Raw genomic sequence first — 72,089 nt, forward strand, 5'->3', positions numbered from 1 at the left:
AGGCAAAGGCAGAGGCTTAACCCACTGAGTCACCCAGGCTAGAAAAAACGTTTTTAAAATGTTCCTGTAGATGAGCTCTTCAGGCATGCCTTCTGGTTTCCAACACTCATTTTTTTATTTCCTTTTCTTGTTAACTGCCTTGATAAGAAGTTTTATAACCATAATAAATTGCAGCAGGGATAGCAACCTTCCTGATTTGCTTCCGACCTAAATGAAAATGCATCCCGTGAAGTTTCGAAAAGGAGAATTTCCACTGTAGTTAATATCTAGTGCATCAGTGAAAGTCTCATTTCCTCTTTACATCAAGTTACTTAATAAGGGGTTTCTTTTTCATTTGTAAGCAGTTGGGTTTATATTTAGTGAACTGTTACGATTAATCCCTAATTTTATTGCCTGAGGTCAGATAACATGCATGGTGGCCTATAAAATTTCTGCTTTTTGGAAGTTATTGAGATTTTTTTTGTGGACTGGAATACGATCAACGTTTCTCTTCGGTTTGATAATATTGAATATTCTGTAATAGTAAAATTTTCAATATCTCTTGAATCCAGTGTATTGTTAGTAACGTTCAAATCCTCTATATCTGTAAATAAAACAAGATGAAATCAGAGAGGGAGACAAACCATAAGAGACTCTTAATCATAGGAAACAAACAGGGTTGCTGGAGGGGAAGGGGGCGTGGGTTGGGTAACTAGGTGATGGACATTGGGGAGGGTATGTGATGTAATGAGCACTGGGTATTATATAAGACTGATGAATCATTGACCTCTACCTCCGAAACTAATAATACATTAAATGTTAATTAATTGAATTTAAATTTAAAAAATTCAAATCCTCTATATCTTTATGTAGGTATATCTTATATATCATTTATTCTTTATTTCTTAAGTTGTCATTCAAATCTTCCACCAAGATTGCAAATTTGCACTTTATTTTCCCAAGACCACTGTGTGTGTGTTGTTTGGGATTTCATCAAGATCAAAAGCTTCTCCACAGCAAAGGAAACAGTCAACAAAACAAAGAGGCAGCACAAGGAATGGGAGAAGATATTTGCAATTGACAATACAGACAAAGGGCTGATATCCAAGATCTACTCAAACTCAACACAGACAAAACAGATAATCATGTCAAAAAATGGGCAGAAGACATAAACAGATACTTCTCCAAAGAAGACATACAAATGGCTAACTGACACATGAAAAATATTCATCATCATTAGCCATCAGGGAGATTCAAATCAAAACCACATTGAGATACCACCTTACACCAGTTAGAATGTATGTTAATGATATGTAAACAATCATACCCATTCTTATTATTTATTTTTGTTGAGATAAAATTATATTAAAATTGTATTTTTTCAGGTATACAACAAAATCATTTGACATATATATGGTGAAATAATTATCACACTTGATCTTAGCCAAAAGGCTGAGAAACAATGTGAAATAATTATCACAATAAGTCTAGTTAACGTTCCCTACCACACATTGTCATAAATTATTCTTTCTTATGATGAGAACTTTTAAGATCTCCCCTCTTAACAAGCATACACCTTCTTAACTGTTAATGTGGATTTATAGCTGTTTCAGGTTTTTGAGACTACCTTTGGGGTGTTTTTTTGGTTCAGGGGGTGGGTTTCATCCATTCTTTGTATCTAAAATTTCTGTGTCATTTTATATCAAGTGTAAAATTTTAAAGTATTTTATAGTTGGATTGTGTTTGTTTCATCTTCACATTCTTTCAGAGCTTAATCCATTCACATTTATTTTGAAACAAGTATAGTTGGTTTTCTCTTGTATTGATTTCAGATTTTATTGTTTTTTTTTTTCTAATGGTTACTCTAGACATACCAACATGCATCTTTAGCTTTTTCACGTTCTACCCTGAAATAAGACTATATTACTTCACAATGAATTTAGAGTTTTTAAATTTTATAATGCCATTTATCCACTTATACATTCTTTTTGTCCTTATTGTCATCTATTTTACTTATGCATATATTGTAAATCCCATAATATATTGTTTCAAATTTTGCTTTAAATAGTCAATCATCTCTTAAAGAAATTTCTTATATGTTTACCCTTTCTGGCCAACATTTGTGTCATCTGTGGACCTAGTTCTGTTGAATATTTTTCTCTTGATTAGGAGGCACATTTTATTACTTCTTAGTACATCTCATGATTTTTTTATTATATGCCAAACATTATGTGAAAAAGAACAGTAGAGGGTTTAACAAATGATATTTCCCCTGAGAAAAATTCATGCCTCTTCCTATGTTAGATCTTTAGGATGGAGGCTAAGTCAATCTAATCTGTAGTTGAGCTTGGTCTGGGGGATTTTGAAGCTTTAGTTAGATTTACTTTGCCACTAGTTTCAAATGTCCTGAGGGAAGATAATGATTATCCCTTTATCAGGCCTTGGAATTTGTCCGGCGGAGAACTCTCTGGTCTTTACATGGAAAGTTTACGTTTCCCACTTTTTGAATCACTGAGTTCTTTTTCTCTTCAGTAGTGTCCTCAGCTTTCTGCAGCTTGGAAGATGCCTCTCCCCTCTGATGTTCTGTCCCCAGCCTCTGATGAGCTGTTGCCTTGCACCTCATTTTAAACTTCATATGTTACACTTTTTTCCCCAAAGGTCTCCTCCCACTAGACTAGATTCCCAAATGCTCTAGGATAGAGACCCTGACTGACACATTTTTGTTTCCGCTATGTCTGACCACAGTGACTAGTTCATAGTAGGTACCGGGTAATAGTCAATGAACTTAAACGGAGACTTGCTCATCCCTCTTCTGCCCTATAGTTTGATAATAAGGTTGGGTATCTCTTCCTCAGAGCAAATACTTCTACTCGTCCAGGAGTCTGGGGCAGTGAAGCTGAGGCTGTAGTAACTCCTAACATCGGAATGCCCTTAATTCTTTTACTTCGTTTTGGGGTGCTGGGTGGCTCAGTCAGTTTGGCCTCTGACTCTTGATTTCGGCTCAGGTCATGATCTCAGACTCATGGGATCAAGCCCCATGCCCAGCTCTGTGCTCAACATGGAGTCTGCTTGTCCCTCTCCCTTTGCTCTTCCCCACCTTCTCCTCTCCCCCCACCCCGCTCATGTGCTCTCTCCATCTGAAATAAATAAATAAAATCTTTTTTAAAAATTATTTTCCTTCATTTTGGGAGAGGCAAAGACGTGTCTCAGATCCTCGCTTTAATTCAGTGATTTTTAGGCTTGCTAATTTGGTGTGTTATTTCTAAGTTCAGTTAGACTACAGAAATACTTATTTTTTTATTCCAGAACTAATCAGATACTACCTAATACTTGATTTTAGAATAGACAAAGACACACTAGAAGACTTAGCAGTTATGAAAAAATTCTATGGAAAAAAAGTTTTAAATGAGAGCTTTCTGTGTATGAATTAATTTTGTTTCAAGTTGGGAAAGACCAACATTATCCAATTTTTGCTGGTCTCTGTTATGGGACACCCATGTCCCATAGGAACGACATTTGAGAACCTCTACTCCAGTTAAACAAAATTGCAGTTAAATATGCCACTTATCAGCAGTAAGTTCTTTTATTTCATGAAAATGAACCAAAATTTCATTTTGACTAATGTTGTTTGCTTCCTGAAATAAGCTCAAAAACCTACCTTAATTATTAAAGAAAGTAACCATTTACCATCTTTTTCCTTCTTAGGCTGTGAGGTGGAGATTCTTGGGGTCAGACCTACCTACTGCCTAGAATATAAAAACGTCCCGACAGATATCAATTTTGCCAATGCTGTGAGTGATGCTCTTGACTCCCTCAAGTAAGTGTCCCAAAGTTTCAGCCAAACATTGTTCTTCATTATTTCCAGGACCACTAATGAATGCTAAAGTGAATTAGGAAGGTTTAGTACCGGTGGAGTAATGTCTCCAAGAGGTGGTTAACCTCTTGCATGATGACCGTTAACTGCTACCAGAGAGCCATTGTGAGTGAGTCCTTTCAGGTAGGGGCACTCTTCGTAAATGTTGAATCAGGAGCAAGAAAGTCCAAAAGGGTGTGAGACTTTCTTCTTTACGTTGATGGACCATAGAGAAGCAATATGAAGGTCAAGATCTCTCTAATTAAGATTTAGGGAATGCTTGAATTTCAGAAAATGTCATTATTTGGTTAAAAGGGTGGATCTTTGGGGAAATAAATTTGAAAAAATTGCCTGCTCTCCCCATATCTTGGCAATGTGTGAAACACATTAGCGCATTAGAAGATAGAACCTTTTATTCCTCCCACGTGGAACAATGACACAGAACTTAAAAAATGCAGAAATCATTAATGGTGTCTAAAATAGCACACAAGAGTCTGTCAGAGAATCTGATCAACAAGAAAGGTCAGGAGAAAGCCTCAAGGCTGTCTCAGACGTCGCTAGATGTGGAAGTCAAGATGGGAGACCAAGTGGGCTGTACCTGAGTAATCAGCAACCAAGAGGCTGTAGATGTTGGGAGCTCTCTCATTTCCAGGACCAGATTTGCAGTTGCCTTGGCTGCTGAGTGGGCTTCCTGGGTAGCATCAAGGCAGAAAACCCGTAGCATTCAGTTTGGACACCAGGCAGGACCGTAATCCTCCCAGGAGAAAGAGCCTGGTTTTAAAGCTGGGCAGACTCCAAGGGCCACCAGATCCTAGGCACTGCATACAACTCACCAGCGGAAACCGCGTGCATTGGCCCATAGCTGAGATTGCCCCAGGTAGAGAACTGACCAGTTATGAATCCCATTCTTGCCATCACCACCCCAAACATCGCAGGGAGCACCAGTCACCCCCACAGAACTGTACAGGGAGAAAACAACACCCCTCCCTTCGCTGCTTCTTAGAATAATTCCGCTTCCAGGAGACCTACCAAGAGGGCGTGCTTTGAGGCACAGGAAGGTTCAGGCTCTGACAGACTGGAGAGAAAATAGGTTTGAAATACTTAAAAACTGAGATGTAACAAATTTTAAAGTTTAGATTTTTTTTTTTTTCTGGAGGGAAAAGGGAAGGGACAGGGTCTGGAATGAACTTTAAATAAATATTATTAACTATTGAATAAATATTCTTCAACATATGGTTTGTAAATCATGTGTGTTATACGATCCTGCCTCCTACCTACTCTGCTTTCTTTTCCTTGCCCACAAGTGCTAGAAAACCGCACACACATGTGATGGCCTGGAATATCATGTTACAAACTAGTTTGTGCAGAGCAGCAGGGTACTACACGCACAGCAGATGAGCAGAGCTAGAATTCTGGAATAGCTCTGTGTCCCTTCAGTGCTGTTTCCAACATATCCAAAAAGCTGGCCGCCCCTACAGACTGTGGCCACACTAAATATGAAAATTTAGAACATAGTTGTCATACAGATACCTCCAAAGAACCCAACACTCCGGGAGTATAATCATTTTCACATTCATCTTGCCTTGACAGCCGAATGGTCCTTCACTGTATCCAACCCAGTGATTCAGCAGGTGGGGAGGCACACAGACCCAACAGGCTCAGGTTAGCCAGTGCCCGCTAGCTGGCCCATCCAAGCAGGCTTCCTCGTCCTGAGGTATCACGGCATGCTAGAGGAACGGGTGCTGGGCTCTGACTCCTAGAGAAAGTTCTGCTTCTCTGTTTCTAGAGAAGTTTTACTTTTTCCCTTTTCAAGCAACATGGCAAAGCTCTGGAACACTGGGGAACAACATCTTTACCTTAGAGCACAGCATTTAGAAAGGGGAAGGATTAAGTGGTGTGTGTGTGTGTGTGTGTGTGTGTGTGTGTGTGTGTTTAGCAAAGGCACTGGGCTCCCCTGGACAGAAAAGGCTACCAAGAACTGCAGGCCCAAGAAGCTGGCCCTGGGCTAGACCTCTACCTGGTGTGACCTGACGCCAGCCACCACATTGTTCAATTGGCACTTTTCACACTGTAGTCTACACGAAAGGCCTTGAACTCCGGGGGATGGCATGCATGTGATCTACCAGGGAACGATGCTTCTGCAGTTGGGCAGTGAAGGCCAAGGCAGGATGGAATCAGGCCAGTGCAATTGTCTTGTGGGGTCTTCATACTGTCAAAGTTAACAGGGTCACCAGAAAGGGCCCCTGTAAATAGTGGTTGGAAAGCTGGAGAGCCACCATTTCTAAAACTAGTCAGGGCTTGAAATGAGACAGAGGGATAAAAGGAAGAAAGACAATAGGCCAGATGATACCTATTGCCTGTGGAAAGCAGTAAGATGAGCTAGGCTCTCTTGCAACGAAAAAGAAGGAACCTCCTTTAACCAACCTATGCAGATTGATTGATTGATTTAGAGCGGGGACATGAGGGGGAGAGGGAGAGAGAGACTCTTAAGCAGGTTCCATGGAGCCCAACGTGGGGCTTGATCACAGGACCCTGAGATCATGACCTGAGCTGAAACCAAGAGTCCAACCCTTAGCTGACTGAGCCACCCAAGCACCCCTAACCTATGTGTTTGAATTCTTTTGCTCTGTGTGTTAGGCAAAGACACATTAATTATTTATCTTTCTATCAGATGGCCCACAAACTAGGAGCAAACTTTGGACTCCATAGCTTACCTCTTGGTTTCTGCTCAGCTCTGTCTCAAAATTCCTACCTATCATTTGAAGAGTGCTTAGAGTTCACACGAGTGTGCAAACACAGGCACACACACATTTTTCCTGATCAGTACTGCTTTCAGAGTGTCTCTGTCTGCTCTGCTCTTAGTCTGAGAGGCAGAGAGAATGGGATAGAGGATAGATAGGTTTTTACAGAAGGCAGTTAAGATTGACCTATGGACAGCATTTCAGCAAAGGGTCTGCTCAGCCAAGAAGCTGCACGGTTCTGTAGGAAGGGGTAGTCCCATTTCCATGTTTGATCTGGGCATTGCCTTCCAGGCCTCATAAAGCTTTATTGACCCAAGTCATATCCACAGTAGATGCTACCTCAGCACCTGACAGCCTCTAGCCTAGAGGGAAGGAGAAGATGAAAAGAATTCATGTCTTCAGCACCCACCGGCTAGCATTGTGTCAAAGGCGCCATCGCCGTTGACCCGTTCTGCTGTCACATCTACTGGACTGCTCAGGTGTCATCTTCCCCCTCTTACAAAGAGCCTGCTGACTCTCCCAAAGTTACGTTCATTGCCTCGGGTCACCCACAGCTAGCAGGTGGTGGAGCCGGAGCCCAGGTCTGAGCAAGAAGCGCCTGGATGTTTCAGAGTCAATGTCGCAGCTCTTCTTCTGGTCTGCACCCATACCTCTGACATACCCCAAAACTCAATCAGATGGAGGGGATGGCTCCTTCCAAGTCACCCCTGTGGGGCTGTCCTGGGCCCAGGGCTCACGAGGGCCTGAGGTGGACTGGCAGCCATTGTGGTCTGCCTGCTATTTGCCATGTCCAGCAGTATACGACCTTGGTCACAGGCATGTTAGTTGCCATGACTCCACACACGGGGACAGTGAAGCGATTCCCTCACCCACACAGCCACAACAGGAAGCTGTTTGCCATCACACCACTTAGAACTTCCTCCTGGAAGTTCTGTTTGTAGGCTAGTCATGCTTTGGCAGGCAGGAAAAGGGGCATGAGTAGCTCCTCTGGGGATTACAGGGTGTGGGGGCAGCAGTTTTGACAGTGGTGACAGCTCTGAAGGCCTGGAGGGGCCAGGAGGCTACTCCCAGGAGATGCCTGATGCTGCCTCTGGAAAGGATTGGTCAAGTAACAACCGGCCAATGGGAGCAGTGGACACAGCCCCTGTCTATTGTCAAGCTCTATGGAAAACAGCCCCAGAGGAATTCCATTAGGATCCCAGAACATCAGTGGCTGCTGGTGGCCATAAAGGAACGGTTGGATGATGCGATGGTTCTTTCCACAGACCACCGGGCAGCTGGTGCAATTGTCCTGGCCTTTGTCCCTCCTCCCCGTGGACTCTAAGGGAAGGGGCTCAGCACACAGGCTGACACCGTCCGGCCGCATCTGGAAGGAAGAGAGAAATGGAAGGCACCCCCTTCCCTGTGCTTCCCTGTTGCTGTGTGTCCAGCACTTCACAGACATCAGCTTGTTTCATACCCAGTGTAGTCCTCTGTGGAGGTCCTTCACAGGGCACGTCGAGGCTTCCAGATACTTCTGCTGTTCTCGAGACCACCTGCATAGCAAGGTTCCCATCTTTGAACCCAGATATGTGTAATTCCAATGCCCTATCGAAGTGTTATCTTCAAAACTAACTTCTGGGGGCGCCTGGGTGGCTCAGTGGGTTAAGCCGCTGCCTTCGGCTCAGGTCATGATCTCAGGGTCCTGAGATCGAGTCCCGCATCGGGCTCTCTGCTCAGCAGGGAGCCTGCTTCCTCCTCTCTCTCTCTGCCTGCCTCTATGCCTACTTGTGATCTCTCTCTGTCAAGTAAATAAATAAAATCTTAAAAAAAAAAAAAAACTAACTTCTGTCATGTGCTCAGTACCTACGTATGTGAGAATTATGCCCAAGTTCAAAGCACTTTATTTCTGAGGGGATCCGGGGATGACCCCGCGGCTTGAAGGGAGAATGTGAGAAGCACACGTGTGAAGGAAAGGAATGATAGAGGACGATGGCGTACGATTATCATGAAAAGCCAAAAATGCTTCCCAACTTAGAGGACAACCAGACCATGACCTTTGAGACTGCTTTCTCCATCAGGGAAAATAACCTTCATCTCACTGGCTTCCTACAGAGTAACAGCTAAGTTTACACAGTCCAGGCTCGAGTGGGTCATAAAATCTGGTGACCCATAAGTAAGTTTAATATTAGACACCTGTCTCTTAGGACAGGGGCATGACAGGCAGCTGTTTGGGGGGCCTTATTTCTACGTTTTGGATCATTTTTCTTAACAGTTGGTAACTTCAACCATCCCTTTGAATTGCCCCCCATTTCTCTCTCCCTAAGTCTTCTCCTTCCAACTCACTTCAGTCAGGAAAACGGATGTGAGGTTATGAACTTTTACACTGAAAAGAGATATGGACAGCTTCTTAAGATGATGGGGGACTTGGGTGTCTCTGATACCCTAGGGATGAGGGCTCCTTGCAGCTCTCAAGTACTGGGCTGACAGCCACATGTCCTTAGGCTCAGTTCCTGGACCCCCTAAAGCTATAAATTATAAACGGCCAACAAGAGGTCTGCAGGCATTTCCACCCATCGCTCCTCACCCAGCTGCTCCGTTACAAATGAGCTGACCCGTGATGGGGACCAGATCCATGTGGAAAACTGCTGCCGACCAACAGTCTGTCCGCTAAACTACAAACAGGCAAGAGCTCTCAGCCCTCGAAGACTTGGGTCCCTAACGAATCAACGGAGCTCCAGCCTGGAAATCTTTCCCAAAGGCGCCCGCATAAATCCCTGACTCGCCGGCATCCAAACTCCAGTGTTCGTGGCACCTGGGGTCGGCAGCTCCTTCAAAGGAAGTCATCAGGTGAATCCGTGACATTGGCTTCTCGATCACACAGAGATTTGTGGGTACGGCGCAAAGCCTGCAGGAGACTAGCCAAGGGTCTGCTGCGTTCAGGGGAAGAGTCTGCGTTGCAGTGACCTAAAAGCATGTCATTGAAATTGAAAGCAACTGTCAGCCCGTTTGTGCAAATTTCCCCCATGCAAGCCCTACCCTGGAAGCACGCACACTTAAACCCGGGATACCGTGTGTGAACCCGCACATTTGAGCAGCTACATGTGCAAGTGCATAAAGCATGTAAAGGCTGAGACTCATCTGAGGGCGAGATTTTCTGGAAGGTTGCATGCGTCCATTAGTTTAGCCATGTGACCAACACGGGCCTCACAGCAGTTTAGGGATGTGTATGCAAGTGCCATTTCCTGGCGAGACATTTTATGCGCCGCCCACACCCTTGCGGGCCTTGCAGTGACTTTTTGTTCTCTACCATCTATAGATGGGTGAGTCATTCACACGTTAGCGAGTATGAATAATGATAATATCACTTTTGAAAAACACCTGACCCGGTCCCGGTTGCGGAGGAGGAGAGTGGTAATGGTATTTGTTAAGGAAGGGCCGGTTTGCTGTGCTCTAAAAAAAAGAACACACCCGACCAGCAATTTCACTTGAAACGAATGTCCCCTCAAAAACATAAATAAGTGCCCCTCAGGGAATGCTTAGAACGTCACAGCATCATTAAAGGGCACGCCCTCGGGGCAAGCAGGACCATAGTGAAGGAAGATGCTAGGTGCAATATTGTCTGAAAACCATCCCCCATGTAGTGAAAGGAGTAGACACGGACTTTCAAAAACCCAGGCTGGTAGAATGTTCTGATCTTGGAGATTCACGTTTCCAGGTCTAGCTATGTCTCTGTGAGGCCTTCAGTATGTCCTAGAATCCTTTCTGACCTATTCCCCACCTGCAAAATATTCAATTGCGTTTCTGTAAGGACGCTTCACATAGTAGTTCCGGAAATCCAAGACAATCCAGCCCACAGACATGACACATTATCCTTCAAGAAGGGATTCTTATAAGACAGTAAGGACCATTTCCACAAGAAGAATAAGCCGAATGCTGCTTATTCTTGTGGGCCGTTGAGTTCTTAGTGGTTGTGGTCCAGGCTTTGTAGTCAGCCCAACATGGGTTTGAGTCCTAGTTCCATCTCTCACTGGCTGTGTAATGCAGGCAACTGTACTGAGCTCTCTGTTCAATGCATTCCTATCCTAAACGGTTGCTGTGAGGATTAAATAATGATGGAAAAGCCTTCAACATAGTGTGTCATTTACTGAGCACTTACTATTAGTAGACTTTCAACTGTTATAGAGCACCAACTGTATGCCAAATACAGTAGGCTACAACTGAGCTACAATAGAGCATGAATCGACATCCCCCCAAAGAGCTTCACAGCTTAGAGTCATCAAGAGGCAACTACAGCCCAGCATGGAAGAGCGTTTACCAGGAGATGAGCCTGGAGAGCCGCAGGGGCGCCCGGGGGGCTGCCCAGCTGAGCCTGGGGCACCAGAGCCAGCTTCCTGGGAGAGGCACCATCTCCCCTGAGACCTGGAGGAGGCGTGAGAGCTGTTTTTAACTCTGGCCGTGCAAACCACACTCTCTGAACTTCCGGGAGGCAATTTTCCCTCCTCTGTGGATTGCAAGACCCAAGGCACAGCAGGCTCTGAGGTCACACGTTCTTTTACTGCTCATGTTCCAAGTGTTGGGGCAGACTCATCGGGAGACACCACGCCATCTCATTGGTGTGTGTGCCCTTAAAATATGGCTCTTCTGGAGAAATAAGGTGATTCCACCAAGAGTATTGATTATTAGCTTCTGTAAAGCGCAAGCAAAGGAATTAGCTTGAATTTCTTCTGCATTGCTTCAACTTCTGTCAGTCACTATAACTGCTCCCGTCATAAGCGTCATCATCAGCCTGATGACTGTTTCATTTTGGGTGCTTTGGGGGGAAGTCGTGGGCAAAGCTTGGCGGGAGGTGGTGGAAAGCCCTGTGTGAGGGAGGGAGGTACCTCACACCACTTTTTTCTCCCCTCCCTGGCTCTGCAGGCCTCCTGCTCCAATTGAGATCACTAGTTCCTGGTCATTCTTAGCCCAGCATCAAGAGCTTGGATTATTAGTACTCTGCCATTATCAGTATCATCAGCACTCTGGCCAAGAGGGAGAGTTTTTCCAGAACCAGGGTCTCCCTGGGACCCACAGAAGTGTGGTCACTGTTAGAATTCACTCTATATTCACCCTGGAGCTGACGGTTCATTTCCTCTATGAAGGGTCAGCTTCATGTCAGTGTCTGCTGACAGCAGGCCCTGGACGCTGACCTGTTTGCCTTCCCCAGGCCGTGCTAGAAAAGCCTACTCTCTTCTTTCCAGGGTCGAACACACAGTCTGCTGTCGTATTTAGATAACTCCTTCAGGTCCAGCAATAATCGAACAGTTGTGATTCAAATGATTGCCTCTAGTTGTTCTGATCTTATGACAACGGGTGGCAGAGTAGAGCTACGAGAACTGTCCCCTGCCCACTACTGCCCCTTCCAGCTCTTGGGGCATGATGAGTGATGCCACATGAGCCCAGAGAACAGATGTCCCCTGACCATGCTCTCGGAGTGTTGCACCGAGGAGCTCAGGATTGTCAGGCCTAGATGCAGCGGTCATGTTTCTTCCTTGGCGATCACCATGTTTGTTTTAAGGTGTCAGCTTTGCCTGGCCCACAGCAGGGGCCTGGGGACCCTAGGGTTTTCACAGAGGACTGCTGGTTGGAGGGGGAGAAAGCTGCTGAGGGCCTCCCTGACCCGCATCCCTCTCACTCTGCTCCCTCCAGGAGTGGCCGGGCGGACCTGGCAGCCATATACTATGAGCGCATCGATGTGGAAGGCCACCACTACGGCCCCTCATCGCCTCAGCGGAAAGACGCACTGAAGGCCGTGGACACCGTCCTCAAGTACATGACCACGTGGATCCAGGTAACTGGCGACAAGGACCATGAGGCTGAGCTCCCCTCTTGTCAGTTTCTTCCTGCCTCATTGGCTGTCATAAGCCCTCAGCGTCTTCCTTCTCGCCGGTCCTGGCGGACGAGGCCAGCACCAGGCTGGGATGGGGCTCTTTTCTTCACCCAACCCCTGCTCAGACACCAGGGCATTCCTTGCTTTACGACCAGCCCAGCAGGACTGACATGACCGGATTGGCGTCCTACCTGGCTTGTTAGCCAGCACGGTCCTTTACCAAACCTAGTAAGTCTGTGAACCAGGTCCAAGCGGGCGTGGAGACCAGACCTGGGTTCTGTCTCTGAGCCTGCCACCCCCTTGCCTGCTGACGCTCAACAAGGTAAAGCTTTCCTGGGCCTTATTTTCCACGTTTGTGGAATGGGGGAGTGACAGCTCCCATCTTAGCACACAGGTCTGCTGAAAGAGCCAAAAGGAGCGGAGAGCAGACAAAGTAGCTCGAAGGGCTCCAGCCCAGGAGGGATGATTTCTAGCACTCCTGGAAAGGGAGTGTGCTCTTGCATTGCCCCGCTCTGGGTGCGTCTACGGTGACGTCCAGCCGGTCTCATCGGGGCAGAAGAGGAGATGATTCAGTCTCTGAGTGAGGGAGGATCCTTGCCCGAGTGAGCGCATCTCTGCCGGGTCACTGTCCTGATGGCCTTTGTCCGCCCACAGGAGCGGGAGCTTCAGGAGCACCTCAATGTCATCATCTTCTCAGATCATGGGATGACCGACATTTTCTGGATGGACAAAGTGATCGAGCTCAATAAGTACATCAGCCTCAACGACCTGCAGCAAGTGAAGGACCGAGGCCCCGTCGTGAGCCTCTGGCCAGCCCCTGGGAAGCACTCTGAGGCAAGAAGCTCTCTGATGGGAGGGAGAGGAATGGGGAGGGGGGGGCCTGGCTGGGGGAGGGGCTGAAACACGCCTCCTTCCCATGGCTCCACACTTGATCTTTGCCCTGGGGCTTCAGCGCTGAAGCAGGGAGCCATGCCGGGAGCTGGGCCGCCCAGGGCACGTGACCTACCTCGCGCTCCCTTGACCTCTGCCAAGCTGCCCCTCCTCCCATGTGTGTCTTCTCTTCTCTGAAATGGGTGTGATGGACTCTGCTCCATAGATGTTGGTGGAAATTAAATGAGATAAAGGATGTGCGGTGCTTGGCATGTTAAGCTCTTAGCCCTTAGTAGGGCTGTGTTCTTATTGGCTGAAATGCGGCGCTTCCCAGGCAAACCCCGGGGAGAGCGGATGCATGCAGAGAATGCTCTTCGGAGCAAAGCTGCCCATCTGATCTGTTTTCATCAGGGAACTGGAGATAGGAACGGGATGAATGAACAGGGGCTGAGGCTGTGCATGTCATAGGTCAGCTCCTTATCTAAGGAGGCACGCTGCTTGGGTGCAGATCCCTGCCCGATCACAAACCAGTAACCCACGGCTCCCTGACCCAACCCCTCTGCTTTCCTTCCGAGTCCACGCGGGTGGCGATGCCATCAGAGCTGTCCTCCTGGGCTGCTAGAAACCCACAGAACCATGCAGGGCCCACCTCAAGGATGACATATGGGCCACTTATTACAGTGATCACCATTGCAGTGGGGGCATTTCCAAGGGGGTGCTCTCCACATGCACTGCCCTGCTCAACACTCTGAGATGGCGAGACGTTTCTCACCCTTCTCTCCAAACCATAATTATCTGCAGTACTTGGCAAATCATGATAAGAAAATAAGGGACAAACAGCATCTGGTCCTCCTGCTTCACCCCATGTTGCCTTGTCACATTCTAGGGCAAGCTCTGGGACGTCCACCCGCTCCCAGAGAACACTTCGTGCTCTGGACCAGGAGGTGGGTCACTTTCTTGGGGGAGGCTCAGACTGCTGTCCATGACAGTGCCAACCCCAAGGTGCCAGGAACTGGCCTAGGAGCCTGATGCCTCCACCCATCCTCATAGCATGACTGTGGCTAACAGTGGAAGCTCACTGGTGTGGATGCGCACAGCCCACGGAAGGCCAGCGTCTCTCCTCTGGTACTTTCGACTTCCTCCTGCCCGCTCCCATATCAAAGTCCGAGATCTGTCCATTTGGGGATGGAGCAACACAGTTGCCAACAGTGCCGCTCCTCTCCAGCCTTGTCCCATTTCCTAGGTGGTCGCCGCTTTTACTCAAGTTCCGTGGTCAGGAAGCAGAGGTGCTGACCATTTGTACAGCAGCTCTTGAAATCCCTCAGTATGAAGCCAGGAGGAGTGCTCTACACATTGGCAGGCCCCCCAGAAAATGGCTTCTTGCAAAGAAGTTGTTTCCTTGGCGAGGAAGATGATCTCCGTCTCCAGCTTGGCGCTCGGGGGACAGGCTGCCTCCAGAATGCCTGAGGATAGGCAGTTTACGAGCCGGGAGAGCTTCTTCCAACATGACGGCGTTCTAGCCAGGCGGCTTTGAGCCGCCCAAAGCAGTTGGTGGATTATTCCACAGTGGGGACTGTGTTTGGGTGACAGTTCATCATGTGATGGGCACAACAGTTTGTGCAACCCAGTGTGTGTCATCGGATTTTTCACAAATCCGAAATCTGGCTGCAGATGCGTCCCACTTCCCTTAAGAACAATGGATTTTCTCAAGTAGGAAATCATCACTCGTGGGGTCATCAGAAATGCTCTGCTTTAAGCCTCAAGGCTAATTCTCCAAATGTGAGCTGAAAAACTCAATTTTATATTCGCTTCCACCCAGAAAGATGGGCCTCCTTGGACTAAGGGCCAATGAGTCAACATCAGTCCATTGATTTCAATGCCAGCCATAAATATTTAAGCGGCTGGAAGATATTGGAAATATGTGCAGAGTTTACACCCCTCATCATGAAATTAACAGTGTAATGAAGGGCAGACAGATGACTAATACTTTTAAGGTTCTGATGCAGATAAGATGTGCTCTAGGTCAAGTCAAAGGACAAATCCCCTTTCTTTGATCTTTGTTATATTTAACATTAGGCGGACCAATTCCTCATTTGCCTTTTTTTTAAAAGATTTTATTTACTTATTTGACACACAGAGAGAGATCACAAGTAGGCAGAGAGGCAGGCAGAGAGAGAGGGGGAAGCAGGCTCCCCGCTGAGCAGAAAGCCCAATGTGGGGCTCGATCCCAGGACCCTGAGATCATGACCTGAGCTGAAGACAGAACTTAACCCACTGAGCCACCCAGGCACCCCCTCATTTGCCTTTTAATTTTATTATAGAGTTTTTGACATAGACAAGCTTCCGTAATTTTTTTATTAACTGTTGAGTAGACAGATTATTATAAAATATTGAAAAGTATGAAGTTATCGTTTCCATAATTCTCCTTATAGTTTTACTGCCTATGTTCTTTAGTTTTATAGTTATTCAAACTGCAAATAATAATAATAATAATAATCCTGTCTGTATTCTTCTGCAACTTGCTTCATTCTGTCTTCTCAAACTGAGATTCCTGAGGTGATGGCAGGTGCCTTGTGGAGCTGTAATCTGTCCCTGTTCGTTGCTGTATAGTATTTCCCCCAGAGAACCTTGTGAGTCATTTCTACCTTCCACAGTTGCTGGGCATTTGGGCTGTTCCCGTCTACAGTCTATGTCCCTCTCTGTGTCTCCCGGTGCACGAGTGTGAAGGGTTCTTGCTAGGTTCCTCACGGCTAACTTTTTAGGTCACAGGATGTGTGGATCTTCAGCCTTAAGAGACGAACCCACCTTGTTTTCTGAGACATACAGAAGTTCCTCATTCTTATGTTGTCAAACGTATCAGGTGCTTTGGTCATTTCTTTGGTCTGTAACGTTCTCCCTCTCTTGCATGTGCTGTAAATATTCATATATGGTTAAGAAATAGAATGCCAAACTGCTGACTCATGTTCTCTCTGCAGGTGTATGACAAACTGAGAACAGTGGAACACATGACTGTCTACGAGAAAGAAGCCATACCGAGCAGGTTCTACTACAAGAAAGGGAAATTTGTCTCTCCTTTGACCTTAGTGGCTGACGAAGGATGGTTCATAACTGAGGTAATTATACAAATTCTGTCAATCACCCAAAGGTAAATAATTACTCAGCTTTTGCACGTTAAAGATTTTGTTTTCACTTAAGTGCCCTTCGTGGCCTTCTCCCATCTTTAGAGGCCCAAGTCGCCTTAATCCGGTGACTTTGTAGACACACAATGGCAGACGTGGACCCAGAGCCACTGTTCAGACATCGTGGCTCCAGACTCACTATATGTTAACAAACTGCCCTTAACTCAATTACGCAGGCTTACAATGTAACCGATTCAGTTTTAAGTGCAACAATTACCGCGAGCCAAAGCCGTTGCTTTAGGGCAGTGGGAATCCAGGAGATGGTCAGCTTTGCTTTCACCTTGAAGAAAAATGTTTGGCAAACGTAAGTGCAGAGATCCAGGTTCCCCGCTGGATTTCGTAGAGGAGATTACCTTGCGTTTGGGCTCCAAACCTCATTGCCTTGCACAAAATGGACTTTAGCAGCTCCAGCCTGCCTGCCTTGACGGCCAGCTCACTGGGCTCTCTGATCAACCTCGGATTGCTGGCTGGTATGCCCCCCCCCCCCAGCCTTCAGGGGAACCGGGGTCGAGGCTGATCTAGAATCAGTACACGGAGAGGGCGTGGCTTATCCTAGCCAAGTTTGGAGACCCCTCTCAAACAGACCAGCTTGCAGGGTGAAAGAGAAAGGTAGGTATTGGCACCTGGCGGTCGTTGGTCGACGCCAATGAGATCTAAGGCCTAGGACTAGCATTTATCTGCCAGAGAGAGGATCAGCAGAAAGACGGATCAGGCAAATGGATGGAAGTCTAGGGACCTAGGTGTGGAAAAATGAGTGTTCCTTGACGTGAAACCAGGTCATTGAGGAGGACTGAGTCATTCCTGTGTGCTCTCAAAGAGGAGTATCTATCTGGTCACCAAGGAAACAGAACAGACCCAGACAGAGCTGTCAGTCCGCACAGTCCTGAGACCCAGCGGGGCCCACCGAATCAGTGGACTTGGGCTTCCACACCATGTGAGCGTAAATTTCCCTCTGTGCCTCCTCACGCTTCTTTGTTCATTCTAGCACACCGTTTGATGTTTTCCCGGGGTGAGATTATTCTGGGCTCCCAGGATTTTCATGCACAGTGGTTTGCTCACAGCTTTGCACGAACACACGGGCTGTCGATTATGTGATCTGGCTAGGTGTGTACACGGCTGTGTTCCGGATAGCCAGCTTTCCCAAATCACTCAACAGGGCTTGCATTTTGAAAGTTTCTCAGTTTAGGAAGTTCTGGTGGAAAGCTTTGACTTGTTCAAAGCAAAGAGGTGATGAGGGTCAGTCTGGGTACCTTGCAATCATTTCTTAGGATGATTATGTGCCTCTCCTGTTTCCTTTCTCATATTTAGCTGAAATCAAGTGCACTGAGAAGCTGGTTCATGATAGGAAGGGGCGATTGAGGTGATTTGGAGTAATTTATGGGAAAGCCATCTATCTAAGACGAATAAGAGTGGCAAAGCCAAAGACACAGCACAACTAATGAGACGCCTTCTCCATTCCAGTAGGAGAGGCCCCAGAGCCTCCGGTAGGGTGGGATGAGCACCAGGAAAGCTGCTCTAGCTTTGAGTGCTTTCTGGAAGTTAAGAGTCTTAGCAGTAGCACATCCAGCAAGGAGATGCATGTTTTTCCAGGGAGTGACTAAAACACACTGGCGGGGGATCTAGAAGTATCAGCAAGATGCTCCTCGTTATCATTCATATACCACTTGAATACATGTGCCTTAAATAATGAAGTCTTATTACCTTATATAACTAGAAGTCGACGTTCATCCAGCAGGTCAATCATATCAGTCATATCAAGACCCCGAGTCAGCTCTTCTGCCATTCTTTTGGCTTTCTCTTCAGGGTTGCAAAATGGCTGCTGCAGCCCAAACCGTCACATCCCTCAGGTCATCCCAAACAGAAAAGAAAGGGTATGGCTTCTTTTTGTATGTCTCTTAGTTTTATTGGGGAACAAAAAATATAACCCCAGATTCAGAGGCCGATACCGGTTTCATGGAACTCTGACAATTATAAAATTTGAAAAAAATATGTAATTATGAGTATAAAAATAGCCACTGGGTGGCTCAGTGGGTTGAGCCTCTGCCTTCAGCTCAGGTCATGATCCCAGGGTCCTGGGATCGAACCTCACATTGGGCTCTCTGCTCAGCAGGGAGCCTGCTTCCCCATCTCTCTCTCTCTCTGCCTGCCTCTCTGCCTACTTGTGATCTCTGTCAAATAAACAAATAAAATCCAAAAAAGATATATTAAAAAAATTAGGTGTAGGGACTCAGAAGAAATGCATGAGAGTGAGAAGCCCTGATGATTAAGCTTCTCTAACTGCACCGTTCGTTAATCCACTTCTGCCCAGACCCAGTAGCAAGCCTCCTCCTAGGTCTCATCCAGAAACAGCAGTTTCTAACAGTTTCTAGCAGTGTGGCTAGAAAATTTCTGCCTCAAGTCCACTTTGGTCCTAAGTTCTAGCACTATGCTGCAATGTGGACTGACCCGCGGCTACAGTCACAAGACAAATGTGATACAGAGACTGCGGAATGAGGCACGCAAGGTCCCTGAAACCTAGATACAAAGAAGAGGAGTAAGAGGAGAGTGAGGACAAACGTGCTGGCAGCAGCCCCCTCACAGAGCCCAGTGACAGAGCGGATGGGGCCCCATTGCTGCCTCCCTGACCTCCCAGCGCCCCTCCCCTCTGCACTGAGGGTCCACGTACCTGCTCTTTTGCAGGAAGCCTGCCGACCACTGTGTCTTCTGAGAGCCAGCCCATACCATATTATATAGTATGTTACCTTATATTACTTTTGTAATTACACAATACACATACATATGTTTGTGTGAATTAGAACTAAGTCAGGGGCTACCCAGTTAACTGTATGGCTTCAAAAGCAGGGGAGAAGCCACCAGAACAGAAGGGAAGAATGTCTAACAGCTGATGATTACTTGAAAAGCTTTTTTTAAATATATAATTATTTCAAAAAGGAAATTTGGGGTGATTTTTTAAATATTTGAAGCAGAAAGTGTTTTTTGTTTTAAAGAAAGAAACCAGAAGGAAGATCAATAAGATGTGAAAAAATAAGATTCTGAAAGTTTTAGTGTTGACCCATTAAATATCGGGACTATCAGTGTTATCTTCCTGCTTTAATTACTGACGGGTGTTATAGAACAAATCTTTATCGATCATTACTGGTTCATTAGAAGCTTTACAATGACTCCTCCCCCACAGTTTCAATGACATGAACATAAAGTCATTTTCCCTTCTGCGGGTAATAAATCCATTAGGAAAAATTTCTTCTTAAAATTTTGGCCAATGACAACAATAACAGCTATTTTGAATAAATTTCCCCTCCCCCCCTTACTGTTTCTGTTCCTTTCAGTGACTCTGCATGGAGGATATAGTTAGTCCTGAAAGTAGCACACCACAACATAACATGGAATATAAATATGGTTCTGAGCTTCCTAGCAGCCTGTTCAAAGAAGGAAGCAAAATCAGTAACATTAATGTAACTTAGAGGGTCATCACATAAAGACACAAATGTTTCTCTGAAAAATTCTAGTTGTCCCTGAGTCCCAAGAGAAATTAGCTGTCTTTCAGCCGCTCCTTTTTGTACCTTAGTTTCCTAGACCCAATGAATACCTTTATCCTTTGACGCCTATCCTTGAATTCATGGACTTTTTTTTCAAGACTCACAGGTAAAAATTATAATTTCAGATTATACCTTGATAGAACATGGAGTTTTATCTCTTTGTCTTCTGAAAAATCCTAGAGACAAGTGTCCATTTTTTTCTTGTTGCCTCGATCTTTTTTCTTTTTCATCTTTCTGTTGGTCATTATACTTAACATGACACAGAGAATCGAGAACCCTGCTCACCATCTTTGCTCCCGCTTTGTGCTGGGCTCTCCGTCTCCCCCGCTGGCTGTTTGCAGAGTCTCTCCCCAGCGGTAGAAGAAGGCTGTGTTTTGCTCCATGACCTGCACGGCAGCGCGCAGCACATGTGAGGTTGTTTCTGTGCTGGACCGTACTTAGGGGCTGCAGCAGGGGCCAACTTCTCAGGCCTGAAAGCAATCTCTCCGGGTCTGGGTTTGAGCAGCTGAAGCTTTCTTTCTGAGTTAGACGTGATTAGAAACACAGCTGAGTCAGGACAAATTGGTGCTGGTTGGGGCCAACCAAAGAATCCCATCTCCCTTTGCTTCCCCCTACGGCCACCATTCAGCAACAGGCAAGACTCGGCTTCCTTGGCAACGATGCGGTTCCCATCTAAACACCAACTTTTTGCTCCCGCTTTACATTTTGCAGACGCTAAGCCTTGCTGCTCTACTGGGAACACTTAATTGAGTTCATTTTTTTAAAACGGCCCCTAAGAGAGCTGTCGCCGAAAAAGATAAAGACAAGGAAGCAGGTTGAGCCGGTCACCTGGCATCGCACGGTTCCCCGCGTGGCTGCTGTTGCTGCCGCAGGAAAGCCGAAAGCCGGCTCCGGCCAGCGGCTCCCCGCAGCTTGCTTCCGCTTCTGCTCTCTTTAGTAGGGACTGGCTTGCCACCCACTGCCAGCCTTGGCCCTGGCGCTCCCCCTGCAAGGGCGGCGATCTGAGGAATCCGTGTTCCCAGACGACGGACCACACACGAAGGGTGGGAACACCCAGGCCACCCACCTAGGTCAAGCCCCGGCCTGGCACCCCCGCCAGGCTCCTTTCTTCAGAACGGCTGCCCCCGCCCTCCCTGTCTCCCTGAGACCTGGTCACTGTGAGAACCTCTTTGCTTGTGCTTGCCAGGAGTCAAAGGCCACACTCTTCACCAGCCCCCCCACTCCCCTGTCCTCTCCCGAGGTTTCCCTCACCCCTGCTCTACCCCCTCCCCCCTCTAGGGGCATCTGCAGTGGGGCTGGACATGGATTCATTCCGATGTGGTGGTCCAAGGGCCCTCGGAAGGCGGGCCCCACGTGTCCTTGGCATATGGGACGGTCAAGGACAACACAGGGAAATGCAAAGGAAGCAAATGCTAGCGGTGGTTTCCACCAAACTCAAGTGCATTCTTCCAGCCCCTCCATCCTCCATCTATAGGCAACGTCCCCCGCCACGTGCCCCCTCTGTCCGCAGCAGAGTGTCCCTCCAAAACCCTTTGTAGGCAGAGGCAGTGCAAAGCCAAAACAGTTACCATTACTTCATATGGAAGAATTTTTGGAGTGTTCCTGGACCCAGAAATTCACCTCTTAGGCTTTTTTGATACCTTAGATCCCTGTCTTGCTATGGACGCACAAAATAAATCGAGATAAAGCCCAGATGCTCACAGACACAGTTCGAGGCTCTGGTGGCTTCCTGCTGAATGTAGTTTCCAGGGAAGGAGCTGGTCTGTGCTCCCCCTCCCGCCCCCCCACCCCCCAGCCCCGCCGCTGCTTGGCTGCACGAGGTCCCTACGAAAACCCAATGCTGAACACCATTTTTGCTTTTCACCTTTATTCCTAGAAGCGAAAACCCTCCTCGGATTTCTTTCGGTTAGCTACCAGTATATTAGCTCTTTTTGTAAAAACAAAGTGGTGTCACTCGAACTTTCAAAAAGCGGGGGACACCTGTACCTAAAAAAAATCAGCCTGTCCTCAGCGGGCTCTGGTAACATCAGTCAGAACCCCGGGGTGCTCTTTTCTCTTCGACTCCAACCTGTCCTTTAGCCCAGCTCCAACACCATCTCTCCCAGGAAACACCCAACTCTCCCTTAATAGCCTCTGTCCTGACATTGCCACCAAAGCTGGAATCACTCCCCTACGGGCTGCATTTGTCCATCTGCCCTTGAACCCTTCCTTCTGGGCTAGAAACCCCTTGCAGTCAGCCCCGTGGCGTCTCCGCCTCCGTTTTCCTCCGTGGAACCTGGCACGTGGCAGAGGCTCAGCGGCATGTTTGTGGAATGTGATTTACTAAATGAATCAGTACATATTAAGGCGGTCGATTCCGGGTTCCTCTTCCCAGGCCGTTCGCTTTGTATCTGTAAATCAGTAACCAAATAAAACAGAGAGGTCTCCTGGGTCAGGAAGGCCTTTCCTTTGGGCTCATTATCAGTAGCCAGAGAAGAAACTTGAACAGGGAGAAGGTGTTCAAACCAGTGATGGCAAGTCTAGCTTCTGCGAGTCGACAGCTGGAGCCCAGGTGTGGGACACAACGGCTCTCGCCAGTACCCCCTCCCCGCTCTGCAGGGGCTAAGTCCCGTAGCCTCTCCTAGACAGCGTCCCTGTCACTCCACAGTGCTCAGAAAGCCAGGATGGTGCCCCAGCCCGCGGAAGGGTTGTGAGACACGGTGCTCTCTGTTGATCTTCCGGACTCCTACCTGAGAAAAGTGCAGCTAAGCCAGACCCAAGCTTCTCAGGGAGGCCAATATTTGTCTCCAGAGGCAAGATTTATTTTGAAAACTGGCAAAGGATATGAAATGCCAGGCTCAATTCTAAGGCCTGGGGTTGAGTGGCAGTTAGGCGTGGACCCAAAATATTTGGGGGAAATCAAGACAATCTGGAATACGTGGCTTCTGAGTGATAGTGGCAGCCAGAGTGGTGCTGTCCAGGCCCAACTAATTGAGCTTCAGGAAGTCGGATGTCGGGTGCAGGGAGCTGCTGACTTTCTGGGGGTGATTAAGGTCGTCTGGGAGGACATGCCCCCCCCTCACCCTTGGCACACTTCAGTAAACACAATCCCGGGGAAAAAGGGGGGGAAAAAGGGGGAGCCCAATCCACGCATCTCTAGCCCTTCACTGAAGCTGCATTTTCTGCTCAGAGGGTTGGGCTGTGTGTGGCCGCCCGGCTTTCCAGGGTCAGATCAGGGCGGAGGCCCGAGTAGTTAGGTGCTGTGTTAGAAACGCAGGCTCCTAAGACACAGAGACACTGTTGGAGAGACATCTCTTAGCCCAGAGTGTTCCCCACCACCGTTCGATGGGGGTCCAAGGACCCACGGCAACAGGAAGCGTCTCAGGGAAGCAACAGGAAATCCAAGAAACGGGTCTGTGATAGAAACCATTGCTCAACCTTAACCCTCCCAGCAAAGTCTCCAGAGCCAGCCAAACTGTCGTCACTGCCACCAAGTCTGAACCGAAGCCACCCCCAACTTGATGGTATCAGGCGCCTCTTTCAGTCTGAGGTGATGTCAAAAGCTTATTTTGTGTTTTCCAGGACCTGGGACGTTTCTCTCCTAACCATGTCCTAGGCGAATGAAGTAGATTTCATTTTAGATAGATGTTCCCGTTTTATTTATTTTAATCTGACCAGATTTCCCCCGGGTTCCCCAGAGCCCTGGAAATTCGGGGAGAGGCCTCCTCAAGAGAGGGAGGGGGCAGACTTGGTGCCCGACCCCACTTCCCCGGGAAGATTTGTACAGTTAGTGGTTGGAAAGAGGGATGACGATTTATATCAAGTATAAATAAGAAGCGTCCTTAGAAAAGGACAGATAATTTGACATAGCACAGGATGGGTGCCTGGTGAATAGTTTCCAGGGGTTTCCAAACCTGACTCTACATCCTGATCAGCTGGGCAGAGATGATTAAACAGATTCCCTGCCTCCTCCTGGCCTACTGAAAGCAAATACCCAAAATCAGATCCAGGATAAGTAAGCTCAGGGCAGTGTCTGCACGGACAGGCTTGGGAACCAGCGGTGTAGACAGTGAGCGCTCCCAGTGGGGAAGACTGGACCGGAAGTCAAATGGAGCAGGAGGCACCAGACAGAGCCCTCCCCAGCCTCCCCACACAGAGTCATTTTGGGGTGCGGAGCAAGAGCTGGCGCCCAGATGTTGACCCGGCAGCCGGCAGCCCTCCCGTCTCCTCAGGAGTATTTCTGTCTGCAGCTGAGCAACCATTTTCTGATCTACACTGAGGAGAAATCAGAAGGAAGAGGCAAGAGCTCTACGTGTTAACGGAGCCCCAGAATGCAATAATGAAAGAAAAAAATGAGATTTTGCTATAAAGCAAAGACTTGGGCTACGTGCAGACAGGAACCAACGACACGGATTGTTCCAGCTGCTCTTGCTTTTTGTCCCTCTATCCCTCCCTCTGCCTTTACCCTCACTCCCAACCCTACCCCCGTATCTGACCGTGCTCCCTGTACCTCTCAGCTCAGCACCGTAATGGACTGAATCCGCCGTAAAATGGCAAATTCAGAGATACCTCCAGGCAGTGTTGAACAAACTTCGTGAACTGGTTTGCTGATTTGGGCCGTAAACAGTGAACGTGACTTTTTTTTTTTTTTTTTTTTTTTTTTTTTTTTTAAATTCTAAGGGTGATTGAGACAAAGATCTAGGCGGGAAACTGTAACACGTATCTCATAAAGATGCCCCTGGCGCACGTGGAAATGCCTCCCCTCGGCTTGCTTGAATTTGGGAAGCAGGCACTGAGATGGAGGAACACGAGTGTAGAAACAGAATTACCCTTTCTCACAGCGTTTCCGCTTGTGGAGCTCTTTCTGGTTCTTTCCTGTTAGAAATGATTGATTAGTTCAATAGCTCATCAAAGGAAGGTCCCAGCATGGCTCCCTGTGTATAGAGGAAGGGTCCTGGAAAGCTCTGGAACGTGCTGAACAAATTACACTTGGTGGAGATTTTATTTAAATTTCCAAGATAGCGTTCACCGGAGAACAGCCAGCATGTCGTGGTTTTCCCTGGAACTGTCCTGAAGTGTGGTGTCCCGGCAGCCCCTCAGTCCTGGGCAGAGCGCGACGGTTGGTCGCCCTGTTGACGGACACCACCTCAGACGGGCACTGAGAGGGGAGAATGCCAGGTCTTCTCTCCTCCTCATGTCAGCCAAAGTGTCTCTGCCGTGGCTGCTTCCTTCTCATGCTTCTCCCGTACGAGGTGGAGCAAGCTGTCCCTGCCTGGCCTGGCCTTCCCCCCAGCCAGAGCTCCCAGAGGTCCGTTGCTGGGGACGCCTCGGGACCTGCCCACACTCTGCTGGAGCCATCTGGGTGGCCTCTCACAGTGGGCCCCCCCATTATCCAGGCTCACCCTTCCCACGGACAGTGATTCCCACCACAAGCCTCCCCAGGGCCTCATGGTACCTCACTGCCCGTCCCGGCCACCTCAGGAATCCATACACAGAGGCCGTAAACCCTCGTCTTTCCTCAGAGAAGATAAGCTCTTTCAGGAGAAAGAATGCCTTCCTCCTCCGTGCCTCTCAGCCAAAAGCCTAGCAGAGAGCCCAACAGATTGAGAGCTCAGCGCGTGTCTGCTGAGCTGTGGAACAAAATGGACAGGCTCTTAGATCCCTGCCTTCTCCCCTGGGAAGATAAGGACTTCTCCCAACCCTGTTGGGGCTCCTTTCCCTGAACAAGACCCTGTTCCTTCTAGATTCTTCCCTTCCCCTATTCATGAGGGGAAAACCCCTTCCAGGTGGAGTCCTTATTTGGGCCTTCTCTACAGGCTGCAGGAGAACCTGGTGTTTCCTGGGAACTGGCTGCCAACGCCACCATGAGCCCAGTTTTCTTTTCTTTTTTTTTTTTTTTAAGATTTTATTTATTTATTTGACAGAGAGAGATCACAGTAGGAGAGAGGAAGGGAAGAGATCACAGAGAGAGGAAGGGAAGCAGACCCCCCCCGCTGAGCAGAGAGCCCGATGTGGGACTCGATCCCAGGACCCTGAGATCATGACCCGAGCCGAAGGCAGCGGCTTAACCCACTGAGCCACCCAGGCGCCCCTAAGCCCAGTTTTCTTAGTGACCCCAACTTAGGGGCACTGCACTCCCCCTTCCCCATGGACACACACACCACTCCTCTACCCCTGTCTCAGCTTTGACCAAATCTGGAGGGTCTGGGCACCTCCCCAGACATAGTGATGTCTCTGGTGGCTCTGGTGGTCTCATAGGTGGTCTCATAGGTGGGTCTCTGTGGCTAGTCCCTGGGCCTGTGAGAGTCGGGCTGGGGTTAGGTCTCCTCGCCCAGCAGCTGGAGGACCCGCAGCCCGGGGATTTCTACTCTGGAGGCTGAGCAACCTGGGACACACATTGATCAGCAGGCCCTCATCTGTAGGCATCTAGGGTGACAATATGGCGTTACACAACAAAAACAGGGGAAGCCACCAGGAAAGGAAAGGGAGAAAATCGTTCTCACGCCATTTGGAAGTTAAGCCTGCGCACGTAAAGTCACCCATTCAGTCACTTCCAGGATATGCTTAGCTTCTCCCAGAAGCTGCGAGATCCTTATTACTTTTAAAATCAGTAAGAGCAGTTGTTTCACTGGGAGCAAGGTGTCACTTTAATAAAAAGGAACGCGTTCACCTACGATCGGACAAAGCCCCTGGTACCTTCAGGCTGAGGTTTTCAAGGCTCTATGTGTGTGTTCGTGGAATCCAGACTGGAATTCGTAAATCAGGGATAATCCATCTTCGTCTCCCTTTCATCTGTCCCTTTGTCACAGGGCACATATGTCCTGTGGGGGGTCACAGTTGGTGAGGTCGTCAGTAAGAGAATGTTCTCTCTGGTGCTGCGGGAATCAGTGCCCGGGCGCCCGACGGGGGAAGCAACACCTCCAATTAGCCGACAAAGCTAAATTGGGATGTGTTGTGATCTTCACCAGAGACAAAGCACAAAAATGGTATAACAGGTTAGAGATGCAGTAAGTTAATGAAAACGTTCCCAGGGAAAAATACAAGCTACAGCTGGAGAAGGAGGGACAGAGGATGATGGAAATTCAGGAAACGGGGCGTTGGTGAAACAGTGTGATTTGGAAAGCAAGGGAGCGATTTATGGGGTGAGACGGGACGGGTGTGCAATGCAGGATGACAGCTAACTAAGCAAAGGGGACTTCAGGCCCCACAACCATCACTGCCCCCCTGCGCGGGACCAGCGTACCTCGCCCCACAGCCAGCGGCATCTGGTGACCATCCCACAGCCATTTACTGAGCATCTACTTTGTGCCGGCACATGGCACACAGTCCTGTCCTCCTCCAGAAACTCTGGGAAGCAGGTATCATCACACCCAGCGGGGAAACTGAAGCTCCGAGAAGTATCTTGCCCAGGATCTGAGCCAGCTTGCAGAACCAGAAAGCGACAAAGTGGAATCTGATTTTAAAACCTTTTTTTTTCTATACACTTGAGAACTGGCCACACTCCTTGGTGAGTAAAGAGGCAAGGTCACAGGCAGTGACTTTTGGTTGTGGGGCCGTGGATGGTACATGAAGACCAGGAGACAGCCCACCTGGGTTCCAGTCCCAGTCCTGACTCTCCACAGCTGTGCGGCTTTAAGAGGGTCCCTTAACCGCTCTGGGCCTTAGTTCCTTCAACTGTGCAGTGGGACGGTCATCCACGGTCAGCACAGGCTCTCGGCAGACTACATCCCTGGAACTGTGACACGTCTTATGAGCCGACCTGTGAATTCCTGGGACTGGTGCTTCCCTGCGTTGGCCACGACCAGTCCGTTCCACTTCCTGCATCTGAAGGGTTTGCGATCTCAGACCCCGCTCAGCAGAGGTGCCTGGACCGTCAGGCATGAGTGTAGTCCGTGGGGAAGGGCGAGGGACATGTCCAGCTGGTAGCGGCCCCCTCAGGACCCACGGCTGTCGCACAAGCCAGCATCGGCCATCTAAGGAAGTTGAGTTCTGAAGGAAAGAGGGTGTCAGGGAAGTGATGGTTCCAGACCCCACCCCACATGGAGGCCGTTGGAGGAAACGAACGTGTGACCAGCCTGGGTAAGAGGAGCGGCCATGCCGTCCTCGCACGTTTGACTGAACGGAGAGGAGGAAACTAACTATCCCCAGTGTCGTGAGGGTGGGGCTCGAGAAGGGGAAAGATGGGCGTTGGATGCGGCGGCGGAAAGGGCTCGGGCTTTGATGGCTTTGCTAGGAGAACAAGGTGATTCAGTTCAACACTGTCTTTTCCAACAACGCTCCGACAGCAGTCGGTGTCCTGCGGTTCAGTCCCAAGCCCGGAGCTGGAGCAGCCCTTCGCGTTAGGGGGCTCCGTGCCACCTGACTGTCCCCACTTCCGCCACCAGCCCCGGGTCCTGCGTCCCCAGGCTACACACTGGTGTCCGGCTTGGCTACAGACTGGAGGATTCTCACAACCCTTTTCAGGTTTGATAAATGACCAGAATGGATCACAGAGCTCAGAAACGTGCTCTATTTAGGACTAGTTTTCTTACAGAGGCTACGACTCAGAGAGGCATAGAGCAAAGGACGGCGGGTGAGGGGCACGGAGCCCCCAGGCTGCCTCTGGGGTTGCCACCCTCCGAGCACGTCAGTTTGTTCCTCCATCCGGAAGCTCCCTGAACCACGTTGCTCCAGGGTTTTTACTCGGGTTCCACTGCATGGGCACGGGTGACTCCATCCTTGGCCACAAGACCGAACGCAGTCTTAGAGGTAGAGCACGTCCCCATCTCATGGTTGGTCTCCCCAGTGACCTCCTGAAGCTCCGCAGCCCCCCACCCATCAGGGACCTCATTAACAGACACCAGGTATGGGAGAAAGGGGCTCATTATGAATAACAAAAACCACTCCATCACTCTGGAAATTCCAAGGGTTTTAGGAACCCTGGTCCTGGAACCTGGGACAAAGGCCAAATATACTTTTCTGTACACCACAGATATACTTGAACATCCCTTCTGTCTCGCGTGATATATTTAGTGACTTTCAAACTGAGTACGAGGTACCGTCCTGCTCAGAAAATACCTTTATAGGTAGAGTTCTCTGTCAATTTCACAGGCTGCCTCCCCAGGTCTGTGCTCCCCGGATGGAATAGGACAGGATCTGAGGTTGGAAGACCCCAGTGGGGAATGCTGAGAAGGAGATCCCACGGTGGGTGGGCCCGAAGCTCGCTCATCACGATGGCTGGGACACAGTGTAATGTGACTGCCTCTCTTGGTTTCAGAGTCGAGACACACTTCCTTTTTGGATGAACAGCACCGGCAAGAGGGAAGGCTGGCAGCACGGGTGGCACGGCTACGACAACGAGCTCATGGACATGAGGGGCATCTTCCTGGCCTTTGGCCCCGGTAGGCAAGACATGACCACATGCTTTGTCCTCCATTCCCAAGGAAGCGGTCTCCAGGAGGGGCTGACAGCGCTAGTAAAGGCTCAAGTGATCTCTTTACGGACCCTCTTTATGAGCAAAGCTGAGTAAATCCAGCTGGTCTCCACGAAACTTCTCTGGCTGGCCGGCTTTCAGATGCTTAGGTTTGGCAAACGTGGCCAAATACTTTTCCTTGTAAATTTTAAATCTTGAGTGCGGTGAAGAAAATGGATTCCACATGTTTGCGATTCATTTTTTACTTAATTCATCAAAATGTTATTTCACAGCTAGTTGATGTCCAGGAAATCTTATCAGACACCAGGTTGCCGACAGCTGTGAGTCTGAGCTGACGAGATCACGTCAAGGGTCTGACTCCTCCGCAGGTCCTCCCTGTCTAGAGCACCCAGCCTTGTGAGGGGGGGTCATTCGGTTTAGGGCCCAACCAGAAGCTGGGATGTGCTCAAGGCTAGGCTAGGAAATGACCTTGAGATGGACTTTGAATGAGCCAGAAGGCCTAGGGACATCTGGATGTCCTTGGATGAAAGCAAAATTACTCTGCCTTCCTTGACCAGATGCATTTCTAAGGCTGGAATAGAGGGGGCATGGACAGGGTCTATTTGGTCATTTGCTTTACTGACAGAGGACTGTGAATTCACATTGTTGAGAAGTTTATCAGATACTCAAAGTCCATACTATGACCCAAACACCCCTTTCGTTCTTAAAAAAAAAAAAAAAAAAAAGAGAGAGAGAGAGAGAGAGAGAGAGAGAGACATTCAGCAGCCATTAGCCCTCAGTTGCCTGGCTCATAAGCTAGTCTCCTGTCACTACTGTTCACTGTCCTTATTAGATGTAGTAACTTACCCTGACGTGCATATTGCAAATGCTGTTTTCTGGAATTAGATTACAATGTTTCAGCCTATAACAGTCCGTGCTTTCCTTTCCAAGTATAGGTTAGAAATCATGCCTAGAAGTTCTGCTCTTCTTGACGTAGCAAGACAAAAGATCTATGTTTGCCTTGGGTCACTCTATTTACCACAAAATAGCTGCTGACAACACCTGGCTGTCCATTTCTGCATGCTCCTTGGGAGCTCCTGGCCTCCTGAGCCCAGGGATCACGTTAGTCCAGGTCCTTTCTCATGTGTGATACGAGTTCCCAAGTCTTGAAGCAAGTGTCAGTACCAGTAGCAGCCAACATTTACAGAGTGCTAACTGGGTTCACAACATTGGCCCAAGAGAGTTCAGAGGATGTCCAGGCACACGGCCATGAACTAGTGGGAGTTAGCAGGAGCTCCCTGTCAACCACGCCTCAGGGCGGATTAACCTCTTACACTACAATCAACACGAGTTCACCAAAGCTCAAAAACATAATGAATGAGGAAGGGAGCCTCAAAGACATTGTTGAGGTCAACTGTTGGATGGATTAGGCTGGAGATTTTCCACGGCCGCGGCCTTTAAATGGGAGAACATTGAACATCAGGGCTTTCATTCAAAAGCGTAACTTTTTCCTTCCTTAGAAGAGAGAAGTAAGATGGTGAATGCAAACCGGTTGTCAGCAGAAGGAGGGTTTATAGGCAACAGTCTCAGGCATAGAGCAAATCTAGCCTCAAACCAAAATTTTTAAACAAAGTATCCAAAGCTACATAAGCTTAAATTCAGAGGGGAAAGATGTCTGTCCACAAAAGCTTCCATCATAGGTTCCTATTAAACCAAAAGCCAAAGCCTTTTACAGAGAGAGAGAGGGCTCCTGATGGAAATGGACTGGGCCCATTACAAAAATGCTTCTAGGCAGATACCGCCTTGCGAGCCTCCCTCAAACCATCACATTTCTGGCTCCAGTTCTCATGAAAGGTTGAACAGCTTTACACACTGACTGTTTACTCTGAAGGAAATTGAAGAGTGAGGCCTTTAATAGCTATCTAGCTGCACTTTGAGATAAAGGTACATCCTTCCTGATTAATTGTATGCGCTTCTCGCTCAGGGAGGAAGCCGGGCATAATTACGGCTGCTCAGATACAGCTTAGAAGTCAGTAAGTCTGGTCCGGCAGAAAGAAAAGGAAATAATTCTGGAAGATAGCCTTTCTCTGGTTAATCCCGGTTTCTAATTTGAACCACCTAATCTCACCCCAGAGAACTCCACATTTCAAGATAAGACGGCAGGAGTGTGAGTCGGTGAGCTGCCTGTGAGCTAGCGAGCCTCACCGGGAGAGCAGCCCAAGGTGGCCAAGCATGGCATGCGGCTGCAGAAACTTCTCTCTTTAGGAACAACAGTTTCAATATCTGGAAAATTTAAATTCATAGAGATAACCTGGATTGCCAATCCAGATTCAACATGTCACCTTGAGTTAGTAGAGCTTGGCTGGGTCCTCCCCAGCTGGATCTGGTATTGTTCTGCTGTTAAGGAATTTTCTAGAAGCTCTCATTCTAGCCTGGATCCTCTACTCATTGGGCCCAAAGTCCTAGCACTGCAGCATAGGAATTCATGAACCAGATGGAATGGGGGGAGGGGGACCCCTTCTCCTTCCTGCTTATGTGCAGAGGATTTAACTTTGTACTTTCAATGTAAAATGTTTTCTAATAATTTTATTGTCAGTAGAGCTTGATCTCCGTTTTTCCCGCTGAATGGTAAAGACACGGGCATTTGGAAGGCTGGGGAAGGACATGTTGGGTTTACTGTGTCTGCCACCCCCACACCGTCTCCACCCACACACGTGACAAGGACATGGCCACCATGTGGTGAGGCGATGTGGTCACCACACCCAGGTCCATGGCAAGTCGCAAGGAGGGAGACGAGTTGCTGCCACATGGCTGGGACAAGCTTTCCATTGATTTTTCATACCGCAGCCGATTCTTCTCTGGGGAGGTCTCACCACTGTCCTCACCTCATTGCAATCCATCGCCTTGATATTGAGAAGGGCTGGGACTCTGGGGCAGTCCTAAATCTCCTCTCCATGCAGGTTCCAGATTTTGACCAGTTTTTACCATGAAGTGATGCTGCCTTATCCCTTATCCTCTTTGCCCCCAAATAAAGTGAATCCTCCGAGTAATTTATAGGGTAAATATTTCCAGTCCATAATTTGCCCTTGTGGGGTGTTTATTCTACACACTTACTATTAAGAACTGCTGCCGCTCATCGAGCAGATGCACTGCGCCTGGAACCGTGGTTTAGGTACCCTTCCCATGCCCTTCCCTGGGCTTGCCCAGCTACTAAGCGGCTGTGGGCTGGTTGCGGAACCCATTCACTTCTTGTGAATTACCTCTCCAAAGTGAGCAAAACCTATCACTTGGGAAGTAGGCCTGGGTCGAACATACTCTGTGGGCGCATTTTCTGAATAGAACTTCTGTGCTTGTGATTTCAGGCTTAATGTAAGAGCAGGATTTGGTGTTGGCACTTCTGGACTCTGTTGCCATTGGTGTTTGTTTGCTTTTTAAATAAAGTACTTGTCATCATTTTAGCAGAGCAATTATAAAGGATTATCTTCTGAGGGAGACAACTTGGCTTTACAGCCCCAAATCACCCATTTCCTTTCAAAGTCTTATATAGACTGAAAGCGCTAGCAGAGGCCTTCATGGTTAGATCAAACCTCCTTCTAGAATTCAGTCTCAATATAGCTCCGGTTTGGGGCCCAAAAGAGAAACTGCTGTGTACACTACTAACTTCTTACACTCACTCTCTGAACAGACACGGACTTGGCTTTCAACCTCCTCTTTCCTCCTGTGGAGAAGGAGAAAGTGGACTTTTCTCTGCAATCTGTCTGCACTCACTAGGCTGTGAACGACTGCCCCTGCCTTCTAGAATCCTGCGTCACCGCTGGAGTTTGGGGCAGCCGCTGGGTGGAAGCAAGCACAGCACTCTTCTCCCTCGACCTGAGGAGCTCTTGAAGCCCTCACCTGGGTCCCCAACTCCAATACCAGTTTGCTCATTTTCCCCTCTGCTAAGTTGTTTGAGCTGCCAGCGAAAGGCTCCCAAGGAATGTTCCATTGATTCTCCAAACCATATTTAAGAAACCATCACTGTTGTTTCTGAGGTGGCCAGAACTGAGGAAACCATAGGTTCACATTCCATGAAGCCCTGAAACCTCAGTGTGGCAGGAAAATGAAGGAATGTTCCTCAGTGGCTCGGGGGCCCCCTGGCCAACCAGCTGCTGCTAGGTAGATGTTCTGGAAGATAAGCAGAGCATGTAATTGGGTTTGGGGGGCTCAGCAAGACAGTCAGCCTTTTTGACCACACCTGCTCTCCAGGGCTCAGCAGAGATGAGCAGCAAACATGGAGATGCCTTCTGCCTCTCCAGGATAGCTCTGTTGTCAGGAAGGGCCTACAGTTATGTACAAAGACGGTCTGCTGACTTGTCTTTCTAAAGAAACTCTTCTCCCTGAGCCCTAGAGAACAGCTTCCTTGTGTAAGCTATAGCCCTTCCAGATCCCCTTCCAAGTTCACCGTGACTTGGCCTCGCCCCTTTGACAGAGCTGATTTCCAGTCCCAAAACTGCCTGGAGCCCGAGTAGAATTCTCTGTGTTGTGACTCGGCCCCTTTCTGCCCTGGGCATGGCTGTGACTACTTGTTTGCTTGCCTTTCCCTTTCAGATTTCAAATCCAACTTCAGAGCTGCTCCAATCAGATCCGTGGATGTCTACAATGTCATGTGCAACGTGGCGGGCGTCACTCCCCTGCCCAACAACGGCTCCTGGTCCAGGGTGATGTGCATGCTGAAGGACCAGGCCAGCTCGGCTCTGTCTGTCCGACTGAACGGCTGGGTTCTGGTCTCAATTCTCCTCCTACTGTTCGTATAGATGCTGCTATTGTTGTCCCCAAATGTTCAGCCAAGGGTGCCTCCGTGGTGGGATGGTTTTCATTTTCTATTTGAATAATAGCTTCATTAACGCAATCAAGGCCACCAAAATTGTAAATATACTGTTCTTGGATGATTCCATATGTTAAAGTCCTTACTTCTTAAAACAAACAAACAAACACCAAAAACCCCAAGTTTGATTTCTTCTGGAGGTAAGGAAAATCCAGCTCCTCATTGGTTCAACTCCATGTCATCTTCTGCATTGTCCCCATGCGGTCACTCAGACAAGCTATCTGAGTAGGAGCCGACCCATGGGGCAAGAAGACGTCGAGTGGATAGTGCATGGAGTCTTGGGCCCGTCTCTGTCCTGCTTTGCACAAAGCAGGCCCTTGTCTGTGTCCCCTCCACACCCAGGAGCCATCCTTGGGGTCTAGAGCTGCAATCCTGCCCTGCTCCTTCCAGCCCAGAAAAACGAAGCCCACATAAAAGCAATAGCTGTCTTCTGTTTCTGGCCCAGCTCATGGACTTGTGTTTTTTTTGTTGTTTTGGAGGGGTTTTGTTTGTGTGTTTGTTTTTCACTTTATACCAAGTTCCAGAAAGGGCATATCTTAGCTTGGATCACCAATCAGGAGTACGAAGGACTGAAGAACTCACCAAACAAGGTAGAAGTCCTGGGCGCCCTCCCAGAGTCTGGAGTGTACACAAATGTCTCCCTTGGCTTGAGGAGCAGAAAAGCTTGCAGCAGATCCGCGCTTCTGTAAGGCTCTGTCTGTCCCATCATGGGGCCTGGCACGTGGCGGGCCCTGCATGGCTTTGGATCCCAGACGGAGTGTAGGCTACGGCAATACCTGACCTCTTATTACACATCTCGCTGATGACTCGTGGACATGTTTGCAGAAATCTCGGTTCACTGCTTGGAATGGTGGCACCGTAAGCCAAAGTTCTAGGCACCAGTAGTCTGGAGCAAGGCTCATGGAATACCACCAGCAAAGTGTATCCCCAGGGACCCAGAAGCCCGAAGGAAATGGTGGAGGTGGGGGTGGGGTGGGAAACAGAGAGAACACAATGGAACCACATCCCAGTCACTAACCAATTAGCCATTTGATTCGGAAACGGTTTGGTTGGAGTGCCACCTCAGGGACCTAAGTTCTTGGGAAACCCCTAAGAAGACCCACTGAGCCTGAGTTGAAATGTTTTCAGGTTAGTGATCTAGAGTTGCTGTTGGAAATCTTGCTGTGAAACAAAGGGCAACAAAGGACATGTTTAAATGATCAGAGTCACACAAACCTACCATAGTGTTAACAGTGAGTTTACACTAAATGGGGACACACCTGCAAAAGAGACTTTCCATCAGGAACAGACAGCCCAACAGGTCTCCCCAGCATGATGAAGCCCCATTACAGCGTTTGCCTTGAGAAATGAGCGTCAAGGCTCACCCTGATTGGAGAAGGGTGGGAACATCTCTGTGCCTTGAATCATGAGAGCGAAAGATCGCTACTTAACAAATACATATACCAAATCCGTCGTCACAAGAGATTTCTAGGGATTTAGGTAATGTGTTTTAAAAGTGCCAGCCAACCATCCAATCAATTAGAAAGAGGACAAGCCGGCCTTTGTTATTTGGCTGAAAACAAACTGGTGCTCTCAGAACATTGGGCAGTGGTGTCTCAGGCATCCATTGTTCAAAGTGCCCTTTGTCCAGAAAACAAATCCAGTGGAGCCCACCTTCCTCCCTTGTGAAGGAAGGATGGCTTAGAGATACCCAAGTGATTCGGTTAAAAGGGGATCATGAAAATCAAGAGAGTACAAACAGGCACACAGTCTTACCCTTTGTGTTTCCAGCCCTATTCTATCATCTTCCTCTCACTCATCCCTAACGACTTCAAGTTGCATAATAAAATCTCAGATATTTGTCTGGCAGAGTGTAGCTAATAAATAATCTTAAATCGATGAACGAGAGTAAGGTACTTTTGGAATCATAAATACTGGTAAATAGTAAAGAAAATCCAGACACTAAATGGAGAAAATAACTTTTTCATAAAACAATGCCTACATTTTAGTGGCTTAATTATTTGGCTAGAATTTTTCCCCCTTTGATTTTTATTTCAAAGTTACATTCTTTTCCTCAGGAAAATTTCCTCTAAATGTGTTCTGTTCCTTTTGAGTCAAATCTCATACATATAGACACCTCTCCTCCTGGAGTATTTTGCTACTTCATTGCTAATTCCAGGAGGAAGTTAGTTGGACTGACCTGCAAATACCGAAGATAAACCAAAGGAATGATCCTTACGTTAAAGATGAGATAAATGGCTACTTTCCCTGTCCAATGTCTAATTGCCAGAACCCAATTCAATTAAGTTCTGAAGACCTAAGCATCCATTAGAACAGACCCAGGGAATTCTTTCTAGCCTCCAAGAGTTCTGATTATAGAGTCCCAACTCTTCCTACTTTTAAAGAGAACTTGGAAATCCACGTGGATCTGAGTTCAGTCACCAACGGCCATTTGCAAACTTCCTGGGATTGTAAGCGCCATCTGGCCTGCTTCCAGAAATGTAGATTTGGAAGATCTGGGTGGGAACTCAGACAGCACTTGTAGGTTTGGGTTTGCTCTATGGAGAGAGAGTTTCTGGTTAGACCTTGGTAGACCTGAGTCTTCTGACAGCAATTTCATAATCCGCCAGTTTCTCCAGAGGCCATTGGACTGGCATTGCCTGCTGATCAGCAGGGTCAAGGTTCCAGCCCTCTCTAAGCCAAAGCAGATCTGCAAGCCCCAGGGATGGAGACAGGCACCCAGAGGGGTAAAGTTGGCTTCTCCATACCCCATTCCCATGAGTCTAGGATTCCCAAGAGCGTTTTCCAACAAACTCATTGTTGAAGATGTGGGCCTGGTTTAATGGATTTTCTTAAAAAAAAAAAAAAAGTGTTTTTGACATTTCTGTAAATAGCAAAAGATTTCAAAATGTGATTGTGCATTTAATCTTTTTAAACAATTTGTGATAGACCAAAGTCAGCTCTTGTGAACTACTTGCTAGAAGGAAGGATGGTGGGAACCTTGGACGACTGGTTCTAGAACACGTGAAACTCGGTCTCAGGTGTATGCTGTGAAAAATATCCTTGTGTGTGTATTGCTTGGAAATCATAAAATAGCACCTAGTTCAGTGCCTCAAATGTTTAATAAATGTTCCATAAATATGTGTTGAATAAAAAAAATAAATCTCATGAAGGAGACCTGCTTACATTCCAGATAGTCTCTTCATCTCTAGCTCCGCAAGTTAAAAGAATGATTCAGTTTTGACTTGCTATCTTTTCTGGTCACCCAACTGATAAATACAATTATACTTCATTCCATGGATTCAACATAGTCCATCCCTGGCTTACGGATTTGATAATGGAAGGAAGGAAGGAGAGAAAGAAGAAAGGAAGAAAGGTAAGGGGAGGAAGAGAGATTAGATTTTGAATATACTAAACATAATATACTTTGAGAATAACAGCTTTATCAAATATAATTCATATACCATGTAATTCATCCACTTAAATTGTGTCATTCAACAGCTTGAGTCTAGTCACAGAATTGTGCAACCGTCACCACCATCAGCTTGGGAACAATTGTATCACCCCCAAAGATCTGTATATCCACAAGTATAGTATTAGCGGGTCAGTCCGCATTTCCTGCCCAACACCACCCCCCAACCTGTCTCAGGCCACCACTAAATTACATTTTGTCTCTACAGGTTTCCCTATTCGAGGTATTTCATTAAAATGGAATAAGAATATGTTGTCTTTTGTGGCTGGCTTCTTTCACTCAATGTTTTCAACATTTTAGCATGAATCAGTACTTTTCTCTTTTTATTTCCAAATTATTCTCCATTGTATGGAGTGGCTACATTTTATTTATCCATTATTTAGTTGATGGACCTTTGTTTTTTTCTCACTTTTTGGATAGCATGAATATTGGTACTCTGAACATTCATGTATGAATTTTTGTGCACATATGTTTGCGTTTGTTTGGGGAATATACCTAGAGAATAATTGTAGGATCACATGCTAACTCTATATTAAACTTTTGAGGAACTATCAGACCATTTTCCAAATTGGCTGCACCAGCAGTGTGAGAGGGTGCAATTTTCTCCACATCTTCACCAACACTTGAATCGTGTCTTTTTTTATTATAGCCATCCTGGCAGCCATGATGTGAGATCTCATTGTGGTTTTGATTTGGATTTCCCCAAGGGTGAATAATGTTGAGCAACTTTGCATGTGCCTAATGGCCGTGTGTCTATCTCTATTGAAGAAATGTTTATTCAAACGCTTTGCCCATTTTTTAAAAAACTGGGTTTTGGCCATTTTATTATTGAGTTGTAAGAATTCTTCATATATTCTGGATGCAAGTCCCTTATCAGATACATGTTTTGCAGAAACTTGTATTTCCCTGTCCTGTGGATGTTCTTTTCACTTTTTTGGATAGTATCCTTCATGGCACAAGTTTTTAATTTTGACAAAGTGCAATTAATCTATTTTTCCTTTCATCAGTTGTGCATTTGTGTCCTCTCCAAGAAGACTTTGCCCAACCCAAGTTCATGAAGATTTACTCCTCTGATTTATTCTAGGAGTATTACGGTTTTTACTTATATTTAGGTCCGTGATCCCTTTGAGTTAAGTTTTCGTTTATGGTATGAGGAACTGATGCTTCCGCATTCTTTTGCCTGTGGATATCCAGTTGTCCCAGGATTGCTTATTGCCAAGCATACCAACTTTTTAGAGAAATGTGAAAATGATTCTGTTGGATATAAACACTTTAAAAAAATAATAATCACTCCAAAAATGTGAATTTTTTTGTACCTCAGCACTGGCTATGCAACAGTGTTTATTCCTCATACCACCCCCACCGACCAGGTTGGGCCCCCCATACTCTGCCTGTATAACATCCTCTATTGTTCTCTGTCATACACCGATCAAAATTCTCATCATACAATAAATAAAGATCTTGTTTAATATTGTCTATTTTTCTCACTGGAATTTCAGTGAGAGAGAGAGTGTGTCTATCCTATTCACCCAGCGAAATGCCCAACACACAATAGGTATTGAAGGGAAATCTGTTGAATGCATAAATGCCTTGGCATTTTATTGCATTTTCTTCCCATTTTTACCACCGCCCTCTACATCCCCACACACAGAAATCACGAACACTTTTTAAAGCTCCCGCTTCACCATTTTAATCTCACCTCTGACCTTCTTGATCTAACCCCATTTTTCCTAAGTAATTACTTACCTTGGTTTTCCTTTGGCACTGAAAAATATTGTACCTCACAATTATCTTTATTTCTATTTCCTTGAATTCAACACATTCTATTTTGCATGAGTTTGTTTTGTGTGCTAAATATGGGAACAATTACATTTTCCCTCTCTGACTCATTAGATTATAGTTTTGAATATACTAAACATAATATGCTAAACTATAATATGACATATTATAGTTTTCTTGGAAAAACTCCTTTCTTCACTCCTTCCTTCTTTGGAAGGTCAGGACTTTCGGGCACCCTAATAATTGGCATCCCTGCTTCCTAATTAATTTTGTATGTAATTGAGGTAGACCCAGTGTTTGAAAGATAGAGAGTGAAACATCACCTTTATTACAATAAAGCTGATAGTTATTGGAGAATGCAGGGTATAATACCACACCTCTGAATCACACAGATTGACCCACCAAGGCCCTAGACCGGTAAGTGCTCTGCAGCCTACCAGAAGGGAAGCAATGGTCTATCAAGACCAAAGGCAAAAAGATGAATCCACAGCGGTTCCGAGTTAATTCCTTGAACACTAAACACATGTGGGGGGTTTCTTCTCCAGGCCACCCAGCACACTTGCTTGCCAGGCCAGGCCAAGTTCCTAGGGAGCATCACCGTGGCAGTTCCGAAGGTCACCAGCGTGATTCAGGAGGACTCAGTGTGGCCTGGTTCATGGTGAGGCCCCGCAGAGCTGCCTATAATTTGGCCCTTGGAAAGACACTCCAGGTAATTTACTTGACTTTGCCCTTGCTCAAAACTCCCGGCCCTGTGGGCCGTCCTGGCCTTCCTGCTGGGCTGGGACTTGGCGGAACTCCAAACAGGTTTTCCATTTTTGCCAGAAGCCCAGGGAGATAAGGCATAGTTCTGTGAGATAACAGTCTCCCATTTGTGTGTCTTAGCCTAACTCCTGGCAAAAGAATGATTCATTTTAAACCTTTTAGTCATGTAATTGCCGACAGAGTTTGTGATACTCTTGGCAAGTTTAAAACACAGTCGAATCATTTTATTTCATTGGGGAGGAGCCCAGGTCCAGCTTACCTCTGCATATCTAGATCCTGGAACAGAGTCAGGCCCCTAGAAGGTTCTCACACATTGGAAGAATGGATGAGTCCAATTGTTTTTAAAAGAGCACACTGAGGGGCGCCTGGGTGGCTTAGTGGGTTAAAGCCTCTGCCTTCAACTCAGGTCATGATCCCAGGGTCCTGGAATCGAGCCCCACATCAGGCTCTCTGCTCCGTGGGGAGCCTGCTTTCTCCTCTCTCTCTGCCTGCCTCTCTGCCTGCTTGTGATCTCTGTCTGTCAAATAAATAAATAAAATTTAAAAAAAAAAAAAAGAGCACACTGACTATGTCCTACAATCCTCCGAAGTTCTGGGGCTGCCTTGGGAACAGCCTGCCTTGTGTAGAGTCCCTTCAGAGAAGGTACAAACTGCTAGAGACACAAGAATAGCACACAGCACGCCCTTCGTTATGGGTTGAATTGCTAGCCCCACGGCCCTCAAAAAAAGTTATATGCCCAAACCCAAGTCCCTGATACCTATGAATGTAACCTTATTTGGGAGTAGAGTTGTACAGATGTAACCAAGACAGAGGAGGTCATACTGGGTTGGGGTGGGCTCTACTCCAATGACTGGCGGCCTTCTAAGAAGAGAGAGATTTAGAGCCAGAGACACAGGGAGGAAGGCCACATGGCAGAATGGGCAGAGACTGGAGAACATGTCTATAAGCCACAGAGCAGCAAGGACCGCGGGCAACCACCAGCCGCTGTAGAGGGCAAGGCACGATTCTCCCCTAGAGCTTTCAGAGGGAGCACTGCCGACACCAGCCGACACCTTGATTTCAGACTTCCGGCCTCACTGTGAGAGGCTGTGTTTCGGTTAAGATACCTCGTAGGTGCAGACTTGTTACAGCGTTCATGGGAAACCGACACACGCTTCATTTGCGTTTGGCGTCAGTCCAGCTCATCAAGGACTCCTGACCCCTCCCCTCTTTCACGTCAGATACTGTGAATGTTTGGGGAACACATAGAAGAAAAGATGCCATTACTGCTGTCCCTGAACTTATAAGGTAGTCATTTAATTCTTCCATTTTTGAGCAGAGTTGAATTCTCCTTTCTGTACAGCAAAATGTTTCAGTTGCTACAGGCAATGCACAGAGAGAATTTCGGAGAAAAACGGGAGTAACACAATGAAAGAAGGCTCTAGAGCCGGAGAGCTGGAGGTGGGAGCTCATTGGCTGGTGCTCCTGATGGCACCTTGTCTGTTGCCTCCTGTGGGATCTTACTCCTTGGCCATTGGATGTTCCTCCACCGATTTACTTGTCACCTTCCCTGTGGAATTATCCCTTGGCAAAAGCAAGGATGATCATGCTACACACCTGATTAAAAACCACTCTTGTGTCTTTCATTCCTACAGAATTAAATTCCAAATTCTTCTTCCAAACCATGTCCGTGGTTTGACCCCTCTGTCCGACACACCCCTTCCCACTCTTTGTCTGCAAACTTAAACTCACCCTTCATGGCCTGGATTCTCTGGGAGACTTTTGTACTTTCATGGCCTCTTCTTGTTTGGCCTCTACTTGCTTTATTACAAAGCAAGTCACAGTGCAGTGTAATGATTTTCTTGGAAGTGTTCTCCAAACAGGGTGTAAGCAAAGCACAATGGTGGGACGGTGTCTTCCCATTTTTGGAGACCTTGAACAAAGTCTGGAGCACCAACGAAGTCGACCATGAAATAGTTGGTAATTGTCTGGTGAATGAATGAATGAATGAATGAACAGAGAGAAGTTGGTACATTCTAATCAGAAAAGCCCCTGGGATTTGGACAGAGCTCCTATAGCAGCAAGGGGTTGGGAGAGCCAAGTGCAGGAAGGTTTTGTAGAAAGGATCAGGGTTTGACAAATGACTAGCTGCGTGACACGGGATCCAGAGGGCAGGAGTTGCTCTCTCAGCATTTCAGCAGGCCCCCTCTTCAGCCATGAACAAGAGGAAGTGAAACAGATGGGAAGAAAAGAAGAAAAGATAAATTAGCTCTGTCTTCACCACGTTTAATGTGACTTTTCAACAAGACTAACACACGCTTGTACTGTCGTTTGCCTGGGCTTGGAGGAGACAACAGAAGGGAGTTCAGCGCCTTGAACACCCAAGATGTAGCAGATGGAGAAAGAGGAAGAATCCCAATCATCGCTTCCCCCTTCCCACGCCTTCTGAGTCCGATCCGCCTTTGCTTCTGAGAAATGGGCAGTGGGACACAAGAGGAGGTGAAGGGGAGCTTTCAGAGGAAGGAGAGGGGTGTTCAAGAGATCCCCTTCCGAGGACAGCTTTGTTCACACCTCTCCTCTCTCCTGTCCTGCTGCTTAGGATAGTCTGACCTCAGAGTGAGGTCAGGGGGACAAGTAGGAGCTGAATTTCTGCCACATCCCAGAAGAAGGTGGTGCCCAGAGTCCCACAGTCAGCGACAAGAGCCAGAGGGACAGGACAGGGGTAAGACAGGGAGGTGGGAAGGGAAGATAAAAGGAGACAAGGAAACCATTTTGCCTGCTCTTAAATGAAAAGAGCAGAAGGAACTCTGGGACTTCTCAGAGTTCAGGCCACAGTCCATTTCAACAATGTAAGAGGTCTTTCGGGGCCAAAGCTCCAATGAATAATGAGCATTATTTCCCCGGACCCCTGTTGGGAATCTGCATGATTCCCATCTGCATTCCCATCAATCTGTATGAAGTGGTCCCTGGCTTATGGAGGAGGATTTGAACACTCCAGGATCCAGGCTACTCTCTCCATCTGAAACCTAGAACTAGCAGCCTCTTACCCAGTGCCTGGTATTAGGAAATGCGTGTTACACACAATATCTCCTGCCTATTGCAGGCAATCGAGGAGCCTGGAGAAAGACAGGTGCAGGTCAGTAGGAGTCCTGGGGAGAAGCCCTGGCTTACTTAACTTGCCCTAGCCCCACCAGTCTCCGTCAGCGCTCTTGTCTCAAGCCCCCGCCCCAGAAACACACAAGGAAGGCAAAGCAGGGAGCTTGTCTTGCCAATAGCTTCAGACAATGTCTTTGGAACCCCCCGCAGGCTGATACTGTTTCTGGAGCTTCCACTGGTGACCCCAAAGCCCCTACACATGGCCTCTATAAGCTCCCAGGGAGTAATACTATGTTTGTGGACATGTGTAATAATGTGGACTTGTGTAATAATCTTGATAAGTTCAAGTTTTTAGTTTGGGGCATTGGCTCTCAAACCTGGCCACCCAGAATTACCTGAGGAATAAATCTCACCAAGTGATTCTAATGTTCGACAAGAAATGAAAAATACCCATGAGTAAGAAAAAAACGTGACGAAAGAAGAAAAACGTGGGTACAAGTTAGGGCCTCTTAAGAATCTGAAGGGAGCATGGATGGTTTGCATAATTTTAATGTTCAGATTCATCTAGATTAGGACATACATGGTATTCTGCCATGTTAACAAAAAATACAGCTCGGTGTGCTAGAAATTCTTTCCTACTTTATAATAAAGATCAAAGTAATAAACCCAGAAGATGGCTTTGGTTTTTAATCAGACCACAATGGAGATGGACACTCTCCCTTCGGGGAATCACAAGTTACTCACAGCCCTCCTGCAGGTGGCTTGCCACTAATCCTAATCAGAAATATCTAGCAGCCAAACAAGAAACAGGTCCCCTGGTGTAGCCAGAACGCAGTACCCAGGAGAGAATGACCGAAAGAGCAACAGGCCTTGTTTGAGGCCACGAGATATGACATGCCGTGGACGGTGAACTTTAATCCGTCTTTGGGAGAAATTGTCTTACCGGGTTTACTTGTCAGTTTGAACTAAGAAAATTAAATCTAGTGATTAAATTAACACGTAACTGACTGTAAATCCAGCAGGGACCAGACAACTTAACGTCGGGAGACCCATTGAGAGTCAATAAAATTTACTGTGCAAATACTCAATGCAGGGATTTTGTGTCTTGAAACGTAGACCTGTTCCTTTCTAGAAAAAGGCTGTCCTGAGTGCTTGTGGATGTCAGCTCAGGGCCACAGGCATAATGGAGCTGCTGTTGCCAGGAGTCCAGTGAGGACAGGAAGGGCCAGCAGAGCCGCGGAGAACACTTCTGAGAGGCTTTGAAGGTCGCCACGTAACTGTATGTGTGCCTGCCGGAATGGGACACAAGCATCCTCTGTTTCTTTCCCTGTAAATGTAGAATGTTCCTATGCCAGCAAAACTCCAACCAAGAAATGTAAGTTATCAGACCTTCAGACCCTGGTTGGGTGATGGGAGAGGGGAGATGAACTTTTAAAGCTTAAGCACCATCACAGCCAGAGTGTATAAGGCTCAGCAAAGTACGTTCATCTGAGAAAGACAATTATCATAGGATCTCACTGATATGAGGAATTTGAGAAACAAAACAGAAAGAAGATCATAGGGATAGGGAGGGAAAAATAAAACAAAACCAGAGAGGGAGACAGACCATAAGGGACTCTTACTATCAAGAAACAAACTGAGGTTTGCTGGAGTGGAGGTGGGTAGAGGGATGTGGTAACTGGGTGATGGACACTGGGGACGGTGTGTGTTGTGGTGTGTGCTGTGTGTTGTGTAAGACTGATGAATCACAGACCTGTACCCCTGAAACAAATCAACAAATAATACATTCTATGTTGGTTTTTTAAAGGCAAAAAAAGAAAAGAAAAGGAAAAGAACCAGGACAGCAATCATCAAGGACAACATAAAAGTTTTACACTCCCGTATGTCAAAAACTAAACAGAATTAAATCAAATGGATTCCCAAATGACACAAAAACCCACTAAAAAGAATTACAGTACCTATGGCAAATGGCAGAAATCCTTAATCTTTAAAAAAAAAAAAAACATTGGAATCAGTAAGAAAATCATTAAGGCCTCAGCAAATAAATGGATAAAGGGCATAGATTATTATATAGAGATATTTAATAAACACACAAAATTATTCTATACTCTATATAAACTGCACATGTCGTATAATATATATAATGATTCTGTAATTTCAGGAGCAATCAGAATTGAAAATAAAGAAGATCCTATTTTTGTCTCCCCCACTAGGAGAGGTTGTTTTCAACAGTTGCCGTGGGAAGCTGGCGGGGGGGGCACTCCTCTAGTGGAAGTCCACCCAGCTGGCCGGGCACCTCAGGAGGAGAAACGTGACTGACCATGGGAAACTAGGGTGTCCTACAGAGAACAGTTTGGCACTGTATATAAGAATCTGGAAAAATAGGCATAATCTTCAATCCAGCATGGCTTTCCAAATGTTTTCCCAAATTATTTACAAAGTAATCATGTATGCACATGTTCAAAAAAACCAAAAGGTGCCAAAGGGATGATAATGAAAAGCAGCAATCCCGCGCTTTGTTCTTCTCAGTCCTCTGGGCTTGACTCCAGGCTTGCGATCCTAGGCTTGATTTTCCAGCAGTTTTTCCCCCTCTGATATTTATCCCCATGTTCTTTCCATAACCATCGTGCTTACGACACTATCTCTTACATTTTTAGACAATATCTCTTGACTTCCTGGGCCCACTGCTCCTGTCTTTTCCTCTCCTGCGATTGTTTCACAGGTTTTACTTAGGGTGATCACAGGATTTAGAATATTGTTGTGTTGACATTGTTTACTTTGCTATATGATCTCCACTCTCAACAGCTGTGTTTTTTCCCTGAGTTAACAGTTGCCTTGGTTTTTTTTTTTTTTTCTCACTTGCATGGTTTTCTTTATATTATTGACCTTAAAAATAAAACTGTCAGTTATTTTACCAGCAAGAATGGGTCCAGCCAGGAATAGCAAAGAGTTGTACTTGGTGATATGCGAGCTATGGCAAAACCACGGGCAAGACCAGAGAACAAAGGAGAGGAACACGCTTTTATAATAAGGGAGAGAGGAGAGTTGGGAGGGGTCGTTATGAGCAAAAAGTTCACTGGAGTAAACTGGAAGTTTGGAGTGGCCTCTCATTAGCCAAGGTATGACAGTGTCAAATTGACTGGGTTGTTGCTGGGCAAAGAGAAAATCTTTCTTGCACTTGCTGGGGTAGTAAAGTACAGACATCTTCCTGTTGGGCAGGCAAAGGCTTGCAAAAGATGGTAGTCCATGAAATCACCTTCTTCGGCCCCATGACCCCATTTCAAATGAGGTATCCTTCATTCACTTTCACAATATTGATCCTTAATTATTTCCCAGTGCTCTTTCCCACATGCCATTCATGAACATGAACCCCAACTCTGTGACAACATGATATTCAAAACACTTCACATCCTGCAAAACTGTGTACTAAATGTCACAGAGCTCATGGGGAAAAAATGTGGAAAACAACTTCTCAAAACCTGTACAACTTTATAATCAGAGCAGCAACAAAAGCAATAATTGGTACCTTCACTGAAAGCACAGGTGAGTAGCTCAAAAAGGCAGAACTTAAAAGGTATGAAAAAAAAAAAGGTGGCTGATGGGTGGGCACTGAGATGGTACAGGTGGAGATGCAGTTCTGCGCACATTTAAAATTTTGCTTAAATTTGGAAAGGATTTTGGAAAGATGATGAGAGTGGATGACAGTTTGCTTTTTTTTTTTTTACATCTTCCTGAATCCCCACATTAACAAGGCAGGACAACGGGAGAGCAAAATCAGCAACCCATGGTCAACATTTGCAAGACAATGTAGTTACAAATTATCTTCAAGAACCCCAAGACTCAAGTGAATGGGGACAAATGACCAATGCCTCTAGAGCCTGCATCATGTCAGTGTTTGTGAGGGAAGGAGCAAACAAAAACACGGAAGCATCTGATGGACCTACAAACAAGGTCAAAATAGTCAGTGTGTCTTCACCGAAGAGCAGGAAATGTCATTTTGAAGTCAACAGCTGAAACTGAGTGGGCTTTGGTCAATCTGATGGAGGGAGTGAGTGAAGTCTATCCACTAGGAACCCTTGAAACTGATGAGCCAGGGCTCACTTCTAGGACAAGACCCAAACCTGAGGAGAATCTGCTGGGAGTTCAATCAGAATCCAGCAAGATAGGGACAATAGAAATGAGGGAAAGAGAAGGTCCAGATAAGCATTGCAAGAAAAAAAAGAGCCATTCTAAGAAAACAAGACTCCCTATTTTTGAGTATTACATGAAACTAATAGGAAAAGATACTGTACAAAATTTAAAAAACTATCCTGAACCACATCTCCTAATGTGTAGATAAAACAATTTCATATAAAACTGTGAGAAGTATTAAAGTCATACCAAGTCTAAAGTCATCCCATGTTAAGATACTATTTTGAAATGACAGGAGCAGAAGAACTGTGCCAACAGTCCACGGAAGTGTGCTAGAAAGGCACAGCTGGGCTCTTCCCATAGTTTGGCTATTGTGGATATTGCTGCTATAAACACTGAGGTGCAGATGCCCTTCAGATCAATGTATCTTTGGGCAAATACCTAATAGTGCCATTGCTGGGTCATAGGGTGACTCTACTTTTTGAGGCGCCTCCATACTGTTTCTGTTTCTCAGAGTGGCTGCACCGGCTTGCATTTCCACCAACAGTGTAAGAGGGTTCCCCTTTCTCTATATCCTCACCAACATCTGTTGTTTTCCTGATGTTTTCTTCTTTGCAGAAATGTCTGTTCATGTCTTTTGCCCATTTCTTGATAGGATTATTTGTTCTTTAGTGTTGAGTTTGATAAATTATTGCAGATTTTGATTAATAGCCCTTTATCTGATAAGACATTTACAAATACCTTCTACCATTCAGTCAGTTGTCTTTTGGTTTTGTCAATTGTTTCCTTTGCTTTGCAAAAACTTTTTTTTTTAAAGATTTTATTTATTTATTTGACAGAGATCACAAGTAGGCAGAGAGGCAGAGGGGACCTTCTCCCTGATACAAGCCTATCCCATCAGTCTTACCTGCAATGACTTGAAAATACATTTTGAAAGAGTATTTTTTTTTTTTATTTAAAGCAAGCCACTACATTCTTATTCAGGTTCTTTTATCATTGGCCCAGTAGCCAATAAAGATATGATGAAAGCACTAACAACGTTCTTTTCAAAGGACAGAAGAAGTAGAGATAAATGTGTAGGTTATTTGGGAGCATAACAAATTTTACACCTAGAGAAAAGTGTAAGGAGAAGAGATTCTCACCTTGATAACTAAACTAGAACTGAAAATAAACATTCAGATGTGTCCTGCCTTCCTGGCTGCTTTGGGTGCCATGGCGTCCAAAAACCCTAAAAAGATTCTAACACTCCTGCTACCCTCCATCTTTTGGGGGAGCTCGTTTGAACTCATCTTCCTGCCCCTTCTGTCCTAGCGGTTTGAGAGACACCCGCCACACCCTGACAAGCTCTCTGCTTGAATCACAAGATGCTGGGGGTCACCCAAACCTAGGTCTCAATTCAGTGGCCGAGGGGACTTCACTGACTGACCCAAACTGTAGCAGGCAAGAGCTTCAGTTCATAGCACACAATCACCACCACCTTTGCAAGAAACAAACACACAAAAAAACATATGCACACAAAAACTCCCCAAACCCAAATAAACCAAATCCTCAACTTTTCAACAAGTGAAGTTCATAACATCTTGTTCATAACCTCTGCATCGGGTGTGACCTCATTTACCCAGCAGAAGGAACTGGACCAGATGAGAGGTTATATGATGTCATAGAGAGGGAGACCGTACTTGCTCCCGCTCAACCCAGCTAGCTCACGGGACAGCATTCAGGGCATCCTCAGCCTCTGAGTCTCCTTGCACTGAGTTCTGCTACACTGGAGGTGGCAATCTCGTTTAAGCAGCCATGTGTCAGAGAAGTCACAGGCAGGCTTCACAGTCACATACTCCAGGTGGCAATGCGTTTTTCCTCAGCTACGCAGGTCAGAGGCCAGAGAGTCTCCCAATTCCGCCATTTTTGTGTTGCTTATTGTGAATTTTCTGACAGGAAATGGGAATTTGGTTGATAATGACCAGGCGTATAGATAAGGTTTCCTCATTAAAGTCTCATAAAACCGTGCAAATAAATCAGTGCAAGTGAAGAGAGAAAGAAAATCTTCTGTTTAGACTTTTTTCCATGACCGTTTAGGCCAATTATTTTTCCTCCTCCAGCGCAGTGACTTTATTTTCAGCAAGCACAGGGCTTGATAATCAGAGGAAAGAATTTGGAGACCTCACAGAACTTTTCTGATTTCAAGTTAATGGCTTGGTATGTCAAGGCCAGGCCAGGCCTGGCGGAATAAATTATGGGAGTGCAGCTGAGGAAACACAGCAGAGGAAACCTATGTAATACTTGTCGGCAGATAGCATAGAAACATAAATAAATACTACAGTTTCAAGGAGATCCAAGGGGTCCATTTTGCCTGTCCTGGAGATCAAAGCTGTTAGGGTCACAGGAGCAGTGACAGTCCCAATGGAGGCTCCACTAGAAATGGAAAGAGACCACCGTCCCCCACCCCCCAACCCCCCCCCCCCGCAGGGTGTGTCTTCCCTCTCTGAGCTTTTCAGCCAGGCTGTAGGGATCCCTGTGTAGCATGGTTCCACCCCAGGAGCTCCTCTTTGGGCATTTGCCAACTCTGCCACAGGCCTGGGGACTTTCTGGTGTCTTTTTTTTTTTAACCGCCATTTCTCTGGTCCCAAGTTCTGGCTTTGCAAATATTTTGCTTCCTCCAGAGTCAGTCTGACCAGCCAACCAGAAACAATGACGTTACTGGATCCATGGTGGTTAGCAATGGCCTTCAAGGTTTCACCCAAGGCTCTGAGAAATAGCGGACCCTTGGGATGTTATGACCTTTCCCAGTGGAACCGGGACCTGCCACCCACTTCCTCATCAGAATGCCCCAGGAGAGCGAGGACAGAACCGCGCACTGAAGCCAGTTGCCAATTTCAGACAGAAAAGACTCCAGATTATTCCTAAACCATGTTATTAAAATGAAGAGACCCAGGGCTGATTGCTGGGTGGTAGGGTGAGAGCCCAGCCTGGTTCACCAGGGACAAGAGGTTTCCAGAAGCTCGGACCTTCAGTGGGAACACCGGAGAGAGTAAAGAAAGTCCCAGAGGCGGGACCACGCCCCCTTTTGTTCCCTGGCCACACCTCCAGCGCAGGGCTTCTGACCCAGAAAGTTCATTTCCATAGAATTGTGGAAAGCCTCCCATTACCCAAATAACTTTATTCATTTCCCTCTCAATGTCATCGGATAAGGAGGTGTGGCCCATTTTTCTCTCTTCTCAGAAGTTTTCATGTGCCGTATCCAAGTTCTCTATTCTAGGAGTTTTTCACTGGAGGACTCTGCAAGTGTTGCCCAGTACAGCTAGGAGGACCCCGGGTATCATCTCTCTAGTGTCCGGATCTACCTTGCTACCTTTTGTCTGCAGCTGAAAACATCCAGGCAAAAACACAGTCCTAAATCTAAGTGTCAAGAGCCCATATAAGTCCCTCGCTTCCTTGATTTTCATGGAAACGACAGTGAGACTATTTTCATAGGTTTTGAAGCTACACATTTGAGGCTTTCCTTATGTGCCATGTATTAAATGGATTCCCTCCTGTTAAGGGTTGGGTGACGCTGTAGAGGAATGATCTCGTTCATCCCAAGTAGCTTAACTATCCACCCAGATAAAGTACCTGGCAGAATGTCGTGCCCACTCTGGGGGAATGTTCGTTGAGTGAGTATGTGAAGGTTTGATTCTGCTATCCGCTCTGGCATTCACGCTCTTGTTCATACTGGCTATGAGCTCAGGACTCTTGAAATGGGGAGGAGCTTTAAATAAGCTCTCTAGCAGACGGGAACTGTTGGCTGCTCACGGGAAGGTGTCTGGCATTGCAGCAGGAATTCTAGTTCTGCCGTGGATGCGGGTCACACCTTGTAGATACTGCTGCAGCCAGGACAGGCTTTCAGCACACAGAGCCCACAAACCTGTTTACCTGTATTTGGACCACTGTGCTGCTGAACAGACAGCCGGGCCGTTCAAACCCGAGAGGCTGGCTGAGTCTACAGGAACATCCACTTGGTTACACAAGTAGCACAATTCAGTCGTGGGAACAAGATTTTTTCAAAACTTAAAAAACAGGAAAGGAGACAAAAAGAGCAACTTTACAGCAGAGAAATCCGGCCAACGCTGCTTTAGGCAGGTGACCAAGGTCAAGGTCCATAGTCATATATTACGTTGAGATGCACCCTTAACCTCATGCGATGTAAATGGCTCATTTGTGACCTTCCTCTCAAAAAAACCTACAATCCAGTCTAATCACGGGAAAAACATCAAACAAATTCCAATAGTGGGACATCCTACTACAGGCCGGACCCAAATCCCTCCAAACTATCAAGGTCGTCAAAAACACAAGGACAGCCAGAAGCTACCACCGTCAAGGGGCGCCCAAGGAGACAAGACATCTTGATATAAAGTGAGATCCTGAGTGGGATCCCAGAACAGAAAGACGACGTTAGGTTAAAAACTCAGAAAATCTGAATAAACTATGAAGGATAGTTAATAATAATGTATTGATATTGGTTCATCGATTGTGGTAAAGATAGCATACTAACATAAGATAGTGATAATAAGGGAAATTGTGTAAAAGACATAGCATATTCCTATATTCTTGGCACTAACCATCTGTATTATCTGCTTCACTTTCCTGTAAGTTTAAAACTGTTCTAAAATCAAGTATATTAATAATAATAATAATAATAATAAAGCATATATAAGGTAGTGGAACTACTTTGCCAGGGGAAGGAATGCATCAAGAATAAATAAAATACGTATTTTTTTTATTTGTTGTACCTCAATGGACCTTGAAGGCATTAAGCTAAGAGAAATAAGTCAGAGAAAGACAAATGACTCTATGAACTCGTTTCTACATGGAATTTTAAAAAGAAAATAAAAAAACAAGCAAACAAACAAACTCACAGATACAGAGAACAGATGAGACTGGTGAGGTTGCTGGAGACGGGGAGCGGGGGGGGGGGGCAGACAAAATGGGTGGTGGGGGTCAAAGGGTACAAACTTCCAGTTAAGACTAATAAGTCCTGGGGTTGGGATGTACAGTGTGGTGGGGGGAAAAAAGAACAAATAAAATACCAGCATACCCTTCAACAAGGAAGCTAAGGAGTGACACTTAATAATCTTTTTTTTTGCATAAAACTTATTTATAAATAAATTGTTTCAGTGCTTCTGTATTGTCAGTTCAAGATATTTCTTGTTTGCTCTCATCTGCCCTCTTTTTTTAAAATTTTTTATTTTTTCAGCGTAACAGTATTCATTAATAATCTTACTAAGTTTAATGTTTCTTTCTTTACATAATGCGCAAAATGGTACTTTAAAATAATACACAAAGAAGTCAGACACAAAGGTCCCATACTGCATGGAGCTTCACCCATAATTTCCAAAGTGGGTAAGTCCGCAGATAAAGGGATCACTGATTGCCAGGGTCAAGGGGACAAAGGGGACGAAGGAATGAGGAGTGAGAGCTGATAGGTCTGGGCTTCCTTTCATGGTGATGAAATGTTCTGGGATTGGACAGACGTGATGCTGGCACAGTACAGTGAGTGTAATGCATGTCACTGAGTTGTTCACTTTAAAAGGGTCCATTTCACGTGAAATGAATTTTATCTCCATCAAAAATCATGCATGACGATAAAATAATTTAATAATTTCAAAATGCAAAATTTTTAAAGAAAATCAATATGATACCAGAGTCATGACATGTAAATACTCTGCTTTTGGGTTATCTGCTATTTATTCTTTGTCAGAATTCTGAACGTTAATTTAGATTATAAAACTGTAAATGACCAGCTAGAATACAAGTCATTTTCACGTGGAAAGAAGTCAGGTTGCCATTGTTAAGTCCAAAAGAGGGTCTGAGCCCAGAACCAGAACCTGGTTGATGTCATCAGGCAAGGGACTGGGCTGACTTCCCAGCCTCCACTTGGTCCTTCAGTGACTGGGGGGTCTTCGGCAGGAACTTGAAGCTGGTGGTGCCCACGGTCTTTGTAAACCTAGAAAAGAGAGCCAGGGAGAAAATTCCCAGTGCTCTCAAGCAAAACATGAACTCGCCAGCGAGTGTGAATGGGGGCAGGGGTGAGGGAGAGAAGTGGGAGAGCTGGTGCAGGGGTGACTGCCCCCACTAAACCACCTCTGGGTGTCACCTCCCCTAAACCCAACAAGCGTGGGGGATGGGGGACGTGTGCCTTGCTGCAGGCGAGGTTTGCCAGGCCACAGGGCTCCCCAGTTTCTCCAGACACTTAACGCTATGGAATGGAATCAAACTTAATCTGGTGCCTGGTTGCCAGGATTCTCCTCCCTTTCCGGCAGCCTCTCCAGGCAGCGGGGAGGAAGGCCAGCGCTCTGGGGCCCGCAGCCCAGCTAGGACATCTAAGGACTGCAGCGTGCGAAGTGGGTAGGGGAGAGGGATGGGCGCCTGAGAGATGGCAGGTGCACCTCTCCCTGCTCCCCAGCGCCGTTTCCTGGTCCGCTGATGCTGGGTGACAGTGGACGGACCCCACGGTGAAGGTCACTCTACACCTGACAGGTGCGCCGCCAGACCGCGGCAGGAGGGAGCTGTCCTTTCCCACGCAGGTGCTCGCTCCAGGGGGAGGGGCCCAATGCGACCGCTGCTGCCTCCCAAAGTCTTTTCCGTCCTAACCCAGCTGTCACCGAGGTCGAAAGCAAGGCAATGCCTCCCCACAAAGGGCCGCTATTACCTGACTCAGAGCTCCCCCTTCTGTTCCTCCGTCTAAGCACCAGGGCTGCCATGGGCGAAAAGCAAGCCATCACGTTCAGGTTCAGGTCAAGAGGCAGACGTGGAAAATCTTCAGCGCCTAAGACAATGAGGAGAGCTAACAGAAAGCATGGCAGAAGCGGAGTCTGGCACCTATTTACGAAACCCTGTGAGAAGTATTTATAATTCACCTTCTGAAATGTGCCTCGGAGGCTCGAAAAGCTGCTAGATTCTATTTTAAACTTTTAAAATGGCAATGGGTTATAGTCAGATACCACGGAAGTCGGAAAAGGTCGGCCCTTTAAAGTAATGATAATTAAAAAAAAAAAAAAGTTCTTGAACATTTCACGTACCTTCCTCCTAACCTAAGACAACATAACAGGATGGCCTATTTATTTATTTATGTATTTATTTATTTTTATTTTATTTAGTTATTTGACAGAGAGAGACAGAGACAGAGCACAAGCTGGTGGAGTAGCAGGCAGAGGGAAAGGGAGAAGCAGGCTCCCCGCTGAGCAAGGGTTCCCGGCATGGGGCTCCATCTAGGATCCTGAGATCATGACACCTAACCAACTAAGCCACCCAGGCGCCCCCAGGGTGGCGTTTTTAAAATACGGCTTTCCAGACATGTTCATTCATTTATTCAATGAATATGTGTCCTGCGTTTAGGCTGTGTGGGATTCAGGAGGTGATGGGAATACAGAGATGAGGGCCTCCCTGCTGCCCTAGAGCGACTCAATCGGGCAACACAGCAGCGGGGACCTACAGCTGACTGCAAAGTACCCTACCGAGGTATATTTCCAGTGTTCCAAGAACAAGTCCTCCCTTGGGGGGCTAGGCAATGTTTAGAGGAGAAGGGATACCCACAGCGGAGCCTGGAAGGACCTAACCTAACCTGGAAGGACCCAACAGGGGAGGCTGAGGCAGCCCCCAGGCCCTGGGAACAGGAATACCAGACAAAGAAGGACCCCAGCAGAGCCAGTCCCAGGAACCTCAGGGAGCTCTGTTGGAGTGTCTACAGACAGATATCTTCTGGGTCCCAAGAGCGGTGTGGCACTCACATGATAAAGTGAGACTTGGTTCAGACCCCTAAGCCACCACTGGTTACGCTCTCCCCACACCCACACACACCCTCAACCCCCGCCTAAACACACAGATGGTGTAACTGCTGTGCTGCTTAGAATCGAGAGGTCTCAACAGGACACAAAGGTCCCAAGGGCCAGCAGTCTGCAAATAAGGCAGCTTCCCAGGGGCCAGCTAACATCTCAGAGGGAAGCTCAACTTACCTCCTTCCAGTTCTTCAAGCTTCACTTAGGGGACTTCCGCTGCGCTTCTCAAACTCTATTCCTTTGGTCAGTACCCTTCCGTAACAATGTGCTTACTGGGCAACACAGAAGTGAAAATGTAGGAACAGTGTAGAGGCTCATTTCTTACGAAGCTAAATAAATTCAATTTAAAAATGTGCCCTCAGTCTTGACCGCACATGTTTCCCCTTCTGCGGGGAGGTATGCAGGGTTGTGTGTCCTTTGTTTTGTAACATGATGGTAAAACAGAGGACAGGATTTCTTAAATGCCTTTTTGTGATGAAATTACAATTTGGTCATTCCTACCAAGCTTTCCGTTTTTGTTTTGAGTTGTTATTAGTTGATGAAATCTTGAAGTCTGGGGATCATTGCATTGGTCGTCTGGAACCAGAGTCGTGGACTATCTCTCAATGTCCTCACCTTCTTTGGTCAAAAGTGGACGAGGCCACTGACGAAATCGTGAGTTACCTAAGATGCCTTTGCACGGATGTTTGCCAAGACGGCAGAGGCTACACTATAGTAATATAGTAATAGTAATATAGTAATATTGCAGTACAGTATTACTACAGTATAGTAATACTATAGAAATAGTAATATGCTATAGTAATAGAGTAAGCCTAAAATCTCAAGGGCTTGATGCAAAACCAAACTCATTTCTTCTTTCTTACTCCCATTACACCTCCAACGTGGGTCAGCAGGGGGCTCTACTCCACACAATCCCTGGGACCTGGGCTGACGGGAGGGGCCACCACTTCCTCGTAGCTGCATGTGGGAAACAGGTGGCCTCTGAAGATGCCATGAAAAGTGAGGAGAGGTCCGGGGAGTCACACAGCGGCTGTGACAGCCAGGCCTAGAAGTGACAAACCTTGCTTCTAACCGCATCTCCTTAGCCATAGAGGCCCATGTTAGCCATGGCTAACAATAGAGGACTTTCCGTACATACTAACTTAATGCTTCTGCTAAACCGGGACTGTAGTGGGAAAAAGAAGCTGATCCAGTAAATAAAGCAGGACTGGACGGCCTTTTGACTTCCAGGTGGAAGGGTTAGTGCCCTACCCTAGACGCATCAGAGAGGACCAAGGGAAAGACCAGTGTTTCAAGTGTTGCTTTAGAAAATATAAGCTAAACCCAGCATGAAAGACAGATTTCAAGAAGGCACAAGGGCGAGGAAGTCCAGTTCGGAAGGTGTTGTAACAGTCTTGACATTTAAGGGCTGTGTGTCGTACAAAGAGAGAGAAAAGTAGAGATGAACATTACAGTTTCTGCAGAAGATCAATTACATGGAATATCAGGATTGGAAATCCAGAGTTTGGAGTCCAGAGGTGATAGGTGAGCCTGGGGAGACAGAGAGGGAGAGAGCAGAGGGGCCCACCCAGAGCTGTGCTGCCCTCCCCCACTTGGCAAGCAGGGACGGATGAAGCACGAGAAGTTGACTCCCTCAAGGAAGGCAAGTGCTGAACAGGCAAGATTTAGTTTGGGGCATTCTCTCTCTCTCTCTCTTTAAAGGTTTTATTTATTTATTTGAGAAAGACAACATGACAGAGAGAGAGAGCACGCAAGCAGAGAGGAGGGGCAGAAGCATAGGGGATCCCAGGACTCCGGGATCATATCCTGAGCCCAAGGCAGCCATGTAACTGAGCCAACTGAGTTCAGCCACATGACTGAGCCGACCAGGTGTTCCTGCGCATTCTCTTTCTGGAAATTCCATATGTAATCTTAAGATGAAAAATTAAGGGACTGAAAATTAAAGTCAATATTTTAATTTCTATATAAATTTCTGTATAAATCTGGGGCTTTCTGTATTTTCCAATTTATCTCATACAAAGATAATAAGAAACTCCTGTTTTTCATTTAGAAAGGGTGGGGGGAGTCAAGTTAAAAGCAAGTTTCCATCTCCATCAACTCTAAAACCAGTCATTCTGCCCTGGAAATCACACATGGTTTAGTCTTGTGGCTCTCATCCTGGTACACAACTCCTGGGAAACCAAGCACCCAAGGGAACCTGTTATGATGGGGCTGCAGGAGTGAACACGTCATCACACACACACACACACACACACACACACACACACACACAAACACACACATCACTGTTATGGGCAATTAAATGATTCTGTCAGTCTTTATCAAATCACTCTCTGACCCATAAAGCGAATTAGACTTACTATTAAGAATAGAAAACATCACGTCCACTGCATGGTCTGAGAAATTTTCCTTTTCTAGTCTTTCCAAACTCTCTTTAGACCACTCCCCTCTGATCTTTATTTCATGAAGCTACTCTTTAAATGCCAAGTGCAAAATGTGAGCTACGAGGCACAAGACAAGTGTAACCTGTTCTGAATATAAATGAACAAGCAGAATTGTCTTACTGCTATTAAAAAAAAAAAAAAAAAGCTCAAAGTGTGTGTTGTACTGGCAGAGTTAGGAGCCTTGTCTTCATATACAGAGGATGACACCCTATTAAAGACACAGTGTTCTGCATTTGAGTGTTTTATATTCTCCATCCAGGAGTCACTTTCATAGTCTCCGATATCAACATCCACGATAAACATAAGTGATTAGAAAGAACAAACAAACAAATAAAAACCCCAAACAGATGTGTTGGAAAATACTGACTTTGGATGTAATCAGACTGGAATGCAAAAACCTGGTTCTGTGACTCCGTCATCAGTGACTTTGGGCAAGTCCCTGAGTCTTCTGTGCCTGTTTCCTAATCTGTGAAAGACCAACAACAATCCCCACTGCACAGGCCATCTGCAATTACTGAAAAGAGATAAGCATGTTAAGTACTTAGCCCCATAGGGAACCCTACCGTTAAGGAGCCCCCATCAACATGTTTCCGTACAGATAAGAAAGTGAAACCAAAAGTTTCAGTGACAGGACAGGGCTCAGTTACCCTTATGTGGCCCTGATTCCCTGAAGTCCCTGAGGCTTGCTGGTGGACGAGCTCTTGCATGTTGCTAGAAGACTGCATCTGTCTTGGACATGTGGGGTGGCGGAGGCACAGTGAGCCTTCAGAGACCAGAGCACCAAGAGCAGCAGCACAGCCAAGGCTTTTGTCAACGCTAGCAGAGAAGCCAAGGAGCAAGGTGGTTCTAGAGACGCCATCACCAGGCTCTTGGTGGGATTTGCCCATTGCTCCAGACCCTAGGGCTCTGTGATACTGGGGATTCAGCCAAGGCCATGGCTGAATAGCCACCTCGTCTTCCTGCTTCTGCTTATCCATGCTTCTGCCTATGCTCTGCTTCTCCAAACTTCCCAGAAGGGGCTACTGACATGGCAGGCACCAAAGGCATCTTATACATAACTAAAGCACAGTCATTATCTGAGAATATGTCTCTTTTTTTCCACGGTGGTGGTGGTGCAGGAGAGTGGCTAAAATGTTTCTGAAGTTACTGACCTGCAGTGAAAGTCTGAAATATTCATATCCATACTACAGAAATAAAAAGGATCATAAGAAACTTCTATGAACAGCTATATGCCAACAAATTGGGCAACCTAGAAGAAACGGAATAATTCCTAGAAACATACAACTTATGAAGACTGAATCATAAAGAAACAGAAACTCATAACAGGCCAACTACTAGTAAGAAGATTAAATCAGTAATCAAAAACTTCCCAACAGACAAAAATCCAGGACCAGATGGCTTCACTGGCGAATTCTACCAAACAGTTATAGAAAAATTAATACCAATCCTTCTCAAACTCTTCCAAAATATGGAAGAAGAAGGAATACTTCCAAATTCATTTTATGAGGCATTACCCCAATATAAAAACCAGACAAGAACATTATAAGAAAACTGTAGATCACAACCCTGATGAACACAGATGCAAAATTTTTTCAACAAAATATTTACAGAGTGAACTCAATGATACATTAATAGGATCAGAGACTATGATCAAGTGGGACTTATTTCAGAGATGGCACAATGTTTCAACATCTACAAATCAATTAGTGTGATACACCACATTAACAACATGAAAGGTAAAAATCATAGGACCATTTCAATGGACGCAGGAAAATTATGTGACATTCAATAAAGTGGGCATAGAGGTACCTCAGCATAATAAAGGCCATATACGACAAGCCCATAGTTAACATCATACTTAATGATGAAATACTGAAAACTTTTCCTGTAAGGTCAAAAACAAGACAAGGGTGCCCACTTTCACCACTTTTATTTACCACAGAACTACTAGATTAGCCAGAGTGATTAGGCAAGAAAAAGAAATAATCCAAATTAGAAAGGAAGAAGTAAAATTGTCTCTATTTGCAGATGATGTGCTATTACATATAGAAAAATCTGAGGACTCCATCAAAAAACTGTTAGAACTGACAAATGATTTCAGTAAAGTTGCAGGACACAAAATCAATACACAAAAATCAGTTCCATTCCTAGATACCAACAATGAACTCCCAGAAAGAGAAGTTAAGAAAACAATCCCATTTACAACAACATCAATGAGAATAACATACCTAAGAACAAATGTAACCAACGAAGTGAAAGATGCGTACACCAAAAACTGAGGACACTGATGAAAGAAACTAAAGGGGACACAAATAAATGGAAATATATGGTGTGTCCATGGATTAGAAAACTTAATATTGTTAAAATGTTCATACTGCTCAAAGCAATTTACAGGTTCAATGCAATCCCTATAAAAATTCTAATGGCATTTTTCACAGAAGTTTTTTTTAAATCCTAAAATCTATAGGGAACCATGGCAGACCCCAAATTACCAAAGCAATCTTCCAGAAGAACATAGAAGCAATGCATTTCCTGATCTCAAACTGTATTACAAAGCTATGGCAACCGAAACAGTATGATATTGGCATAAAACAGACACATAAATTAATGGAGCAGTATAGAAAGCTCAGAAATAAATCCATGCATATATAGTCAATCATTATCAACAGAAAAGCCATGAATATACAATGGGGAAAAGACAGTCTGTTCAGTAAATGGACAGCTCTGTGCAAAAGAATGAAGCTGGACCCCTATCTCACACCATACACAAAAATCAACTCAAAATGAATTAAACACTTCAACATAAGACCCTGCAGAAAAACAGAGAGTAAGCTCTGTGACATTGGTGTTGGCATTGTTTTTGTTTTTGTTGTTGTTTGTTTTGACATGAAAAACAGAGTCAACAAAAGCAAAAATAAACAATGAGACTACATCACACTAAAAAGCTTTAGCGCAACAAAGAAAACCATTGACAAAATGAAAAGGCAGCCTATGGAATGGGAGAAAATATTTGCAAATATCTAGGGGTTAATCTCCAAAATAGACAAGGAACCCATATAACTTAATGCAAAAATAAATAAATAAATAAAGAAACAGCCCATGAAAAGAACCTAAATGGACATTTTCCTAAAGACATCCAAATGGTTGACAGATACACGTGGAGGTGGTTACCATCATCACCTTAAGGAAATGCCAATCAAAACCAGGATGAGGTTATCACCTCACACCTGGTAGGGTATCTATTGTAAAAAAGAAAAAAAATTTCTAAATGCTGATGAGGATATAGGGAAAAGGAAACCCTTGTACATGTTGGTAAGAATGTAAATTAGCACAGCCACTATGGAAGTTTCTCAAGAAATTAAAAACAGAACTGCCATATGATCCAACAATTCCACTTCTGGATTGTTCAAAGGAAAGGAACACATTCCCGAAGAGACATCTGTCTTCCTATGTTCGTAGCAGCATTACTCACAATATCCAAGAAACGGAAAAAACTTAAATGTATGTGGACAGATGAATAGATAGAGAAAATGGACACACACACAACAGAATATTATTCAGCCTTAAAAAAAGGAAATCATGTCATTTGCAAAGCAGTGGATGAATGTGGAGGCTATTATGTTAAGTGAAATTAGCCAGAGAAAGACAGTGGCACATGGTATCACTTATATGTGGAATCTGAAAGAAACAAAGAAGAGGGGGTAGGGAGAAAGGAAAGATAGAAGGAAGGCAGGCAAACTACAAACTAATAAAACTAATTCTTAGAAACAGAGAGGAGAAAAGGGGTTTCCAGGGGCTGGATGTGGGGGAAATAGGGAGACGTTGGTAAAAGGGTACAAATTTTCAGTCCTTAGATGAGTAAGGTTTGAAGATCTAATGTATGATATGGTGACTATAGTGATAACACTATACATTATGTAACTGAAATTTGCTAAGAGATAATTTAAATGATGTCACACACACACACACACACACACACACACACAGGTATGTGCAGGTATACATGGGAAGTGAGAGAAGCATTTGTTAACTCATGGGGAAGGGTCCTCTCACAATGTATACATAAATCATCACACTTTCTCTTACAATTTTGTCAGCTATACCTCCATACAGTTGAAAAAAAAATTCAGATCCTTATTTATTCCTTTGAGAAAAATTAATTTGGGATATTCTGAAGTAAGCAACTGATGGCTCTGATCTCATTAACAAACTGGATATGCAGGTGACCAGGAAAAGTGAGACTAATCTAATTTCAGTTTCTATCTTAGGACACCTGGGTGGCTCAGTTGGTTGGGCATCCAATTCTTTTTTTTTTTTTTTTAATTTTATGTATTTATTTGACAGTTGAGGGGGGTGGTTAGAAGCAGGTGAAGTGACAGAGAGAGGGAGAAGCAGGGGCTCACTGACCAAAGAGCCCAATGCAGGTCTCGATCCTAGGACCCCGGAGATCACAACCTGAGCTGAAGGCAGATGCTTAACCGACTGAACCACCCAGGGACCCCAGCATCCAATTCTTGATGTTGGCTCAGGTCACAATCCCGGGATCATGGGGTCAAGCACCGCATTGGGCTCTTGCTCAACAAGGTTGTGCTTGAGATTCTCTCCTTCTCCCTTACTGCTGCCCCTGCTCATGCTTGTGCTCTCTCGCTCTCTAAAAATAAATAGATAAACAAACAAATAAATAAATCTTAAAAAAAATTCTATCTAAAATAAACCATTCGCTGATTTTTTTTTTTACAATAGGAAAGATAATGGACTGAAAATTTCTGAAATATGAAATAATAGTAACTATATGATTCTAGGCAGTGAGCAATACCACTTGGGAATTTTGAAAGTTTTCCATTCTCCCAGTCTTCACTGGGCCGATGTCCTTTGATGATCTCCAAAAGACATTTGATTTTTTTCCAGTTTCAAATATATACTCTACGTAAACTTCATTCAATAAAGTGGGTTAGAGAGCATCTCTGACCCAATTAAAATCCATCTGGGCCATCTCTGAAGGCAAGAACTGGGGTGTGATTTAACAAGGGAACATGTCTTCAACTGGACGGTGCCTGATTTGGAGGAAGACGGTGAATCCAAGCCAGACCTGGGGAAGGAGATCAATGAATCTTTTCAGGAGTGTGGCTTGGCCAAGGGCTGAACACACAAGTCCAGAACTCAGAAAAAGAGGTAAGGCCGAGGGACCAGGTATTAACAAGCTCGATGGGGCATAAGCCAAGCCAAGCCAGATGGGGATGACCAGCTGGGACATAGTCAGAGTTGCTGCCCGAGCTGCTGTCTGTGGACCCGGGGTCCAGGCAACGTTCACTCAGCCACATTCAGCCTCTCCTCAACAATTCTCTCTCCTCATCTCTGAATTCTTTGCCCGCCAACCGATCTGCTGATGGTTTATTTAAATACGTAGGTGAAATTCCAACTGGAGAAGAGACGGGGCATAAGCATTTTGATCCCTGGAGAGAGATAAATATTTGGGAAGCACTGAAAAATGTTAAATGGGAAAGAACTTCAGAATCGGTACCAAGAAATCTCTATTTCTCCATTGCTGTTTCTCTTCGTACTCCCTCCAGAACGCCTATGGATATCAGAAGTGGCCATGAGCTCTGGGAAACGATTTGGGGGAAGATGAACCTCACCAAAAAATCTGACCCCGAACGCCAGACTGTTCTCCTTTAAACACTTTGTGCATCTGATTTCCTCTGTGACATAATCTCTCCCAATCCCATTTAAGATCACGGTTTCTGTTTGCTTTTCAAGAACCGTGTAAAATAAACATTTCAGCACATGGGACTGTCTATGAGCTTGGTCTACCCTGCTTCTGGGCAGAGCTGCTTCGGCGCTTTCCCTAGGTTGGCTTTCTCACCGTAGAACCCTCTGCCATGCAAACAGGAAGTAGAATGTGCATCACGGTCCGTATCCAGGGGGAAGGCGAACATTTAGAAAGTTACCGCGCTAGCTGTGCAGCAAGAGAGCAATGTTAATTATAATTACCTTGCTCCTGGCGTGGAAAATACTAAAATGACCCGCACAATGAGGATGTCAAATTGTCTTTTTTAATCCAACACCTGTGCTGGGAAATGCTAGGAATCCATGACACTTAACAATTCAATACCCAAGATTACCAAACACAAGTTCAGACAGGGCTAATTTAGAAATTACTGTCAAGGCTCACTGAGCGCAGTCATAATTTGGGAGGGGGAAAAAAGATGTAAAACTGAAAAAAGCCCCACAGAGGCACTGTGTACATGGTTTCCCCATTTGGAAGCTGAATGGAATGTCAAAGAAATTTACTTTATTTAGACCAAAACTTACAAAGATTAAAAGACGACTGGGGTTCAGAAGTATCTGTGGTCCGGAGCCATTTCCAAGGAAGAGATGTTATTTCTATGAAGGAGGAGAAAAGTCTAAATAATGGATCTCCTTTCTTTCCCAAGTTTTGGTAAAGGACAAAGAATTCACCCCCAAAGTTTTATGTCAAAGCGGAATTTTTGCTTGACACTTGTGTTGACATTTTACCCCACATGGACCAAAACCGAGACAGGACATAGTAAAAATGAAAAGGCCAGACCTTGAGGAAACCAAGATCTGTCCTAAAACATACTCAAACTCGAGAAGCCTTGAGTGTACCCCAAATCATCTTTTATCAGAGAAAAAAAAGAAAAAGAAAAACTCAGAGAAGCACTTTTTATCTCGTAAATTATAGGAGACACTGCGTCCTCAGTGCCTTACCCGGCTATGTGAAAATTCTGACCCGTTTCAAGAGACTGTCTATAGAAAATACTAGTAATCAGAATATGGGCAAAAAAAGGCTTTTTGAACAAGGTATGACTGACGCAAACCAAAGCTACTGGAGTAGGGGGAAGATTGATTTAGGAACACCGCATGCAACATAATGATGAACTAAAACCTGGCCAAGATCAGATAAACTTTCCTCGGGGAGGAGAAAGAACGGGCTGAGGGAAGCATGACAGGTGTGAGGCAAGCCTTGGTTCTGAGAGCTGGACCCACCTGCCTTCCAGAAAGGTTTTTTCTTCCTCTTCACAGAGGGGGCGACCGGCCTTGGGACAGAGGGACACTGGAAGTTTGGAGTCCTGGCAGCCAGTCTCTTCCTTCCCAGTGATAAACCATTAAAATGGAGTTGCTACTTGTTTCTGATATTCCTGTGACCACTTTAAAGAGACGATCTCTCCGTTTCAGTCCTCAGATTACCAGCCCAAATGTCATCATTGCGGAGTGTGCCTGGGGCGGAACTGTAAAGCGGGCCAAGTGCATTTCTTGGGTGGCCCCAGTTGTCTTTACTGGAGCCGTTTCCAGGAGGTTTCCTTCCTCTCTGACCCCACATGTGTTGGGGTCTGCGTGTGACCCCCAGGGATGGTGGGGATCCACTCATGGGTATGGATGTGCAGGTCTGGTGCTGATGCCGGTACTGCCCCCACCCCGCCACTCTGTAAGCGCAGGTGGAGGGCACATCTGGAGAGTCATTTATGAGGGGTTGGTCATCAGAGGAGGGAGCCCACCTTCTAACTCTGAACTTGGAATTTGGAGGGAGAGCCTCAGATAGGCAGAGGGAGAGAGAGAGACGGAGGTTCTCTGGGCCACAGATCTTGCAGGATGGGTATACCCTCTGAAGACAAGCCAAGAGCTAGAACTAAAGGACCCAGACAGGGTGACCCAGTCTGAGCCAGGTCTTTGGAGCTGGAAAGTCGTGAGCTCAGCCTTTGAAAGCAGAGCGTAGAACGTTGCTTTCTTTTCCACCTGATTTACTTTTTGACGGTGTTTGAAGGGTCCCAGACGACAGTATCTGTATTAAAGGCAACACGGGGAAGGCAATGGTGTCCTGGCTGGGGCGAGGACTTTGAAGCATGCACAACACACCCATGTGGCCAGGGACAGCAGCAGAGATGGAATCCTTTGGGAAGGGAGCGCAGCTATCCCTCTCAGCACAGACATTCTCCTTCTGCGCCCACGCCTTGATTTCCGGATTGGGAATCTGATTCTTGGTTCTGGATTTTGTTTTATTAGGAGAGTGGTGGTTTTACATTTCAGGATCTTTTCCCTACCTCCTAACAAAACCTGCTCCTAAGAAAAGAGTCAGAATTATGTATTCAGCAAACACAGTGTACCAGGCTCCGGGTAAAGTTCTGGAAGTGATAACACAGCGGTCCTGGGGTCCTGTCTGCAGGGAGCCGAGACTCCCACAGGGGAGGGCTACCTCCCCTAGCTAGTTAGTTCTAGTCTCAGCCTTATCTCTGATTGTAAATGGAAACATTTTATCCTTCCTTAGGGGAATATCTAATGTCAGCAGCAGCTGGGGGTCAGTTTTCTGGACCCTTAGATCTTTGCAAGGCCAATTTTGGGCGCAGATCCTGGCTGACTAGATTCCTGCTCGCTACTCTACGACACTGGTCGAATGACGGTGTTTAGCACATGACCAGGTGACTTGATCTGTTTCCCTGTGAGTAATTAACAGGCAGGAACTTGCTGGGCCCCGACTGCCAGACTCTTAACGCCACAAAATCAAACCTCCTAACAGCTGTTTGAACAATATCTTGCCCACTCACACACAGGGCTCACAACAGATTGGGGGTAATAAATTATATTAAATTACAATAACTTCCCTAGCCTTTGGTAAGATAAATATGCTAATAAAGTCTTATTCTGAAAGACTGAGCTAAAAAGTCATTGTTTCCCCTCCAGCACTCCCTCTGAAAGGCAACACCCAGCCTGGAAGAAAAGGCAGAACTTGGAAACAAAAACACAAAGGTCACGTCGCCATAGATACGCACGGAGAACCCGGATTTCCATCATCCAGGGAGCAAAGTCTCAGCCTCCCCATCTTCTGTGGAAGCCTTTCCTATGCGCCCCAGCACCAGGGCCATCTCAGCCTTGGGCTCCATGCCCGGGCTACCAATATTTCCCGACTTACAAAACCTGCAAAATTAAAGGAAAAAAATCACTGCCTGTAAAATGCAAGAAGAAAATGATATCACTGAAATGGATTGGGGTTCAACTGCGTCTCTATCGTGTTAGTTGCTAATACAGCACAGAGTAGCACAGACTGGAGGCTTCCACGGCTGAGCTGCTGGGAGTCTGAGATGGAGGTGTGGGCAGGGTTGGTTGTCTTCTCCCCGGGTCTCCACGACCACTTTCTCTCTGTGTGTTTGTGTCCTGATCTCTTCTTTTTATAAGGATACCGATCCCATGAGGTTATATGGTCCATCCACATATCCTCATTTTACCTCAGTGACCTCTTTAAAGGCCCTACCTCCAAAGACAGTCCCGAGCTGAGGTCCCGAATGTTGGAGCTTCAACGTATGAGCTTTGGGGAAGCATGATTTGGTCCCTAAGATTAGTGGAAAATACAGTATGTCCCTGTGATTATTACATTTAAAACTCACAAACGTTTTTATTTACTTGAAAACCGTTTGGAGGTTAAAAGTTCTTACTTTAAAGGATTCTCGGGTGTTCCCAACGATTCTTTAAAAATCATGCCCAATTGTAAATTAGATAAATTACTTTAGGCAAGTATTCACGGAAGCGATTCGAATTTCTAGCCCACCGTGCTCTTCCAAAGCCCCCCTGGTGAACTCTGCCTGTCTGTCTGACACTGGAATGTCTATGTGACATCTCAGCCTCAGGGGGTACAATCCCCCCACACCTGCTCAGCAGGCATCGTCCCCTCGTCCTGAGGGCAGACACATCAGTTACTCTAGTCAAAACCATGGAGTCCAATTCTGGATCCCAAATTTTTCCTGAATTTTCTATAGAAGGAAATCCTGTGGCGCTGCTGTCAAAATACATTGACATCTGCCCATCGGTCACCCCCTCCACTGTGTCAGTATGAGTCACCGATGACTCCTGCCTGATCACGGCTTCGTCTCCTACTGGTCTCTCCGTCTCTACCCTTGACCCTGTACAGTCTATTCTCAAAACAGCAGTCAGAGCAGTCCAAGCAAATGTAAGTCAGACCATGTCAAAGCCCGTAAGGCTCTTCCATTTCATCAGAGTAGAAGCCAAGCTCCACAGCACAAAGTGTCTGGCTTCCTGCGTAGCCCGAGCTCCCCACCGCCCAGTCACAAGGGCCTCCTTGCTGTTTCCTCATGCTGGGGAGCTCTTGCCGGGGCAATTCCTCCCTCTCCCTTGGCCTTCCCCTACATGGAGCAAGGCAGACTCCCTGACCCCCTTCCAGTCTTAGCTCAGCTCTAACCTTCACTACACAGCTGGTTTGGACCACCAGATAAGGACTGGGAAACTGTCACCATCCCTTCCCTGAGCATTCCAGAGCCCCCATACCCCAGTCTGCTCTGCCTTCCTCTTTCTGCCTCTAACACACCACCTGCTTATCATGCTTACCATGGAGCTGCCCCCAGCTGCCCACTCCCCGCTCCAGTAGCCTCCATGTTTTGTTCACGAACAAACGTCTCCCCCTCACCTGGGCTCATCAAGTCTGCCCCACAGTTGGAGCTCTATAAACATGTGTTGAATGAATGAGCAGATCGGTGAATGAAAATTTGCTTCAACAATACATCAACAAGTGATATTGAACGTAGGCTATAAAGGAATTTATGTTTTTCAAATAAAATTAATATTTTTTTACAAATCCTTACAAACCAGTGTACCATTTTCTGATTGTTAAGATAACCGTTCACCTTCTTCCTAAATAACTTCAGGGTTTATGTATCTTCCTCGGGATCAGGTATTTTCTGGACAGTTTCTAAGAGAAAATAATTTTCCACAAATGCATCCTTCTGGAGCCAGACATGCTAGATCTGTACCCTGGCTTCGTTTCCTTCATATGCACCATGTAATAGTAGCTATCCCGTGTGGCCGTGTGAGGATTAAAGGAATTAATTAATGCAAATTTCCTAGAACAGTGCCAAGCACATAATAAGAACTATCTAAGTTTTCGCTATTTTTCTTCTCTATATTACTGTACCATGAAGAAATTGGTTGGTGAAAGATAACACCATATTACTTTACTTTGGTTTTAAATTGTATTGATCAACAAAACCAAAAAATAAAGCAAAAAACCAAAAATCAAAGTTCTGCCTACCTGCATTATACGAGATATCCTGACAGGTTTTGACCAAATGTGAAATGATCTGACTTTAAATATAGACTCAGTGGCATGGTAAAAATTCACTTTGGAAAAATGCCAAAGGAAACTTCAAAATGATAGGCAGTCTTTGTCCAAAATGGCAGAGACTCCAGGATAACAAAAGTCTCATTGAACTGAAAATTAAGAGAGACGTGCTACAAATATTAAGATGCCACTGACAGAGGGAAATCAGAGACATTCTGAATAGAAGCCCTAAACTGCGAGTCACAAGGGCAAACACTCCTGGCTATAGATACTGAGTTGTTTTCCAGTACTTTCCCCATGAGTGATTCCATGCGGGCTAATCCAGGTGAGGCAGAAAGACCTAGTAAATAATGGTTAATGTTCCTGCAAAGCAACTCCAGGGAGATCATGTAACACGTAAAAATAAATCAGTCCCTTTAGGGAAAAAAAAAAATGAAATCATTCATTCAACATGAGGTCTGAGGAGACTCCTGGCAGATTGGTGAAGCACGTGCTTTCGGGATCGAAGGTCAACTGGCAAGTAGGGGAGAGATTTATAACAGAATTTTAAAATTATAAGTGACTTTAAAAATGATCATTTTGCCGTTGAGAAAAATTAAGAAATAGAAAGGTTAAGTCCACAGCAAATAGAAAAAAAAAAATCTTCTGTCTCTTGAGAGACCCTATAATGTAAGATAATAAAAGATTAAAAACAGATTAACCTACAATGTCAAAGAGAGTAGAGAGGGGCTATCTGCAGATAAATGATTTTAACAAACCTCTGTTGAGGCAGCCAGCCGGTGGGCAAGTGGTGAGAGAAGCCTGCAAAGTGGAGGAAGGGTGAGGTATTCACTCAGAGGATTTGCCTCAAAGGGGGAGGTGGCTTGCCCCGCGGAACTCCTCAGAGGCTTCAAGATTAGAGACTCCGGTGTAGCAAAACTAGGAATGAAACTTGAAGATGAAAACAAGTGGATTCTTTAAAGATAAATAAATTAAACAGTCAATGTCTCAGCCCTATCACATGGAATGCTGACAAATCAGGTTCCTTTTTCAGAAATGTGAGTCACTGCCTCCACATTCTGGCTTTGGTTGACTCTGAGGACAACAGTCACCTCCTTGCCTGATGGTCCTACAACAAAATCTTACCCAAATCAACAAAGCTCCCAATCTACTTTTAGATTTTTACTCTTAAATATGAATGGCCAACCTGGGACGGATTAAGTTTGAGAAAGACAGTTCATGATAAACAGAAAACGTGATCTCAAAAGGAAGGGATAATGTGGGGGGTAGGAAAGAACTATATACATATGAAAACTCTGGCATTCTCAAAGAAATTGGAGAATTATATCACATCTATAAAATGAAAGCAGGATGTTTTGATAAATGAATGGGTATAAAACAAGATAAAAATATTCTTACAAATTAAAAGTACAAGACCCAAGAGGAAATAAATCAATAGGGCCTTTGGGAGAAGGATTAAGAAATTCTAAAAAAATAAAACTGATTGGCAATGCTATGAGAGAGATAATACATGATGTCCCATGTCTAACACATGAGGGCTCGGGGAAGAAAGACTGGAGAAAATGGAGAGGTCAAAATTAGCAAGGATATCATACAGGAAAATTTACGAGTTGAAAAAATTCAAGTCTCTACACTTAATAAGCCCACTGTAATAAATGAACAAATGAATAAATGAAAAAAGACTTGTGTCCAGCACATCACGATGAAATTTCAGAATACTATGAATAATAAAAAGAATCTAATATCTCTTGAGAGAAAAGTCAAGTAACATACAAAATATAAAAAATCAGAAACACACTGCAGACAAGGGAAAAAGCATATTTAATCTGGATTTAGGCAAATAATCAGTTTTCAGGTTGAATTACAGACATTTTCAGCATTACTTGAAGATATGCTAAAGTTAAACAAATAACTGAAAAAGAAAAAGCAAGGGGAGACAGAGGTTCAATCAAGGTGCAGAGGGACGTTGGTTAAGGGAATTTCCGTGTAGCAGAGAAATTAACCTAGCTTGGACCAGAAGAATCGGGGCTGTGAAGGAAAGGAGTTTTTGGAGAATGTGGGGCACAATAGAACACCTAAAGGTTGAGAGCATTTGAAAAATGTGAGAACATAATAAAGGAAAGCAATGCAAAATAATAGCCAGAATCTTTAGGATAAACAAAAGGCCATATATAAAAAGAAATTTCATATGTGACTTTGTGAGTATTAAAATTGTGGTAAAATGCACATAACTTAAAATTTACCATTTTAACCATAATACATCGGCATTTGGTATATTCACACTGTTGTACGCACCATCACCTCAATCTACAGTTGAACCTTGAACAACATGGGTTTGAACTGTGTGGGTCCACTTATATGTGGGTTGTTTTTAATATAATACAGTGTTATAAATGTATTTTCTCTTCCTTATGATCTTCTTAATAACACTTTCTTTTTTCTAGCTTACTTTATCATAAGAATACAGTATAAATACCTATAACACATAAAAATATGCGCCAAACTACTGTTAACATTATCGGTAAGGTTTCAGGTCAACGGTAGTTCATTGTGGTTTTGCTTTTCGTTTTCTTAATGACAAGTGATGTTGAGCACCTTATTGTACATTTGTACATCTTCTTCAGAAAAATGTCTGTTCCAGTTGTCTGTCCTATATGAACTGCATTGTTTGGATTTTTATTATTGTTGAGTTACAGGAGTTCTTTATATATTATGCATATTAATCTTTATTATATACATGATTTACAAATTTTTTTCCAATTCTGAGGGTTATCTTTTCACATTATTGATACTGCTCTTTGGTGCACAATAGTTTTTAATGTTGATGAAGTCCAATCTACCTATTTTTTTCTTTTGTTACTTGTTCTTTTGCTGTCATATCCAAGAAATCATTGCCCAATCCAATGTGATAAAGGTTTCCCCTATGTTTTCTTCTAAGAGTTCTATAGTTTTAGCTCTTATGTTTAGGTCTTTGATCCATTTTGAGTTAATTTTTTTGTAACTTTATTTTATTCATTTCTTTAATTTTGGGGGGAGGAGAGAGAGAGAGAAGGACAGAGAGAGAATCTTCTTTAAAAAAAAAAAAAGATTTTATTTATTCATTTGACAGATAGAGATCACAAGCAGGCAGAGAGGCAGGCAGAGAGAGAGGAGGAAGGAGGGTCCCCGCTGAGCAGAGAGCCCGACATGGGGCTTGATCTCAGGACCCTGAGATCATGACCTGAGCTGAAAGCAGAGGCTTTAACCCACTGAGCCACCCAGGCGCCCCAGAGAGAGAATCTTAAGCAGGTTCCACGCCCAGCAGGGAGTCTGA

General features: G+C 45.6%; 1 protein-coding gene across 1 annotated transcript; it reads left to right on the forward strand.

The window, feature by feature from the left end:
- Window positions 1-3,684: 3,684 nt before the first annotated feature.
- LOC309857776 (glycerophosphocholine cholinephosphodiesterase ENPP6) lies at window positions 3,685-37,396 on the forward strand (the record flags this gene model as incomplete). Its single annotated transcript, XM_082750528.1, has 6 exons — window positions 3,685-3,796; window positions 12,241-12,382; window positions 13,076-13,255; window positions 16,267-16,404; window positions 29,242-29,365; window positions 33,964-37,396. Coding segments are annotated over 6 exons (902 nt in total), but the record flags the coding sequence as incomplete, so codon positions are not given.
- Between the last annotated feature and the right edge of the window lie 34,693 nt (window positions 37,397-72,089).

This window comes from Mustela nivalis (genome assembly GCF_964662115.1).
Source record: "Mustela nivalis genome assembly, contig: HAP1_SCAFFOLD_1249, whole genome shotgun sequence".
In the NCBI taxonomy this organism is placed as follows: Eukaryota; Metazoa; Chordata; class Mammalia; order Carnivora; family Mustelidae; genus Mustela; species Mustela nivalis.